The sequence below is a fragment of the Coenobita brevimanus genome, chromosome 54, assembly GCF_032717465.1.
Source record: "Coenobita brevimanus isolate Jiangsu-jjx chromosome 54, ASM3271746v2, whole genome shotgun sequence".
Taxonomy (NCBI): Eukaryota; Metazoa; Arthropoda; class Malacostraca; order Decapoda; family Coenobitidae; genus Coenobita; species Coenobita brevimanus.
Window position 1 is genome coordinate 37,192,650 of NC_137007.1, and position 72,089 is coordinate 37,264,738.

At 41.9% G+C, this 72,089-nt stretch overlaps 3 protein-coding genes across 3 annotated transcripts; all 3 read left to right on the forward strand.

Annotated features, from left to right (window-relative positions):
* Positions 1-624: 624 nt before the first annotated feature.
* Positions 625-8,589, forward strand: LOC145400976 (uncharacterized). The gene is made up of 11 exons (XM_080273336.1): positions 625-720; positions 1,173-1,369; positions 2,780-2,978; positions 3,340-3,489; positions 3,683-3,798; positions 5,194-5,281; positions 5,827-6,008; positions 6,707-6,817; positions 7,334-7,570; positions 7,899-8,037; positions 8,380-8,589. Exons 1-11 carry the CDS (start codon positions 625-627, stop codon positions 8,587-8,589), a joined length of 1,725 nt encoding a protein of 574 aa, XP_080129462.1.
* A 2,795-nt stretch (positions 8,590-11,384) lies between these two features.
* LOC145400962 (uncharacterized) lies at positions 11,385-40,146 on the forward strand. Its single transcript, XM_080273327.1, has 12 exons — positions 11,385-11,450; positions 14,649-14,792; positions 15,805-16,001; positions 18,656-18,854; positions 23,694-23,843; positions 27,479-27,594; positions 29,010-29,097; positions 31,490-31,671; positions 33,991-34,101; positions 35,292-35,528; positions 36,219-36,357; positions 39,284-40,146. Exons 2-12 carry the CDS (start codon positions 14,688-14,690, stop codon positions 39,497-39,499), a joined length of 1,740 nt encoding a protein of 579 aa, XP_080129453.1. The 5' UTR covers positions 11,385-11,450; positions 14,649-14,687; the 3' UTR covers positions 39,500-40,146.
* A 2,779-nt stretch (positions 40,147-42,925) lies between these two features.
* Positions 42,926-54,168, forward strand: LOC145400977 (uncharacterized). Its single transcript, XM_080273337.1, has 12 exons — positions 42,926-42,959; positions 44,549-44,658; positions 45,917-46,113; positions 46,803-47,001; positions 48,332-48,481; positions 49,078-49,193; positions 49,665-49,752; positions 50,175-50,356; positions 50,840-50,950; positions 51,662-51,898; positions 53,484-53,622; positions 53,959-54,168. The coding sequence occupies exons 1-12, from the start codon at positions 42,926-42,928 to the stop codon at positions 54,166-54,168; spliced, it is 1,773 nt and encodes a 590-aa protein (XP_080129463.1).
* Positions 54,169-72,089: the final 17,921 nt, after the last annotated feature.

Here is a 72,089-nt window from a genome sequence, read left to right on the forward strand (position 1 = left end):
ACTGATAACGAGAAAAACAGATAACCGTGAGATACAAAAACTGAGAAGTAAATATTGACAAAGAGTATTAACAGGTAACGTGAATAATACATAATAGTAAAAGACAAAAACTGAGTGAATAACTTTAACATGGACCAAACAAAGATAAGTTCTTTACTACGGTGACGTCTTTTTATCTTTTAAAACTATTGATCTACCGAATTGCGCTGCGGCAATGGGCCTCCGACCCCACTTTTTATTTTTATAAGCTTCATTGGTGTCGGGATAAACCACTACAATCCAATGATGTATTTTGTATTATATACTTGCTCTCAACCGATAATTATAATCATTTACATCGTCATCTTTTTTTTATGTATAGAGAGATTAGATTTCTTCAGTACCAAGTGACATTCCTCTTCCTGAATAAAATCATCTGGTTGTGTAATAAGTTGAATAAAACACTGTCGCAATGGTGTAGACTAGAGAGACAATTGCCTGTTTGAGGAACGAAAAATTGTGAGGATATTTTCGTACTCACACACTTACAATACAATGCGTTTGCGAAGACATTCCTATCGCAAACAGTTAAATATCACCAATCACTGTGCAACCCTCGTGTGCTCCCTAGTGTGGTGTGGCGCAATGGCGAGGGGGTCCAAACTATCCCCCGAACTGGAGGCCCTGGCGGACGAGTACTTCAACTGGCGAATGCAGGATAAGCCACAATATGCCACATTCGTAAGTATCCCCTCCCACACCGTCTCTCTCTCTCTCTCTCTCTCTCTCTCTCTCATAATGCCATTCTCTGTCTCCGCAAATCAGTCTGTCCATCTATCTATCTAATTTATCTCTGTCTATATATTTAAAAGCCCTTGTGACTAGGACATGCCACAGTTTGTCATATTCCTAAGTACCGGTAACTATATTCAAAACCTTCTTCGGCTTCAGTTGTGCTTAAGATTGCTTTTTATAATATTCCCTTCACTCCTACAGCTACCATTCTCTTCCTGACCGCGGTTAATTGCTCTTATGACTCTTGTGACAGTGGCAAGATTCTAACTATTTACGGTTTCCTGTTCAGCATCCACTGTTAACAATATCCCTTTCAGTCAAGCACCCTCGGCTGTCACAGATTCATAACTACAGAGTATAGGTTGTTAGGGTTGTATCATAGGCTCCATTTTCTTCAGGTCGGCATCCACGACTACGACGACTTGCTGGACGACATGTCATTGGATGCATACAAGACCCGCTACGACCAGAGCATCGCGTTCCTGGAGCTGGCAGAGGCACTGGAAGCCAATCTCACACAACACGCCGACCTCGTCAACATACGCGTGATGAAGAATGAACTTACCACTTACATTGAGGGGTATCCGTACCAGGGGTGAGTACAGTCGCAGTCAGCAGTTACCCTGATTTTAAGGGATATCCGTAATTTGCCCTTACCTCCTCGAAGGACATAACATAGGAATGATTGTGAATACTTTTTCAATTCAAATATTAATGATTTCTCAAGCGTTCCTCTAAGATCGTATATTACTCCCTGCCCATCCCATGCCTCTGAAGAGTAAGGGATAATATTTATTTTACAAAGAAGAACCCCCCCCCCCTTCTCTTCTACAGTGTTGAGCAGGTCCCTACACGTGCCATTATCGAAAACAACAGGAGCCTTGAGCTCATGACTTAACACCTTTGTCCAGTGGCCGTGAGAGAGAATAAAGTGGTTCAATTTTTATCAGGTCATGCTAGGAGGGACTAGTTTAATCCGGGTCTAGCACTTAGACCATAACAACGATATGCATCTTCAGCTCATGGTAGGGCAACTTAAAATGAGCTCTCTTATGCATCAAAGGCTAAGGCTGTGTAACCCAAACAGAAGAGGCAGGACCGGAATAAAAGTAAGGAGTCAGGATGAGATGGCGACTTTCTTTATATTTTTATTTACTTTGTTTACCGGCCACCTTGAATAAGAGATCAGGACACCATATAAAACAATATACTGTATTGCATACCCAGATGCATAATATATAATTACTAAAACACACACACACACACACACACACACACACACACACACACACACACACACACACACAATAAAATATATATATATATATATATATATATATATATATATATATATATATACACACACACACACACACACACAAGGAAGAAAGACCTAAAGTATGAAAAGATGAGACAGCGAGAGGAGAGAGAGAGAGGGGGGGGGAAGGAAAAGACAAGAAACAGACTGCAATTATTGAGCTGAAAGGCCAAGGCCAAAGGTGAGGTGGAATGGAACTGATTAAAGGAGAGGGAGGATAAGGCAGCGTATTTTTTTTTTTTTTTATGTTCATCATTTATTAATGAGAAGCGAGGCTAAGGAACTGGCAAGGGGATCGAGATAGTTGGAGGAAGCAAGCAAGGAGGGGCACACGATAAGAGTTTGGCACTCCTTTTATTCAGTAGTCGTCGGGGTTACTCTTTCTACTCGGTATAAATAAGGCGTTAATGAAAATAAGTAAATAAATAAATAAATAAGTACATACATAAATAATAATGTACTGATAGTTATGTTTGTGAAGTGACACCAGAATTTTGGTGGTTTGAATGTTGTGTGAATGACAGTGTGACCTACTTCTTCGGGCATGATGTTGATAGTTCTCCCACTTTTTTACTTTCTCTCTTCTTGTTTCTGGATCCCAACTTACACCTTCTTTTGGTAGGAATAGGAGTCGAGATGATGATGATGATGATGAACCTTCTATTTCACGTCCTCCTTCTCCCACAGATTCCTAACACCCATCAGCTACCTTGAGGGCCCACACGTGGACCTGTCTCGTCTGATCTCGTGGATGGTGTACGAGACGCCTGAGGACTACGAGAAGCTGCTGTCTCGCTACGGTCGTCTTCCGTTGCAGCTGCAGCAGATAGGAGAACTGATGGAGGAGGGGGTAGCTCAGGGACACTTGCAGCATGCTATCTCAATGGTTGGTGAATCAGAAGAATGGTGGTGATGATGATGGTGGTGAATCGCTCAAGGACGTGTCAAGCATGCTATCTCAAAGCCAGTTTAATTTGAATGATGATGATGATGATGATGATGATGATAATGATAAAGACGACTTTGATGATGATGATGATAGAGATTATGATAATAATGATGCTGATGACTGTTTTAACACAGGGACATATGCTCCATGCTGTCTTAATGGCATTTGGAGGATTTTAGTGGAATGAAAATAAGAAATGATAAGTACAGTAGCTTACGTCATCAGACTGAAGGCGTAAAGATCCTCGTGCAGTCGATAGGCATAAATCTAGCATTTCTTTTTATTTTCTCGTGTGCAGAAAAACGTGTCAGATGACCTCCTGAAGTTCGTAGTGACATCAGCCGAGGACTCCCCCCTGTGGTCGCCCCTCACCTCCTTCCCCGAGAACTTCACCCAGGAGCAGATCACAGACTTCCAGACACGAGGCGCTGACATCCTTGTTAACCAGGTCAATCCGGGCACCATGCGTGTCTGTCCCTATTCAGTAACGACCTCATTTCCCACGACGTACCACCACCCTCCCTTACATACTCTCTTCTGACCTAATTTTACCTAACCTAACTCAATATAACCTAATCTTACCTTACCTAACTTAATCTAACCTAACTTAATCTAATCTGACCTAACCTAACTCCCTGCAGGTGTCTCCGGCCTTCCAGCAGCTGAGTGACTATGTAGCCATGTCGTACACCACTCGTCCTGACATCGCCGTCACAAGCCTGCCTAATGGACCAGAGCTATATTCACAGCTGGTCAGGTGAGTACCTACACCCTTCCCCCCTCCTTCTGAAACAAATATTATACTCATGTTGATTAGTGGGGACGTACACCACCCACCAGTCGATCTAGTGCTACGTACATGAGACTTTCTAACTGCAGTGAGAGACAAGCTAGAAATGGTATCCTGATATTCCAGGAATGATAAAAACATTGGACGGTAACCATATTGTCAATAAATAGATGTTTGGTGGTCTAGAGAGTTAAGCCAGTCTAATCGGATGTAACCCATCAGGGCTCAAATCCAGGTTATGGTTATGACGTGAAAGCTCACGCAGTGCCACTCAAGGACGTGGAACTGGTCACACTTCCTTTAAAGGCCTTGACTTAACACCCTAGTTGAGGGCAACAATGATCGATTATGATGAGGCAATACAGGACTGAATGATGAATAGATGGACAGTACTCGCATGGCAGGTAATCAAAAGATCTAAGACACCAGTCGGGGTGAAAGCCACGTATCATGTCCTCTTCGATTCGTATCCAGGAAAGGCGACTGAAATTATTCGCTCATGTAATTTCACTTGCTTCATAGGTCAGCACAACGTAGAAGGTAACAAGGCACTGCATATTATTTTTTTTGTCAGTTTATTTATTTTTATTTGTTTTATTTTATTTCACTTTATTTCTTTATTCATTTCTTGTGCTCAGACTGCAGTTCATGAAAGTGGGTCCAGTTTTTGGCCTAAGAAATTTGTAGCACTTCTTCCTTAGCTATTTCATTTTCAAAATTCACCTTGATACTTGTCTGTATGCTAATTATGTCTTTCTAACATCGACACAGTTTACATCAAAACAAAAGAGGCTAATAAGATGTAAGGTAGGTAATAAATCGCAAGCGAACAACTGTCAAAAAGTCTCCCATGGTAAAGAAAATAAGGTTCACTGTGTGTAATATCTCACCTTCACGTACAGGTACCACAAATCAGTACATGTAAGAGAAAAATGGAGTGTAAGATTCCACTATAGTGCTAATGAAGAAGATTATGGCCCAGTATGTTTAATCACCTCTCTCTCTCTCTCTCTCTCTCTCTCTCTCTCTCTCTCTGGAGTGTATTGGTGTTGTGATGTGGAGAGGTAGATTGAGGTGGTTTGGACATGCGGAGAGGATGGGGGATGATAATTGGGTGAGGAAGGTGAGAAGTGTTAATATTGGGGGTGGGGTTATGAGGGGCAGACCGAGAAAGACATGGGACGAGGTCATTAAGTGTGACCTTAGGGTTAAGGGACTGAACAGGGAGGCTGCAATGGATCGTGCAGCGTGGAGAGCCGCCATTAGGTGACCAAGGCCGACACATGCAAGCATGTTGGAGCCTTTAAAAACGAAAACGAAAACGAATATATATATATATATTATAAAACAATCTCTCTGCAGGTTCCACACGTCCACCAGCATGACGATATCTGAGATACACCAGTTGGGTTTGCAGGAGGTGGACAGGATTGAGGGTGAGATGGCCAAGGTCAGTTGAGGTCCGTTTGCTTGGTGGAGATGTTTTGTTCTTTTACTGCTTATTTCTCGTAGTACAGTAACAGAATAGAACAGCACTACGCCTATACACCATTTCCATATTCTATTGTAATCGTTCACTTTAATCTGGAGGTTATTTTTCGTAGCACAGTGGTAGAATCTACAATATTACACCTCTGCTTCATTTCCATAACACTTCTTCGTGACGACCATTATATTCTAGTGTTAATCTCTGGTAGAATAAAATATTGTTGTGGTTATCCATTCTTTCCATAGCATTTCTTCGTGACTAGAACCATACTCTAGCGGTGATCTTTTGCTGCAACTCAAATTTCAGGATGCTTTTCAGGCCAGGTTAAGTGGACAAAGCACAGGTTCGCCTTAGAATAAATTGTGAGTGAGCTGAGTTACACACACACACACACACACACACACACACACACACACACACACACACACACACACACACACACACACACACACACACACACACACACACACACACACATACATACTCACACGTCAGCACGTCCCCAGATCGTCAGTGAGCTGGGGTACAACATGACGGTGCCTGAGTTCTCAGACATGATCAAGAACGATCCGCAGTTCTACTACGACAACCCGGACGACCTTTTGGCGGGCTTTCAGGATATTGTGTATAACGTGATCCCGCCTCAGCTGCCCCTCGTCTTCATCAACATCCCTGAGGCTGAGCTGATGTGAGTTGTATAAAGTCGTCTACTGGTAACGAGAAAACAGTAATAAATGAAGGGGAGAACTAATCCCAAAGTCATTCCTATTAACTGATTCTGTTCCCATAACATAAGTAGAGAATTAATTTTAAAAGAGTGAAAAATAAATGAACATCAGTTTATGTATTATCAAATGAGAACTCTTTCTGAGATTTCCCAAAAGCACTTACGCAACTGTTTATCTTGCACATTGCACCTTAATAACCACTTGTATGTTACTGATGCAAGCCTCATCGATTTTTAAAAGGATAAATAGTAACAATTTCATCTTTTCATCAACCCTCGGGAGAAGCTGCAAGGAGATGATAGACTGGGGCAAAAAGAAAAATAAATAGATAAATAAATAAAAGGGGGGGGAGCAATAATTAGAAGACAACTGAAAATCAGAAATGTAGTTAGTAATGTTTTCTCTTTTTCCGTTTTTCCTTTTTTTTTTTTACCAACATTGCTTAGAATGTAATTCATGTGAGACGGAGGGCAGGCTCGTAAGAAAATAACCATCCTTTGCTGTGCTGAAATTTTGATCAACAGTCCAGCTCTTTGCTCCGTATCAAGTTGAAAAATACGACTATGAGAGAATTTGATATTTTGGTGTTTATCAGAAGACCAAAAATACAAATAAGATAGAGGGACTGATGTTTTTCTCTTGGCTGATCTCTACACAGTGTGGTTCCTGACCCCAAACCCGGTGGCACAGGAGCCTTCTACTTAGCAGGCTCCTATGACGGGTCTCGCCCAGGGATATTCTACGTCAATACCTACCACTACGATGCTACGTAAGTTGCACACACACACACACACACACACACACACACACACACACACACACACACACACACACACACACACACACACACACACACACACACACACACGCACCGGGGGGGGGGGGACCAAGTTCAGCAAATATTTTGTATCAGGCTAATTCGAATATCATTTGCTTCTTTATTCCATTTAGTCTCTGCAAATTCTGGCTAGGAGTTCGACATAATAGTCAGTCCTCTCCAGTGGACTTGTTTTACTAACAGAAAACCACAACCAACTACGTGAGTTATATTTGTTAATAAAATAAGATATAGACTCCCGTCATAGTGAAATCTGTTCTGGGCATAAGATCCTAAGATTTAGTTGAGAGAGAGAGAGAGAGAGAGAGAGAGAGAGAGAGACAGACAGACAGAGACAGAGACAGACAGACAGACAGACAGACAGACAGACTGAAGTATTCTCATAATTTTAGAATGTATCTCATCTAATAGATTTTATTTCATTTACCTTATTCTTATGTACCCAAGACCTAAGTACAACATGATGACGTTATCAATGCACGAGGGCAACCCGGGTCACCACCTGCAGGGCTCCCACAGCATCGAGTCCCCCACCATGCCTTACTTCAGGCGGGTCACAGACGACAGAAACTACGGCCAGGCGCCCTCCATATTCCCCCTCAACACCGCCTTCATAGAGGGATGGGGATTGTATGCCGAGAGCCTGGGCTTTGACATGGATCTTTACGGCGACCCTTATGACAGGTATTGTTAGGGGATTGGAACCTCTTTAATTCATACGACAGGTGGTGGTAGGGAAGGTGGTAACATAAGTGGATTTATGTCTTAAGTTCCCCCTCAACTCTGTCTACTAGGAGGGATGAGGCAGTATTCTGAGAGCCTCGGGTTCAACTTGGCTTTCAAGGCGATCTTTAAGACAGGTAACTTTATAGTGAGGTGATATGAACCTTGGGGACTAACTGTATACCACCGATAACGGTTGGGTGTTATGAAGCTTTTCTGCCGTAGAGTGAACGTATGCCGCCTCTCCGCCCGCTAAATCCGGGCCAGCTATTTAATAAACCCTTCGCAGGTACGGCCACTTCTCCGAGGAAATCTTCAGGGCGTGCCGTCTGGTGGTGGACACTGGCATACACGCACTGGGCTGGACACGGGACGACGCCATAGACTTCATGTTGCTCCACACTGCCCGGTCACGAGTTGAAATAGCCGTGAGTCAGAGCACTGTCTTACAAGTAGCATAGGAGGCTTTGTAGCACCTCGTCCTTTGTGATTTATTTCGCATGTTAAACTTCAGCCCTTTCTTGTACTTTTTTTTTTGTCGCTTCCATATCAATATGGTTTGAATCAGTATTATAAAGGGAGCATATTGAATTGTAATATAAGTAAATCGAGAAGGAAGAGGTGTGAAGAAATTTCCAAAGCCACTGAGAGCACGATCCAAGGCACTTAAGCATGAGAGCTTAAGGATATTTCAGATATAAAACTGGCAGATAATCAAATAATGTTTATAGTTTATATTCACTGTGTACTGCACAAATTTCTTGTTGCAGAATGAAGTTGATCGGTACATCACATGGCCGGGACAGGCTCTGGCCTACAAGATTGGTGACCTGAAGTTCCTTGAGTTGAAGGCTCGCGCTGCTGATGAGATGGGTGACGCCTACGATATCAAGCAGTATCACCAGGTGGTGCTGGAGAGTGTAGGACCACTGGACCTGGTAGAGGATGAGGTCAATGACTGGATTAACTCGGCTTCGTAACTTGGAACAAGTGCCTAGTTGTACTATACTAGACCAGAAATAAAATGTTTTCACAGTAAATGAATCCATCTATGAAGCTTTAGAAAATATATGAGAGCGTTAATGCCGGTGCTGCTAATCCTTTCATGGACAATACAACTCTAGTACTCTATTCCAGTTAGCGAGAGATGACTGGAGTCACCTTAGAGTGAATGATAGGAGCCTGAGAGAGTCGACATTGGTTCCATTAACTCTGTCATGATTAAGGCACCTCTAATCTTCAGGTATAGTTCACATCAGATTATTTTATTCAGCCCAGTGTGAACCGTACGATCCTTAGAGTATTCATGAGAAATAAGCGGTTCGTAAACAAGATTTTTATGTTCCAGAGAGATAATGGCTGAATAATTTTACGTGATAAAGAAGTACTAATTGTTTCAGTTATATTTCAAGCACGTATAGGACAGATGTATGGGAAGAAAGAGGTAGATAGGCTATGTACAGACTGATGGCAGCAGGTTAACCACTTCACTACGAGAGGTGTGTCATAAGCTTAATAAAGTTATCCTGGGTTAGCGGGGATGAGATGTAAAAGAAGTCAGTATACTGAAGGTGCTGGTGGACGAGATTGTCAAACGTCTTCGATATGAGACAGACAGACAGACAGAACAGTACCAAAATGTAAATCACAACAAACGAGAAAATGCCCAGGAATTCTCTATCGTGATAATACCTTCAACCTCAGCTAATTATTCCGATAATTCTCCTGCCCATCACACCTGAGCTTATTACATGTTTACCTAAGTGTGATGCCTTTGGTGGGGATGTTCACCTTCCTTGATCCGTTTATGTATATCTGTCTACCTATCTATCTATCTGTCAATCTACCTATCTACTCATCTCTCTCTCTCTCTCTCTCTCTCTCTCTCTGTATATATATATATATATATATATATATATATATATATATATATATATATATATATATATATATACTGTACAGTATAGGCTATATGGAGAAGGACTGATAGACAGACAGAGAGATGTTACTGGTGGACACGGATTGATATAAAATTGTATAAATTTCCGGGGGGGGGGATGGCCCCCTTGCCCCCCCCCCAGGGTGAGCCCCTGTCTCGAACGAATCTTCAACTAGGTTTTTTGTCCTTACACTTAGGCACACAATAGCGCGTTTTTTTTTTTTTTTTTTCCCTCCTCCGCACGTGTGTGTACATCTGTGGGTGAACGATACCAGTTTTAATCTGATTCAGGCCAAACTTGGTGGAAGTGTTGAGGATCAGGTAAGGGTCTGACCCACTTATTTATTTATTTATTTTTTTAACAGTGGGACAAAGATCAAGGTTACAGGGCGTCATCAGCTGAAACAGTTTTGATCCGATTTAGACCAAAACTTTGTGGAAATGCTGAGCATAACGCAATGATGAAGTGATTCGAGTTTGAGAACAATCAGTCAAAGGTCAAGGTCAAAAGACAAAGTCAAAATATGTTTATAACTCAACAAGTTTTGATTCGATTTAGAACAAACTTCATGAAAGTTTTGATGGTCAGGGAAGAATGAAGATTCAGTTTTGAAAATATGCCAAGGTAATTGGGCAATATCAGCTCGATTTTTATCCGATTTGGAGCAAACGTTGTGTAAATGCTGAGTCAGGCAAAGATGAAGTAATTCGGTTTCGTGAACAGTAGGTGGAAATTCAGTGTCATAGGACAAAATCAAATATTCAGTCCTGAGACCAACTGTAGGGTGCAAATGTTGCACTCTCCGAGTACTTACAGTATATTATTATTCGTTTGGAAATACAGATTTTGATATCTCATTCCCTTGGGCTCTTCCTATTTTAGCATTTGTAGTTGCAGTAGTTGTAGCCCCAAATTCAACTGTGATGTGAACTCAGCGGACTGCAGGCTGCCTTGCTCGTCTACCATCCTTCTGTTGGGGGATAGGGAGGGAAATGAGAGTCGTTTGTATAGTCAGACAATGGAGCCACACTGTTATATCGGTGCTACCACATGAAGACGTCCCTCTCCAGCACTATATTATTATTAATACAAGTGGTAGGTGGTGGCAACCATCATCCACTCACTTGACGTGGTGCTGCCTACTTCTTCCTTCACCTTTATCAGATATTTGTGTTTTCTATCTGCCCTCCTCTCTTCTTATTTTACTCATCTATCCTATCACTTTTTATTACACTTCTCCAGGTGGCGTTACTTGAGTGACAAGCATAATGGTTTCCTGTAAGCCGGGAAACCATATACAGGTGTGGGTGGTAACCACATATCAACCCATACGTGTTCCCTACGTGTCAACAGATTGGTTGATGGAGGGTTGGCGTCCCTCCTCGTAAAATAGCTAACTCAAATGGCCACCCCTTACGAGCCTATGGCGTCTGGCTATAGATTGAATAGATAGAAATTAGGGATGGAAAGGGAGTCGGCTACAGCCGGGAATTCACTCATTGTTTCTACCTCACATTTAAGCATATCTGTCACTTTCCTGCTTGACGCATCATATTTGCAAGAACATGATCTATAAGCAGAGACGCTAGAGATCGCGAACTTGTCCCCGACTGTACCAGGAACGTAAAGAAGACGGGTGTGCAATCGCTCCACAAAATTCTTTACCTAACTTCAGTAAAGTTAAAAAACAGAGCTGCCCCTACTTTACCTATTCCCAGTCCAATAAATAAACAATAAAAGATACGATGAATAAACCTGAGAGCCGGGAAAGAGGCACAGTATAGAGCGAGGTGTGCCAACAATTTTTTGTCTCGCATCATCGTTAACAACCAAGATTTGACCAGTCACAAGAGACTCCCCTTCAAGGTCGGCAATCACTATTGCACCAGACAAGGCTAAAGGTAGGTGTAGCCAGTGGTACCTATCGTATTATGTACAGTATGCAAACTGGGGGCCCGTCATCGCAGTAGGCTAAAATTATGGTGCTCTTGCATTTATTAATACTGCCCGTAATTTGCCTTGATTTCTAAGTATCATAAATTGTTTAGGTGAATGGTAGCCACATAACAACTGTATGTTGATAAATATATTTTTTGTTAACTGTCGGTAATTTAAAGTCATCCCTTTAAATTGCCCTTCTGTTTACTACTGGTTCTTTAAATAGGCGACCATTTAAAATACTTTGTTACGTTTGTTGATTTGCCTAGTATCGGCCGTTTTTCTTTAAAGGATAGATATTCACACACCAATAGGGATCTGTCTAGTATAAGTCCATTATGGATGCATTGTTGAGTTTTGTTATTTAGATGGCCATCAATACGGCACACTATGCGGTTCCAAAAGGACCTGTGGTAACTGTAAATGCCAAGAAACTGACCAGCATACCTTAGAAACATACTGTATTTACTTTCCATATTCAAGAGATGGTAGTACTGTACTGTGATTAATGTGAAAAATAAATTGTGGAAACAATGTAATTGGAATGTTGATTTTGTGTATCACCTTACCTTTTAATTAATTTTCATGGTGAACAAAGAGGTGGCACTTATCAACATAATACCTTAATGGGGCCTTAAGAATGAAAAAAGTGGATGAATAAAATCGTATGAGATTAGCTGGAGTAAAATTCTGTAAAATAAATATAAACATATGTTTTTCTGTCATGCAGAGGTACTAGAGGAGTAGTTCAGTCTCATGCCCTTTAATAATTTTGACTGGTGGCCTAACCTCAGACCCCTGTGCACAGAAGAGAGCAGTGGAAGATTTAGCCATGTAGAAGTATCTGACATTAGCCGTCAGTATGGTATGTAGCCTAAGTTCACAATAGCTGTTTAGAGGTGAAGTATGTGCAGTGGTACTTCATTTTTTTTTTTTTTTTTTTTTTTTTTTTTTAGAAGCGATAGATTGTTTTTCTTAGTTTGGAGAATGCCTTTGACTGAGTACTTAGAGAGGATGTGAGGTGGGCAATGAGAAAGCTTGGGATCATGGGGTGGCTGGTTTGAGTGATTATGGCTATGAATGTGGGCACTTGCATCCAGGTGAGAGTGAATGGAAATTTGAGCCATGAGTTTTCTGTGAATGATGGTATGCATCATGGGTCAGTCCTGAGCCCCTTACTGTTGATCATGGTGCTTGAAGCCCTCTCACATGACTTCAGATATGGATTCCTGTGGGAGACGTTATATTGGTGCTGATTACAGAGAATGGGTTGGAGGCAGAGGAAAGATTTAGGAAGTGGAGAGATGATATGGAGTTCAAGGGCTTAAAATTAAATGCAGATAAAAAAAAAAGGTGATGGTATCAAAGGTAGGTGATGGTACTGTCAAAGAAGAGGGAGAAGTGGCTGCATAAGAGATGTAGTGGTATTAGAGATAGACTGCGAGATAAAGCTGATTTCATGTGTGTGGTGTGTTGAAGAGTGCATGTGGAGATTGTCAGGCATAAGAGGATTGATTTTGCTGTTGAGTCTCCTGAGTGTGTGGAAGAGACCTGGGCAGTAAAGGGAGAAGATATTTGTAGGCTCAAACTTACAGAAATGACATTGATTAGGTGGATGTTAGTGCATTCTTGAATATGAGGTCTGGGGGGCTAGGTTTACAATGGAAGAGTTGAGAGGAAGGATGGGACTGGAATGTATTGGTGTTGTGATGATGAGGGGGAGTAGATTGAGATGATTTTGGCCTGTGGAGAGGATGGGGGATGATAGTTGTTTCAGAAACTGAAAAGTGTGAACACTGGGGGTAGGGTTGCAAGAGACAAACTGAAAAAGACCTGAGATGAGGTCATAAAGCGTGACATCAGGAATAAGGGACTGAATAGGAAGGCTGCCAGAGATCAAGCAGCATTGAAAGCTGCCATTAGGTAACCAAGGCTAATGCATGCAGGCATGATGGAGCGAGGCTTGGACCTTGCAAGAGGGGAACAAGTCAAGAGTGAGAGCAGTGGAAATGAGTTACTTGAGAGGAGCATGTGGGGTGACGTGGAGGGACAGGTTGACGAATGAAGAAGTGAAGGAACGTTGTGGGGTAGATGTGGATGTGATTGAAAAGATTAGGAGAAATACACTGAGGTGGTTTGGACATGTGGAGAGAATGGAGAATGAAAGACTGACTAAGAGGGTGTATGTAGGTGAGGTGGAGGGAGGGAGAGGGAGGGGTAGACCGAGGATGAGGTGGAGGGATGGAGTTGAGAGGTATATGAGGGAGGGGGGGGTGAGTTGGGGGGAGGGGAGTCAAATGGTGGGTGACAGAGTGACTTGGAGACGTTTTGTCTGCGGCCACCCTTTGCGGGATTAGGGCGTCGGGCTATAGATAGATAGGTTGTTAAATCTTTATCATTGCTAAGGGCAGACAGTGCTAAATTATATGCCACCACCATCAAAAATCTGTTACTGTATTGCCTCCATCAGTCCTAGTATCTACAGTATTTTCATCATAATCATGTTACAGTACCACCAATTGATTTCACTTAGCTTAGGAGCAATTAAAAAAAATAATGAAGCGATTAGATACTGTATAACCTTCATGAGCTGTTAGATACAAGAGTCCTCCTAGTGCTTAATAGAAATCGTTTGGAGGTAGCAAGAGTAGTGTTTTAAATTCATTGGATTGAAGTGGTTAGTATTACAGTTTAATTCAAAGGCTGTTCTTTCTTGGTGTTGCATTTAGTGTATTGTAGTATGTTTGATGGGGACTTGTGATAAAAAGGTGATACCATAGATTACCCATGAAACATTATGACATCACAGATGATGGATGTATGTTGGCCATAAACAGTGGGGGAAGTTGCTTTAAACATTACAAAAGGCATCATACAAACCCTGCTTGATACTTTTTTTTACCATGTGTTGTTTTTGTAGCCATTAGTACATCTTAATGTGGACCCAGCATGCTGCAACCTTAAATTGCCCTCTTCCTGCAATGTGCCATCCTCTTTCAGGGAGATAGCAAAGAAGTTGAGGGACAGTTGTATATAACCAGGCTTTGTAACCACCTGGTGATATTGGTGCCACCACATGAAGGTGTCATTTGCCAGCACCTTTACTGTGTGTGTCCATGCATTACTGGTTTAACTAACTTCATCCTCCTCACCTCCTCCAGGCAGTGTGTGGGGCCGTTAAGCCATATTTGAACAGCTCAATGCCTGCATCACCCAAGGATGTCAGACCATGCCTAGACCTACAGCAGCTTGTGGATGAATTCTTTAACTGGCGAGTCAAGGATATGCCACATTTTGCAACTCATGTAAGTTAATTGTGTGCTGTAAGTACTCAATATAAGTTGCTTTGTTTGATGTCTTTTTTTGTTATTAAGTCCATAGTAAATAATCAGAATAATGTACATTAAAGTTACATTACTACCTTTAAGTTGATTTGCCAGTTTACCCTTATGTACAGGTGTACAAAAAAGTATCGTTACTCAGGGATCCAATAGATATGTAATGAACACTATGATGGCTGTAGTTTCCGAAGGGTTGATACTCTTATATCGGCGCAGTTATTACCTCAAACACAGGATATGCCTCTTGTATCCCATGCATAACCAATATTGTTGGATATGCAGGGGTACCAACAGTTTTTTAGCCCCCTGCCTGTTTTTCCTAAACCATCGTCATTTGTCATGTTGTTTAGCACACATGATACTTTTTGTACAGGTGTACAGTACCTTTATAGAGAAATCATTGTGATATTTTGGAATGCATTCCTAAAATGAGTGGAAATGAGTTATTTGAGAGGAGCATGTGGAGTCACATTGAGAGAGAGACTGACAAATGAGGAAGTGAAGGAGTGTCATGGTGTGGATGTTGATGTGATAGGAAGCATTAGGAGAAACACATTGAGGTGGTTTGGCCATGTGGAGAGGAAAGGAGAGTGAGAGACTGATAAGGAGAGTGTATTTGAGTGAGGTGGAGGGGCACAGAGGGAAGCGGAGGCCAAGGATGAGATGGAGGGATGGAGTGGAGAGATATATGAGGGAGGGGGGTGTGAGCTGGGAGCATGGCAGTGAAATGGCGGGGGACAGGGTGATGTGGAGACGATTTGTTTGTGGCCACCCCGTATGGGATGAAGGCATGTGGCAATAGATAGATAGATAGAGACTGTTGGGTTCATGTTACAGATAAACCAGCCAGAACAACAACTTATAATATTCTAGATTTATCAAGATTACACCATATGTAGAGTGTTTCATGCCATATTATAGTCATGATATATCAGTGTAATATTGTAATTACTTCAGATTCATGCTTCTCACCCAGGTTGGGATCCATGACTATGATGATCACCTTGATGATTTGTCATTAGCAGCTTACAAGAGACGATATGAGAAGAGCAAAGAGTTCCTGGCCAGAGCAGAGGCATTGGAGCCCAGGCTTGCCCTTCATTCGGACCTCATCACCCTGCGTGTCTTTAAACATGAACTCCTTACGTTCATTGAGGGATTCCCATTCCAAGGGTGAGACTTAAACTGATGACAGAACCATTAGTAGAAAGTACAGGCAGCCCTCATACGATGTCAAGGTTGTGTTCAGTCAAAATGCTTCTTGAAGTGAAAAAAATTTAACCCTTTGCTTCTGTGGATCCATCAACCTACTTTATTCACACTGCCACAGCTGACTCTGTACCTTTTTACCCCTGCACAGTTGTTGACTTTATACACGGGTTTTATTCGCCCCTGTAGAGTACAACTCTCATGTGTGGGGAGTCTCCCCACATACAGCTCTTCTTAGTAGGGTGAAGCCAAAAGCTTTTCATTTCATTAACTCTCCTTCACTTACTGGCTTCCTTCAACCTCTGTCTCTTCACCACATTGTTACATCTTTATCTCTTTTCTATCACTAATGCAGTGGTCACTGCTCCTCTGAACTGCCTGCTTGCATCTCTCCACCTCTATGATGGGTGCATAGCACCCACCTGGCAACGAACTCTCATCTCTTTTCTGTCCAGCTTTCTAATGCAAGAGTTAACTGTTAATTCCAGTCCTTCATTTATGCTACATGTCAACTCTGGAACTGTCTCCCTCTGTCTGTATTTCCTACATCCAATGATCTCCAGTCTTTCAAATGCAGTGTGTCCAAGCATCTCAAAATGAACAGATCTTGAATTTAGCTCGCTTTTGTATTGTTTTTTTTTTTTCCCCCTTGGAAGGAACGGTTTGCAAGCTGCTGGTCTTTGGCTTCTTCTTCTTTGCATTAAAAAAAAAAAAAAAGGAAGGAATGTTTATATGCTAGTGTGGGAACTTTTAGTTGTCATGAGTGTAAAACTGTCTCAGTCAACCTTGGGAATGACTGAATTTTTCTTAAAATCGTTGTTGGAAGGACACAAGTCAAGAGTGAGAGCCGTGGAAATGAGTTATTTAAGAGGAGCCTGTGGAGTCACATGGAGAGACAGGCTGACGAATGAGGATATAAAGGAGCGTTGTGGTGTGGATGTGGATGTGATAGGAAGCGTTATGAGGAACACACTGAGGTGGCTTGGCCATGTGGAGAGGATGGAGGGTCAAAGACTGACAAAGAGAGTGTATGTGAGTGAGGTGGAGGGGGAAAGAGGGAGGGGGAGGCCGAGGATGAGATGGAGAGATGGGGTGGAGAGGTATATGAGAGAGGGGGGTGTGAGTTGGGAGCAGGGGAGTGAAATGGCGGGGGACAGGGCGACTTGGAGGCGATTTGTTTGTGGCCACCCCAAACGGGATTGAGGCATCTGGCAATAGATAGATAGATAGATTAAAAAGTTGGAGTCACCCTGAATAAAGTACTGTACCCAAATGTATTCATGTCTGTGTTGTAGTCTCAAGCTTATCTGAAAAGTGAATCTAGTGGACGGCAGGCAGAAATTGTCCTAGCTCATTATGGAGATAGGGAATGGAGTTGAGCCATATTTATATACCCGGGCAGTGGAGCAACTTGGTCATACTCATGCCACCCAATAAAGTCATCCCTTTCCACCACTGTCCGTGGCAGTGAAGGGCATGCTCAGTACACACATCTCTGGATATATAATGCTGGTGATTGCCTGATTGAAATTGAATACACGTCAGTGGATTGAAGGAGTTTAGTTTCACAACACTTATGGGATAGAACTAGTCCATGAGGTATCAGATGCAGCCCTTTTAATATGCATCATCATTCATTCTTCATTCACCATTGTCTGTCATCTGCTTTCTTTTTGTCCATACCTTGCTTTATCATGTACAGTATTTGTTTACTGAAAGCTGCACAGCACTGCATAGCACATGCCACACTAAGAAGCAGACACAGCATTAGCAATATAGAGAATCTATTGGACAACTCCACAGGGGCCGTTGCTTACCTTTGCTGGACAGGTCTGTGCAGTCAGATGGACTGGGGTTGGGCAACAACAGCAACAACATCCAGAAGCTGTCTATTTTCTTGACCTTCCACTCGTCATCCTACCTTCATTCATAGTGTATGCATGTGTTTACCACATTAGTGTTATACTCGTACATTCTCTCATTCTGCCTCTACCCTGTATTATCAAAACACATGCTTTTCTACCATTTTGATCGGTTGATGTCTGTGCCCTACAGATTTTATGAATATATTTTTTTCTTTTTATCCAGTCATTGCAACTTTGATATAATCACATATATTCATATACCACCTTGGATTCATTTATGTGATATCTTCACCATTAAAAATTCTGACAAACTCTTCAGATTCCTGGTTCCCCTTTCCTGTATTGATTGGTTACACAGACTTCATGGGTCTGTATTTTGATCTGTTCAGTCATTACATATTACATAATTCCATATACTGTACATTCATTTCTATCTATCTATCTATCTATTGCCAGAAGCCTCAATCCCATTTGGGGTGGCCACAAACAAATCGCCTCCACGTCACCCTGTCCCTCACCATTTCACTGCCCTGCTCCCAACTCACACCCCCCTCTCTCATATACCTCTCCACCCCATCCCTCCATCTCATCCTTGGCCTCCTCCTCCCTCTTCCCCCCTCCACCTCACTCACATACACTCTCTTCGTCAGTCTTTCACCCTCCATCGTCTCCACATTCATTTCCTCTTGTTAATTTATCAAAATTTACCAATTTACCTGCTCAGGAAAAAAATAGTAATGATGGTCCCTTCAGGTTCCTGGTTCCACTTTCCTACATTGAAGGGCCACACCAAGACTTCATGCAAATGGTATCGAGGATGAAGTTCAAGACCCCTGAAGACTATGAGAAGTTGTTATGCCGCTACAGCAGCCTCCCAAAGCAGGTGCAACAGTGTCAGGAGCTGATGGAAGAGGGCATGGCAAAAGGATATGTAAATCATGCTGTGTCCATGGTAAATCTCGTAAAGTATTTATTCATCTTTACTTTAGAATGTTACTTTGTGGTTGGTGGGGGGGCACCCATCATCCACTCATTCAGAGTAGTGTTACTCCAGGGTGACTCTGCATTGAGCAACTAGCCAAATGATTTCCTGTAAGCAGAATCATTTTAGACACTGGGTGGTAACCTTATAACCAACCCATACATGTTCCTTACATGTCAGCAGGTGGGTTGGCGGAGGGTTAGTGCTCCTCCCTAGAAAACAGTTAATTAAAAAGGCAAACAAAATACCTCGGATTCAGACTGACACACAGATGACAACGAAGGACTGAGCAAAGGACATGTTGCAGATTTCAACATGGAGTGTGAGGGGTGCAGATTATTAGGTGAAAGAGAGAAAGAGATTGTCCAGATGCTTGAGGATGCAAAAGTGGACATATGTGCATTGACAGAGGCCAAATGGAGAGGTGAGAGTATGAGAGAGTGGGAATATGGATTGGGTATATGTACATGAGTACATGAGAATGAGAGGGCACAGGAGGGTGTATGTATTGTTGCATACAAGAGATGGAAGGAGAATATAAGAGAGTATGGATCAGTTGGTTCAAGGATTGTGTAGGTAAGATTGAAAGTAGGAATACAAGCGTGGGCAATTGTGAGTGTCCAGAAGACCATACGAACAGAGTAAAAGAAGAGTTCTGGGCAAAAGATGGAAAAATGCGTAGAAAAGTTTGAGAGGAGTGAGAGGGTGTTTTTGATTGCAGAGGTGAATGGAGAAGTAGGGAGAGTGAAGGTGGCTGGAGTAGTTGGTGAATGGGATGTGCCGGCAGAAGTGGATGAGAATGATAGTGCTCCAATGGACGTTTGTGTGGGGAACGGGTTGGTGATAGTTGATACCCTCTTTTAGCACAAAACGATCCACAGGTATACATGGTCATTGGTGAGATGTGTGAGTGGTGAGCTGAATGAATGAATGGAAGGTAATGATTGATTGTGTGGATGAGAAAATGAGAAGGTATGTGCTGATTGCAAGAGCATACAGAGGTTGGGGATGTGAACTCACTGACCATCACCCTTAAAAGATGGGTGTCCGCATATGCTGTCCAAGAGTACTAGGGCCAAAAAGACGGTTGTCTGCATATGTGGTCTTGCCATTTTTCAAACTAGCGTGGGCATTGAGGTAGCTTCCCATGTTCTGTGGAGGAGTCGAATGACAATAACAAACCCCCACCACCATCCCTGCACCATATCACACTCGCATGCCCTGTGACTCACTCAGTCTTTGTCCGGCATTGTGGCAGTGAAGATGTTGCATTCTTGCTCTGTCTCCTTCCACCACTGGGCCCTTGATGATCCATTAGGATCTGGCCCATCTACATCCATACCAATCAAGATCATTCCTAAGGGCTATCCAAAGATGCTTGGTGATGAATCTATTGACCAGGAGCTGGATGAAACAGTGGAGAGTGTGTCATTTTTGGGAAGTGAGAGTGATGCAACATGGTAGGTGGTGGCAGCCATCATCCACTCACTTGATGTAGTGCTGCCTATTCTTCCTAAGCCTTTATCATTTTTTTTCTGTGTCTGCCCTCCTCTCTTCCTATTTCTCCCACCTTTCCTGTCACTTCTTATTGCTTTTCTTTTCTTTACAGGTGGCTTTACATTGAGTGACAAGCCAAATGGTGTCCTGCAAGCCAAGAAACCATTTACAACGCTGGGTGGTAACCATATAACCAAACCATACGTGCTCCCTACGTGTCAACAAGTGGGTTGGTGGAGGGTTAGTGCCCCTCCCCATAAAACAAATAACTCAAAGTCAAATGGCCACCCCTTATGGGATTATGGCATCTGGCAATAGATAGATAGATAGATAGATAGAGTGATGCAATACTCAATACTGACAAGCCATCATTTCTTGCTGGCAAAGGTGACAGTGACAGTGTATGTGAACGTGATAATGAATGTGTCAGTCACACAGTGAATGTTCATTGTACGTGCTATGTTGAACAGTAATTATAATGTGAAAATCTGAGTGTGGTAAGCTCCGAGTAGCAGTCATGGGAGTGAAAAACAGTGATTTTAGTACACCTTCTTCTAAGATCACTGCCCGTCCAAGTGAAAGATCACATAGTCTTCAGTGCCACCTCATGTAAGACCTGAAGGTATGTACTTTCCAGTGGTACCTCATTTTTTACACAAACATAACTTATTATGTTTGCATAAAGATTTAAAGTTTTGTTTACCTTTGGCCAATTATGCCCATCCTGAGAGCATGGCATGCCATCCCAATGCCCGTCTTTTAGGGATTAATGGACCTGCTTATACCGGATTTCACATCTAATGGACCCTTGACCCTACTGGACACCTTTGTTATATACCAAACCAAGGTCTGATGTAGGGAACAGATGTTGTGGCCGACCAGACAACCACATGAGTAGTGGTGGACAACTGAACAAATTTGTTATACAGTGTACTGTACTGAACAATGGTCTGGTATTGGGAGTGCATCTGGCAGTCTATTGGAAAAATTTAGTAAACATCGAATCCAGACCCAGTATACGGAGCGTGTATTGTGGCCTAACAGACTGATTTATGAGGTGTTGGACAATGGAGACGCAAAACGGCCCTCATGTGATGAACCTCATGGGCTGTGAGTTGCGCAGGGTGAATCACATAGTGAATCACATAATCAATGCATGGGTGTCAGGGACTGAATCATCAGTGATTACAAGAATTCTGCTTTTCTCAGTCATGAAATAGATGGCCTTCTTATCTCATACTTCTCATAACTAACTTTGTGAAGAAGTATTGTTGTCATTGTATTTTGTCTATAAATGCAAAATTCTCATAGTTAACCATTTTCATCAGAGGACATGCCTTGTGGGCCATGGGTCACGCAGGGTGAATCATGTAATCAGCACGTGGGTGGCAGGGACTGGATCAGCGATGTTTACAACAAGTCTGCTATCCTTGATAGTGAACCAGATATTTTACTCTCATATTTCTCGTAACTAATTCTGTGAGCCAGGATTCTTTTCAGTGTATTTTCTCTCTATATACAAAACTCTCATAATTAACCATTCCTAACCACCAGTTTCTCTTTTCATGAATACGACACTTCTCATAGTATTTTTTATTCTTTCTAGTTAACCCTTACTGAGTTGATTCTTTGCAAGGTCATTTGCCTTCTCTGAGTCATTGTTTTATAACAAATGTAAATTTTACCTCATATGAGGCTTGCAGTCTGGACCAGGCTGATCTTCATTATGCTTTAAATGAGGTCTGCAGCTTGACAGGGGTTAAATTCTCATTTTAAAATTATATCACCACATCATTTTATTCTGGATCGCTGCCACAGTCAAATCAAAAGCTCATTTCCATCACTGGTGTCTACGGAGGCATTTAATAAGTGAATGTGGAGTGAATAAAGCATTATTACAGTTCAGCGTCATACGTGTGTGGAAGCTAATCATGCCATTTCCATAGTAATTGATATGTAACCAGTGCCCTCCTGCACTGGCTGCCCATTTCTTCATGTAAATTTTCATTCACCCGTCTAGTGTGAATGATGTATTAACAAATATTAAGGGGGATTTAATGCAGTAAGACATATACTGTACTTTAATTACTATAAAGTGTGTACGATTACTGTACTGTACTGTAAACAAGTTCTGAGTGGAGAGTCCATGGAGCATCCAGTCATCAAACATAGAGCCACCGGTCACCAAGCAAGTGGAGAACCAAAGTCACAATGTAAATAAAAAACACATCTTGTTGTATTTCCTCTTCGTTTCATATTATCTATTGAAATGAGGAGCAACAGTAGGTCTGTATTGCTTTTTGATATATCGAGTAACACAGGCCAAACCCATATAATGCTGATTTATTGACATCTTATAATTTGTCCTTCATTTGATACCTACCAGACCATTTTTCAAATGCAGTATACTTGCCCTAGGTCTGGTATAGCAAGTGCCAGTTGGACATCTTATATGATACTTTATAACGAACTGTTGAATATATCATCCGTCTTTTACCCCAATTAGTCCATTGTAACAAGGTCTCTAGGTATGTGATAAACAATATCTTTGATTTCATATTTATTTCTGAGTCTGAGTGTTGTGAAGCTGCTACTGTGTTTACTGTACAATATATGTACAGTAATATCAGTACAGGCAGTTCTATTCTTATGGGCAAAAAGATTGGGTTCACTGTGCTTTGATCAGCTTAGGAGCTTTGTTAATGAAAAAGAGGTTTATCAATGCCATATAGTAGTACATACCTGATGGAATAGGGTGTTGGAAAGGGGATTTGTTGGTTGGAAGGGAAGAGGTATGAAAGGTGTTATGGGATTAGAGGCATTCCTCATTATAAATCAGGATTATGTTCCAAAATACCTCATTATCACACCTCTTTCTATGCATTTTTTGATGTAAATTGTGTGGTTTGGCCAATGGAGAGGATGGAGAACGAGACGCTGACGATGAGAGTGTATGTGAGTGAGGTGGAGGGGGGGGGGAGAGGGAGGGGGAAGCCAAGGATGAGATGGAGGGATGGAGTGGAGAGATATATGAAAGAGAGGGGGGGGGGTGAGCTGGAAGCAGGGCAGTGAAATGGCAGAGGACAGGGCGACATGGAGGTGATTTGTTGTTGGTCACCCCTTATGGGATTAAGGAATCTGGCAATAAATAGGTAGATAGAAAATCATCTTACCAGAATGGAGAATATTTTTATATTTACTGTAGACTAATAGCAGCGTACAGTGTCAGCAAAAATAAGAATCATGAAGACTTACTGAACAGTGACAGAGTCTCATCCCCAGTATACACTAAACTTGCTTCTTTGTGTATAGAAGGGTTTGGATGAGAAGTTAGGGAAACTAGTGGTGACATCAGCTGAAGACTCTCCACTGTGGCCACCCCTCACCTCCTTCCCCAGTGACTTCACCAAGGAGCAGATCACTGACTTCCAGACCCGAGGTGCCCAGATCATCACCTCTCAGGTCAGTGAATATGCTGCAAGCACTATCACAAGCAAAAGTTTCCTGGCACTGTGTCCTGCCTCCCCTTTTATCAGTCCTCCTTGAACATCAGAGTATCCTATCTTCTTTTACTCTTTGGTTGTTTACTTCATATTGCTGTCACATAAAAGTGTTTCATGTAATACTTTCTATTGATAGTCAGCCAGGAAGTGTCAGTAAACTTTTGAGCATGATGTTACAGTCATCCATGAAAGCTGTGCTGTATCCTGGCCAGCTCCTTCATTCCTAAAGACCTAACTTTCGTCACCCTGGAGCCTATATTACTCCATACCCCTATTTACACTGTTACCAGGTGCTGGAGAGGGACACTTACGTAATTATGCCCTCTTATACAAGCATCCAATATCTGTCTCCATATCACCTAAAAGAGGAATGTGGACTGTGCTAGAAGGACATCATTATCATGCAGTCCACCAGAATCATGTCTAGATGGCCTGGGGCAACAGCTACAGTGTCATCAGTAGAAATGCTTGTCTCTCTCTACTGATTTAAATGAACCGTATTTACTGGAACCATATCATTTCCATCAGTTACAAGTACTAGAAAACAAAAATTTTCTCCTAAAATGATTGTTAAGAAGTAGCAGTGTCAAAAGTGCACAGATAAGAAATGAAAAACACAGAAACAAGAGAGCATTTAGGATGGGAGGAGATTTGGAGATCTATACCCATTACTACATTCCACCAGCTACAAGTTTGTGGCTAAAGTGTGGAATGTGGTAATGGATATAGGTCTCCAAGTCTCCTCCCATTCTGAATGCTGTTTTGTTTCTGTGCTTTTTTCAACTCTTATCTGTACACTTTTGCCATTCCTATTTTTTGGCAATCATTTTAGAAGAATTTTTTTGTTTTTTAGTGTATGATCTTTTTGTGGATGTATAATTATGCATAAAGCAAGTGTTAGATTTAGACTGTTACATGCATAGCATACTGAAAGACTAAAACGAGGGTGAAAAGAAGTGTTTTGGTATGTTCTTTAGCTGTAGGTGAGCTGTAGCTAACCAGTATTTCGCAAAATGGCGTACTTACGGGTGACTGCAATGTTGTTTTCAGGCTGTAACTCACTAACTGTAGCCCAAATGCTCTTCTAAACATGAAAAGAAACATCTACACTTGACAAGCAGCATTTTGGTATATGGCATGCTCGCATATGCCATTTTGTTTTGGAGTTATGGTTAATGAAAAAGAAAGAAAGACGAACAAAATCAGTTTTTTTGCAGTTTGATTTTGTGACTCCTGCGAAGGTAAGCAAGATTCTGTGAGTAGTTTTACACTTGCATAGTGAAGTTTTTTTTAGTTCATATGCTTAGAACTGGGATTTGCGATCATTTTTGCCAAATGCTCCTATACCCTATAGTACAGGACACCATTTTGAACCTGCGCCATTCCTACTTACAGAGTGCTGCAGCACTTCGTGATAGACATTCACCTAATCAGCATTCCCTTTATCATTCATTGTATCCATGCTCAAATTTTATATCCCACAATCATAGTTTTGGTGGTTCAGGTGTGAAAACTCACCAGTAACAATGAAGAATTTTTTGTTCGTGGGGACAGAATTGCACAACAAAAAATTTTTCACTCAGTCGTAATTCAAGTGTGTCCAACTTGAGATAAATTGGGTTCCTGTAGACTACTGTGGCACTTTTTCAAGGTAACATTGAACCTGAAAACTAAACTAGGCATTCAAGTCTTTAGTAGTAATGTAAATACTTTTTTAAATTATATTTTTAGTTTCAGTTAAGTGACATTTCAAAATTCTTTTGGAAAAAATATACAGTATTTTTGGAAAACTGGCTTTTGGCTTTTAGGGACTGGACTGTAATGGAGAAAGTCCTGGAAGGTATGATAAGGGAAACAGTGGTTATTGATGAGATGCAGTTTGAGTGTATGCCAGGCAAAGAAGCCACTAATGCAATATTCATTGTTTGACAGCTTCAAGAAAAATGTATAGGCAGGAAGAGAGAGTTGTATTTCATATTGGTGCCTGGAGAAGGCCTTCGACAGAGTGCCCATGGAGATGATGAAATGGGCAGTGAGAAGGTCTGGGACAGGAGTGGTTGATTAGAGTGGTGATGGTAGTGCTTGAAAGTGCCTGGACCCAGTGAGAGTAAACAGAAATTTGAGTAATGGATTTTCCCTGAATGTTGGTGTGCATCATGGGTCAATTTTAAGTTCCTTATTGTCTCTGGTGTTGCTTGAAGCTCTCTCTTGTGTCTTTAGAACTGGACTCCCTTGGGAGGTGTTTTATGCTGATGACATGGTGTTGATTGCAGAGAGTGAGAAGGTAAGAAGGAATGATTTAGAAAGTAGAGAGATGGAATGGGGCACAAGGGCTTGAGAGTAAACACAGGTTAAACAAAAGTGATGATATCTAGGGCAGGTGGTGGTACAGACAATGCATGGGGAGTGTGGCCATGCACAGTTTCCCACAAGGTTGTAGGAAGTAACTCCATCTTTTGCAGTGTATGTGTGATACGTGGGTGCATAAAAGATTTAGTGTTATAAGAGGTAGGCAGTGAAATAATGCTGATTTTGTGTGTGTGGTGTGTAGGGGAGAGCATGCAGAGGCAGAGAGACAGAAGATTAATCTTGCTGGAGAGTCTTTTGAATATATGGAGAAGTATTGTTATTTGGGGGACATGATATGTGCTGGAGGTGGGGCTGGAGCTGACTAGTTCTGTGGTAAGGGTCATGAATGGCTGGAAGAAGTTCAGTTCACTGAGACGGCCCTCTCTTGCTGTTAAGGAGTCCTTGTATGCAGCATGTGTTAGGAGTGTAATGCTGTGTGGTAGTGAGACTTGGGCATTAAAACAAGAGGATATTCGCAGGCTCAGAAGTACAGAGATGATAATGATTAGTTAGATGTGTAGTTTGTCTGTGAATGACTGATGTGGGGGAGTTAGGATTTTGCATGGAGAGTTAAGAGGAAGGTTTGGACATGAGTATACTGTATTAGTATTGTGATAAGAAGGGGTAGATTGAGATGGTTTGGACATGTGGAGAGGATGCAGGATAACAGCTGAGTGCAAAAGGTGAGAGATGTGAATGCTGAGGGTAGAGTTGCAAGAGGCTGACTGAAAAAGACTTTTTAATGAGGTCATAGAATGTGACCCTAGGGAAAATGGAGAGGCTGCTAGGGATCGAACAGCATGGAGAGCTGCCACCAGGTAACCAAGGCTAAAACACAGAAGCATGTTTAAGCATTTGTAAATGAATAATGATGAACAGTAAACAGTGGCATTTGCTAGAATAAAATACTAGAGTTGTCTCATCCATGCGAGAGGTAAAAATGTATTTGATACTGTGGTGGGTGAAACAGAATGAGGGTGACAGCTCGGGGGGGTGGGGTACAGTAGTATACAAGGAATGGTATGTTAAATCAGCTTTACAAAATTTTGCTGCAGACAGTAAGTAGAAATGTTTGAGGACAGGTGGTCTGGCAGCTGGCAACATCAAGAATAAAATAAAACATATTCATGGGATGAAGGGGTTAAGCAAAAAAGAAAAAAAAAAGAAAGAAAAAAAAAAAAGACTATGATAGTACTGCATAGAGCAGAGTTACAGGCCAGCACTAATATAGCTCTCTACCAACAGGTTGCTCCAGCCATTCAGAAGTTGCTGGAGTTTTTGGCTATATCGTATGTCACTCGATCGGACATATCCGCCTCTTCTTTGCCCAATGGTTCTGCCTTGTACAAGCAACTCATCAAGTAAGTTAGATAACCTGGCTTTCTTGACATGTGTTTCTATTATGTTTTCATAACAGTGCCTGTGTGTGTGTGTGTGTGTGTGTGTGTGTGTGTGTATGTGTGTGTATGTGTGTGTGTGTGTGCATGCATGTGTGCATACATGTGCATGCATGCACATGTGTGTGTTCCAGTCAGTATCTTCAGTACTATGCTTTTATGTCATTTCTCCATGTGTTGTGCCCATTTGTGTTTACCTAAAGCACTGTACTGCAAGGTTAGCTGATTGTAATGGTATTTTAATTGAATCTTTATCTTAAACATATTATCTTAGACTTTCGTGTATGCATTTCTTTGCTGCCATGTACTGAAAAAAGTATTTGACTACAGTAGGAAATTGTGAGGGGCATTTTCGAGCTGTGAACCTTAGTTTGTAAAGAGTTAGGCATGAAGTTTGCTGCAGTTGAGATTTATTTGATAGCATTACAGGGGCCTCTCTTGATTGATAGTAGGGTACAACAAAAGTTGAGAGTAATTTATGTAGATGTAGTGCAGTATAAGGCTAAGATTACCAGTAACACAGTCATAGCTGTGCCATTGTATTTATTTGTTCAGCGGCAGCATGTGGTCAGTTTTTACACTTCTGTCACTTACATGTCAGATTTGCCTTTCTCTGAGTTGTAAGATTTTATATTGATTTTTACTCTGACAGTGGTAAGGTTTTTAATGTTTTTCTGTAGTTTTGTCAAGTTTTATATAATTTTGTAAGTACAGGTATATTTTGTGGCATGTCACAGTTTATCTGTACTATTTTATTTCATAACATATGGTGGTAGGTGGGGGCGCTCACCATCCACTCACTCGATGTAGTGCTGCTCTCGGGTGTCTGCCGTTTCCTCTCTTCCTTCCATCCTCTTTTGTCTTTCTTTCCGTCATTCTGTCCTCTTCCTTCTGCCTATGAATGACTTTACACTCCCTCTTGTGTCTTTCTTTCATTCTTCCCTCTTCCTTCCACCTATGGGTGACTGTACACTGAGTGACAAGCCAAATGGTTTCCTATACAACAGGAAACCATTTACTACGCTGGTTGATAACCACATAACCTAATTATGGCTCCTGATGGTTTAGTGGGTAATTAAGGGGCTCCAGTTGGATTGAATCTTTGTAGGTTTTTATCCAAGGGGTGGTTGGGGTTTATTGCCCATGTAATGCCACTCAAGGATGAGTGAGGCTGGTCACTCTCATCTTAAATATCAGGACCAACTTGCCTAGCCCCGGGCTCCTACGCTCCTCTTGGGGCAACGTAGGATTGGATGATGGATGGATGGATGGAGCTGTATTCTACTTTTGTGGCAATGAACTTTGGTATTAGGCTGCCAAAATCAGTGGCCATGATCAATCATTCAATTAATTAATTAGTCATCCAATCTAACCTCCAGGTACCACACATCCACCAGTATGACACCACAGGAAATACACCAGCTGGGTATGAAAGAAGTTGCCCGCATTGAGAGTGAAATGACCAAGGTTCGTTGGTATAGGTTGCTCAGTTACTTTTTCCTCTTTCCTTTTTGTACTTTATAATTTTCACCTTAATACTCACCTCTGCATATACTTAACTAAGATTTTTGTCCTTTTTGGCTGATTTCACATAGCTGAATGGCAGAATATGATGGTACTATGGCTCTACACCATTCTTTAGCACTTCTTTGTAACTAATCCCATATTCAGATTTTAACCTCTTGTTATAGCTCAGTATTCGAGATCAAGAAGTGGCAGTTTTAAGCAAAGGTAAAGTGGACAAAGTATCGTATAGGTCTGTTGATGTGGCCTCTTCATGTGTCTTCCTCTTTCCCTTTGCTGTCTCTCTCCTTAATGCTGTTATTATCCTAGGTTTGTTGATACAATATTATCTCTTTCTCTCCCCCATTTTGTGTATCCTTATTGTTTTTGGTCTAGTTGATGGCCGAGCATAGTCCGATTAAAGGGTCAGTTTGACTAGTAACCAAGAATATTAATTTTTACCTCTTACTTAACATTTATCAAGTTTCCTGCAGCCATAACTTAGTAGAGTAGCTACTGTATTCAGGTTATGGGAGTGACCCAGCTCTGTCAAGTGAAAGCAAACTGATTATAGTACAGGTAGACTTTGTTATAAATCAGGGATATGTTTCACAATGCCAACTTTTCCATACAATAGGTGCCATAAACTGGGGGAAACTGGTAAATCAGCCTTACAGGTAACATTGAAACTTTAACCCCGTGAATCCTATGACATATTTTAAAATTTATTTTTAATACCATCAGATGATTTCGACTCAACTTTGACAGGATCTTTATTTGGCAAGGGTTAAATACAGTATGTCCATGTCTTACGCCTTCATTACAGAATATCTCCTTAACAGAATATAATCACCTTTAGGTAGCAAGAATGCAGTTTAAAATATGTCATTGAATTGAATATCATTGCAGGGGTGTCATGTCCCCATGTTTGTTTAATCCGTATATGGATGGGGTTCATAAAACAGGTACAAGGTAGGGCAGTGGATGTTGGAGGGACTCTAATGAGATAGGGCAGTGTTTGGAAACTTCCTGTACCGTTGTTTGCAAATGATAGTGTATTGTTAAGTGAAGATGAAGGGGAACTGCAAGGCTTGGTGAATGAGTTTGAAAGAGTGTAAGAAATGAAATCTAAAGGTGAATGTAGGGAAGAGTAAAGTTATGGTCTTCGAGAGATATGAAGCCACTGAATGTACAGTGAGGGTGGATGAGGAGGAAGTGTAAAATGTGAGTACGTTTAAGTACTTGTTTAGTGTGATGAATAGGAATGGAAGCTTAGTGAGTGAAGTGCTTGAAAAGGTACATCAGGGAAGAAAAGTTGCTGGTTCTTTGAAAGCAGTGATAAGGAACAGGGAAGTGAGCATGAAAGTAAAAAAGTCGCTGCATGACAGTATTGTGATATAAACCCTATCATATGGAAGTGAAGCCTTGACCCTGTTGGAAGGATGCAAGACAAGAGTGAGAACAGTGGAAATGAGTTATTTGAAAGGAACATGTGGAGTTTTTTGGAGAGATAGACTGACAAATGAGGAAGCGAAGGAGGGTCGTGGTGTGGATGTGGATGTGATAAAAAGCGTTAAGAGAAATACTTTGAGGTAGTTTGGCCATGTTGAGTGGATGGAAAGCGAGAGACTAACGAGGAGAGTGTATGTGAGTGAGGTGGAGTGGGGGAGAGGAAGGGGGAGGCCAAGGAGGAGATGGAGGGATAGAGTGGAGAGGTATATGAGAGAGGGGGGTGTGAGCTGGGAACAGGGTAGTGAAATGGCATTGGACAGGGCGACATGGAGTCGATTTGTTTGTAGCCACCCCTTATGGGATTGAGGCATCTTGCAATAGGCAGATATAACTGAATGTTTGATAGGCATTGATTTTTTAAATTTACTTTAGCCTTAATGGCTAAGGATAACTTTAACCCGTTAACAGCTTAAGGCGTTTTTTTGGAGATGTCCGTGGTGCGCAGACATAGGGGTAAAAATGAAATTTCCCAAAGGCCAAAATTTGTCTTAGGAATTGAGAGAACACATGCGAAAGTATATAGTAACGAAATATTAGCCCAATATTTACCTTGGTAAAGCCATGGATGAACATCGAAGTGTCTGATTCCCTATTGGAATGTATGGTTTTCGTTTTCTTATTCAGTTTCGGTTTCGGTTTTGAAGGCTTAATCATGCTTGCATGGGTCTGCCTTGGTCACCATGGCACTATATTCGAAATTCACCTATGCAGCCAGGGCTGTATTGAGCAGTCACACTGGGAACAGCCCAGGCTGTATAGAGCAGTTAACGGGTTAAAAAGGAGATGTATATTAAGGACTTTCTGGAGTACCACATACAGCTATATAAACCACTGGTTTGATCAGATTGTAAGTGAATTGGGGCACGACATGACTCTCCAGGAGTTCTCAGCCATGATCAAGAAGGATCCCAAGTTCTTCTGTGACAGCCCAGAGGACATGCTATCAGGCTTCCAACATATAGTAGATGAGGTCATCAAGCCAAAGCTTTCCTCTTTGTTTTCCTTCATCCCAATGGCTGAGCTCAGGTATGGTGACTGGGAGGATGGATGAAACTAAAATTAGTTTGGGATTAAAATAGGACTTTAGAATTGGGATGCAGAAATCATCCAGAGAAAGCTGTTCTTTCTTTTCCTGCATCACAGAGACCAAGTTCAGGTATAATGGATGGAAGGATGGATGAGATTGATATTAACTAGGGGTTAGAATAAGACTGGTGAGGAGTAGGAATAGGGATGACTATAGAAATTATCATCATCATCTTGGTCATGATGATGATCATCATCTCAACCTCCTTTTACTACCCAGAGATGGGATGAAGTGTCGTTCAGCTAAAGCTTTCATCTGCATTTTCCTAAATCCCAAAGGCAGAGGTCATGTAGTTTATGATAGATTAACCAGAAATTTTCTATATAGGTCACCAGATGTAGTTCATAAGGGTTTAAATTTGAGTTGTGGTTGAGGTTTGTTGCTCACATATTGCCATTCAGGTGAAGCAGTTGATCATTCTTGCCCCAGTTGTCTGGATCAGTTAGCCTGAAGAAATTGTACAATGAATTGATAATGCAAATGTGTGTCCTTTGACATATAAAAGTGCAGAACAGGCAAAAATTTTATATCAAGCAAACATTGGGCAGTAATACAGACACATTGCTGTTTGAAGATTGTATTTGCTAGACATTCCAAGTTCAGGTACAGAACCTTATGAGATGGCACATTGTATAGCAGGACTACTAGTATAGGATGGTGCTACTGTATTCTATATAGCTGGAATACTGGTACAAGACAGTGGCACAAATACTGTTCAGTACATAGCAGGACTACTGGTACAGACCAGTTTAACAGACCCTTGTTATATGATGAACCATAATGTGATGAATTGCTTATATGATGACAAAAAAGTTAAGACCCCTTTTTGTCATGGAGTAGAATTTTCACTTATATGATGATTATGATCCCATACACAGTCTCAGTGGTTGATACACAATTGTAATTTTCACTTATACAATTGCCTTTATGAAAATATCAGTCATTTGTTTGTTCCGAAATGGTATGTGTACTTGTCAGTATTGGGTGTGTTAATGTAATTATTGGAACAATAGTGTGGTGTTGGAATTCAGGCACCAAGTGAAGTGGAGTGAAATGAAATACAGTAATCTCTCAGTTTTGGGGCATAATTCAGCTGAATCTCACACCAAAAATTGCAAAACGGTAGATATTGTGTCTGCACCCCCAATCGGCTACCCGTTCGGCCTTGAGTCGGATAATGTGCCACTCCCCTTAGCTGTCCTCTTGACCTCTATCTTAAAGACTTTCCAACAATATTACCCATGAGTAAAAGTTTAAAGTCAAGTATAAAATACAATATTGATACAGTATATATAGTACAGTAATACAGTACATAATACAATCATGATCATACTGTACTCACCTAGTGTTGGCATCGATGGAGGGTAGAGTAGTACACTATGCAGTACAGTGCACTTAATCCCATGTGGTCTTATAGTGAATGGCCGCTGCACAGGCCACAATTGCACAACACACAGATACATTCTCACTATACAATAGTCACAGCACCAGGGCACGGAGCACTGAAGGACCACAAGGGAAGTCACAGCACTGCGGCAATGAATGACACATGGGGGAGCATAGGCTAAGCCACAGCACTAGGGGGTAGCCACCACATGGGTTGAAAATACACAAAACACAGATATGTCCTCACTATACGACGTCCACGGAAGAGAATGAGAGAGCAACAGTAGGCTTGGCGCCTTGGGTGGGCTGCTCCTGCAACGCATTGTGATTGGCTGGTGTGTTGTGGGGTCTGCCCACATGCCGATTGGGTCCTGTGTTTGAGTTGGATGATACACGTCACCGAAAAGTGCATAGTACCACCGATTGCCTAATTTTTCAGGGTATTGTTTTAACAGAGCAGAGCAAAAAGAGCCGGGTATTGCATTAGGCCAGATATTGTGACAACGGATAGTTGAGAGGTTATTGTAACTACCAGTTTAGGTGAGTTGGGAACGTGTTTTTAGACTTATTTGTGATGATAAGCAGCAAGTGGAGTGCAGGGAAGTGAAATAACAAGCAGTTTAGGTGAATTAGAAGCTTGTTTTTAGACTTTGCTTTGGTGGGTGACCTTGGCAAAACGCATGTTGCCATCAGACTGACGTTGTAATGGACTCAGTGTACAATAAAGTGTTATGCAGCAGATTTTTTCAAACACATCCTCATCATAAAACAAGAGCACACTGTACTGTGGACTTCATCACCATTTTACTTTGTTCTCCATCACCTTTGTTGCTCTCTAACTGATGTTTAAGTACAGTGTATTGTCTTCTCAGGGTGGTTGCAGACCCTTCACCAAGTGGTACTGGTGGGTATCACATAGCTGGGTCATATGATGGATCCCAGCCAGGTGTCTTCTATGCCAACACATTCCACTACAACAATGTGTGAGTAATAAGTTTGTCTCCTACAAATAGGAAACATGAGAGATTGACTAGGAGAATGTATGTGACTGAGGCAGAAAGAGAGAGAGGGAAGGGGAGACAGAATGAAAGAAAAGAAATGTTGGCTATATGAGTATGGTGTGAGTTGGAGGGAGAGGAGGTTGATGGCAGAGAACATAGTGACAAAACGGCAGTTTGTGTGACCACCTTCAGAGATTAAAATGTCTGGGTGTAGGTAGGTGGATTGATTCTACAAAATTTGTGCCACAAAAAAATAAATAAATAAAAGCATGGTTTAGTGTGATTCATGGTAATGTACCATGTTTCTGTTTTTTGACCCAGTCCTTTACTTTTGCTGTTGATGCTGGATATATTGTACAATATTGTCTTTTTCATTTTTGTAATGTGCTTGCTCTTACCCTTCTTAACCCCTTCAGTCTTGTGACACCTTTATTGATTTTTACTCCTGCAGTTACTGGGTGATTTTATTGAGTTCAGAACTGCCCTCTAGTAGAAGCCAAGTTTATGAAGGCTATAGTCTATGGGAGTGGAGCACCCAGTTCCCAAGAATTGATAGTGATAGATGGACCAGGCCACCCCTAAAAATGCTTTCATATCTAAAAATATGTGTAGATTGTTGTGCCTGTGAGGAGCCAGGATGTTGATGGCTCGAATGATTTGTGAATGAGCATCTGACCCATTTCACTGGACATGCTGTTGCTAGCACTTCCATTTTTGGGCTTTCTCTTTCCTGGTTTTTTGGATTCTGCATTATCCCAGTTTAGGTGATAAAAAAGGTCATGATGTTGATGATGATAAGAGAAGCAGATGTGGTTATCATGTATGCCACAGTACACAGTGCATTCAGCAGTAAGTTATTGAACTGAAAACACTTCACTTTCTCTCCTTAGAACAAAGCGCACTACTGTGCAGTACATTATAGTGATATGATCTGCATTTTCCTCCTCAGTGATAGATGTATCATTGATTTTAATGACCGTATCTGTATTTTCCTTTCTCCAGACCAAAGATCATCTTGTTGACTGTGACTTTACATATAGTATAGCATAGTATTCCGTATTTCTGCTGTACCTGAGTACTGTACTTTATTATGGCTTAATCATCACATTTCCTCATCGCATATTGGTGTGTTATTCGTCATACTGACCTTATCTTCATATTACTTTCCTCAGACCAAAGTTCATCATGCTAACCCTGGCCATGCATGAGGGCAACCCCGGGCACCACCTACAGAGTTCCTACTGTATTGAGTCAGCCACAATGCCTTTCTTTAGACGAGTGCTTGATGATCGGTGGAAATTCCAGGCACCGTCCAACTTTCCTCTCAACACTGCTTTCATGGAGGGCTGGGCACTATATTCTGAGAGTCTGGGTTTTGACTTGGATCTCTATAATGACCCTTATGACAGGTAATACTGTAGGGGACATGTGACAGGTTTGTACAGGGCTCCCTTATTAAGACCATTACTGCAGGTCATACTAAATTAGAGGAAACTTATGATGAGTTTTAATATAAATCTCATAATGATCCTTATGATAGGCTGTATTAGAGAGACAGAAAAGTTACCATAGCTCAATCAGTAGTTACTGCCTAGTCAGACCAAATAAGTTTTAATGCTTATGAGTAGGAGCAGAGAATTTTGAGATCTTGAATAATGAGTATCAGTACCTGGATAAATGGTTCATTTCACCAGGCACTCGTTTGGTAGTTCTGTTACTTATGCTTTTCTGTGCTAACTTTTATAAATGAAAATAGGAATATTATTATTATTGTTATTATTTCTTATTTATTTATTTATTGGGAGGGAGATTAGATTTGCGAGGTAGAGTCATGATTGTAAGGGCCTGATTGGCCTTATCACTTAGGATGTTGTTTATAGTACCTTCACTTTGTGTGTGTCTGGGTCTTATCTCTTCTCTTTGTGTGTGTCTGGGTCTTATCTCTTCTCTTTGTGTGTGTCTGGGTCTTATCTCTTCTCTTTGTGTGTGTCTGGGTCTTATCTCACCCCATCCTTGGGTGGAAAAGAAGGTCATGATTATGATGATGATTAAGATGAGGATGATAATGGTTTATTTGTTCAAGTGAGGTATCATTGCAGGTTTGGCCACTACTCAGATGAACTCTTAAGGGCATGTCGCCTCGTGGTGGACACAGGCATGCATGCACTCAACTGGTCTCGGCAAGAGGCAGTTGACTACATGCTGAGTCATAGTACTAAGTCCCGAGTGGCAGTGGAGGTGAGTTGATTGCAATCTTCATAAACATCCTTGTATATTGATACATTATATGGTAAGTAACTTTCCATGTTAATACATCATATTCAGTACAGTTAGTCCATGTTGTAAGTTTGGGTTGTGTCCCAAACTATTTTTTTTTATTTATTTTTTTTTTTTTTCATACAATTGGCACTGTATAGTGGGAGAAAGTGGCTGATCAAATTGATAGGAAGTAAAAGAACTTTTTTTTTTTTTTTTTTTTCATGAGGGCTGTTTATTATGAGGAATGTTAAAATAGATGACTTATAATGACTACTAATTATGAACATTATTGACACACATAGATAGTTCTCATATTTACTCTGCATTCAGAATTCCTGAAATGTTAATTGTAAAAGTATTACCTTTAAGGGCACTGTAGATGTATTTATATATATGCCATTTACATAAAAATACAAGGAAGCATTAGGGTTCAGGTTGTGCAACATACACAGTACTTCATAAAATGCTTACTACTTACACTTCAGAGATTTATAGAATATCATTATACCGGAATCTCTCTTCAGCTATGATTTTTCCAGCCACAGTTTTCATGTATCCACAGTTTGCCATCTGCACACCATCTCTCCATTTACAGTATACAGTCTAAATGTCCACAGGTTTTCACAATGCAACTTGACATTGTTGTAGTTAAAAATTCAATATGCATGGTGCTCCACAGCAGTTACAAGCTATCTTACCAAGTAGCAGTGGTATATCTGTTCCCGAGATGCCAATTAAAAAAATTCTAGAATGTCTTGACATGCAGAAAATTTGAGGAATAAGTAGAATACTGTACCTGTAATCCTAATATTTTTTTAATTTCAGTGAACTTCAAGAGAATATGATTTAGTCTCTATATAGTAAAATTTGATGTTTATTACCTCCGTCCTCTACATGTACATCTGAATTTTTTGCATCAGTATTTTTTATTCTTTTATCTGATAAGTTGATGGACTTTTTTACCACTCCTCTGTGGAATGCCTACTTTTATCAGTCTGAGTATTTAAAGGAAAAGAAGTGTATTGCATACACTGTTTCTTGTCTCACTACTTTTTATGAAGGCATCATTTCTCATAGCCCTATTTTTCCTATTAAAACGTACCAAGTACACCCGCCGCAAATTGACTTAGGACCTACACACAAAATTGCTATGGAAGAGTTGTCTGTATTCGCTTTGTGTTTCCACCTCTACCAAGTGAACTTTGGTGGCAAGAAATGACTGGCTACTCCCTCTGGTATTGGCGGGAGGTGGTGAAACACTCAGCACGTCAGTGCTTGCCCAGAAGTGAGAGTGGGAGTATGTGTTCCCATCGCTCCAAGCTTGCATATCCCTCTTTTTTCATATGCATTACTGTTTGCCCTGTTATTTTCTTAGAGTCAAGTTGTCATGCCTGGAAAGTACTGTACTGCTCAAGGGATGAGAGGGTCCATATCTTTGCATGGAGGCAGAATAATGTCCCTAGCAACATGATTTGTGAACGTACTGGACGCGCAAAGTCGACTGTCAAGAAGATTCTTGCTGGATCACGCAGCCTGCCACCAGAGCACAGGCATGGCGGTGTAAAGAAGAGGACAACTTCCAGAGGTGCAGATACGCTTCTGAAGAGGGAAATAATAAAGAATCCTCGACTGACAGCAGCAGAATTGAAGAGAATGCATCCCCAGCTGTTACAAGATGTCTCAATTTGAACTATCCAACACCCCTTGCGGAAGGAGCTGGGTTTCCCAAGCCGCACCACAGCCAAGAAACTGCTTCTTATTGACCGCATGAAGAAGCAGTGCATTCAGTTTGCCAAGAAGTATGCACACTGGACATTGGATGAGTGGAGAAAAGTTATATTTTCTGATGAAAGCACATTTCAGGTGTTCCAGGTGCGTTCTGCCTTGGTTCGTCGCCCTGCCTCCTATAGTCGGTATGACCCTGCTTACATGGTGCCGACTGTTAAGCACCCACAATCAGGGTTGTTTCTCAGGTGAAATGGGAAGGGGAGGCCTCTACTTTCTTCCTAAGAACTTGATGATGAATGGTGACTGGTACATTCAAGTTCTGAAAGATCATTTGTTAAACTTTTTTGGTATTCATGGGTGTGACTTTTTCATGCATGATTCAGCTCCATGTCACAAGTCAAGAAAGGTGACAAAATGGCTTCAGGATAATCAGATTGAGGTCCTCAACTGGCCTGGCAACAGTCCAGATCTAAATCCGATAGAAATCTGGGCAAAGATGAAGAAAATCATGGCAGAGAAGAAGACACCCAATCTGGACAACCTCAAGACTGAACTGACAAATGTTTGGTGCAAAGAAATGTCCTTAGATTACTTTAGAGATCTAAGTGATTCCATGCCAAAATGCATCCAACTGGTCCTGAAAAACAAGGGAAACATGATTTTATATTAATGAATGGCATTTCATGAATAAACATTGTGATATACTATAATATCTGACTTTTTTAATACCTTGTGGGGGGAGGTCCTAAGCCAATGTGCAGTAGCTGTATATTTTCCAACCATCGTTCCTCCAACTAAAGGTTTTACCAGAAACCTGACCTCTGTGGTTGAAGAGGAATTTCTAAACTTCATTCTTTAAAATATTAGTTGCCTTGACAGATGCAGTACTGTACTTCTTCATTATCATGTTGCCTTTTCTTTATGCTCCTTTTTGCTATTAAATCCACTAGAAATTAAGAAAAACTGTGTGCTCTAACCTCAATTCCTGCATGTAAAGCTGATTTGGTGGTTACCTCCAGTTTGGATTACTAGTTTTATGGAAAATGTTGTGAATTTTATAACATATCCATGCCTTGTACAGTAGTGAGGCCCTGCTGTATTTAGAGCATACCTCATTTTACATTATATTTTTGATTTTTGTACATAATGGAATCTGGAAGTCCTCTGTCTGTTCCAGAATGAGATTGACCGTTACATCACTTGGCCAGGTCATGCACTGGCCTATAAGTTGGGTGATTTGAAGCTCAAGGAACTGAGGGCACAAGCATCTGACAAATTGGGTGCTTCCTTTGACATCAAGAAATTCCATGCAATTGTTCTGGAGTGCATGGGACCTCTGGACTTGGTTGAGGATGAGGTGAATGCTTGGATCAGCTCAGCCACTCAGCAATGATTGGCATGTCTCTGTGACTTTCAAGACTAGGTTGAGGTCAGTGCTTGGATAAGCTCAGCCACTCAGCAATGATTGACATAAATTAAGACAAACCTGAGGATGAGGTCAATGCATCGACCAACTCAGCCTCTTGGCAGTGATTGTTATGACTGTATGACTTTTAAAACATGATGGAGGATGAGGCAAACACTTTGATCTGCTCAACTACTCAGCAGTTATCAGTGTGACTTGATGGCATTTTAAGACTTGTCTGGGGATGTGGTTAATGCTTAGATCAACCCAGCCACAGAACAATGAATGGTAACACTCAGCTCATTGTAAGTGCCTAGATTACCATGAATACAGAAGTCCTCTATGTTATAACCCCTTCACTCCAGTGACCTACCTTTAAGTTTATTCTTACTATCACCAGATAATTATAATCAATTTATGAGAGCCCCTAATATGAAAGGGGTTAATGAAGGCTATAATATGATCCCTCCATCACAAAAAATCTCCCATAAGCAAGATTAAAGTTTTTGGACATAACAAGAATAGATTAAAAATGTTAACCCATTGAACTCAGGAAAAAAAAAAATGATTTTGTTCTTGCTACCTCCTGATGATTGTATTCAACCTAGGAAAGACTTTCTGAACTGGAAGGGTTAAATATAGCCTAAATAATGGACACCTTTGGTATGAGTGGCCTTTCCAAGTTGAGTAAAATTATCAGATAGCAAGAATACACTACTGTAAAATGAAAAGGATGTCATCTGGATACAGAGGTTTAATTATGGTCTACTGTTTGCTCACATTAGACTGGAGAAGCACATTCAGTTGCCTTTTAGAGAGTTTTAACATGTTTTTATCTTTATAGGTGGAAAGAGTGTAGTTTTAAATAGGCGTGAAACTGTAGTGGTTCTGACAACTTTCTCTACAATTATTGGTACTGGCACCATATTAAATGATGTTCTTAGAGTGACATGTTTTTCACTTATCTTACTTTCTGAACCCTACCTCAACAAAGTCTTTAGTGAGAAAAGGAGGTAGGGAAGGCAATGATAAATGCTATGTGAGAAGAGAAGCACAGTAATATAATTTAATAGCTACAACACACCAGTAGCTGGATATTACAATAAATACCGAAACACTTTTCTAGCTCTGTGACATAACCTGTTCACCTTAGGACATCTTATTTATTTCTTCTGCAACATAGTTTTTTTTTTTTTTTTAACACTAAATATTAGACATTGCATTCATGAGTTTTTTCACCATAAAGTTCTCCTATGGGCTGAATAAAAGTGTCTGGAGGTAGCAAGAATAAAATAGAAAAGTACATCATTAGTGTGAAAGAGTTAAGTGAATCACCCAATAAGCCGGATATCATCATTTTAATTATATCAGTCCATCCATCCATCCATCATCCAATCCTGTGTTGCCCATGAGGTGCATGGGAGCCTGTGGCTAGGCAAGTTGGTCCTGACATTTAAGATGTGAGTGACCAGCCTCACTCATCCCTAAGTGGCATTACGGGAGCAGTAAGCCCCAACCACCCCTTGGATATAAACTTACACAGGCTCAATCTGATTGGAGTGCCTTAATTGTCAATTCATGGATTTGTTTATTCTATTCCTGCTATATCAGTATGATTTTATTCACCATAATATCAGATATACATTTTTTAACTGCAAAGGGTTAGATGTAGCATTAATTAACTTTCCAAAACACAGGTCCTTTTTGAGCAGAATGTGGTGGTAGCTAGAACAGAATGTAAAGTGTTGTCTCCCATCTGAAGAAGTTCAGTTTTTGACTGCTAGATTTCTTCCATCATCTGTGTAAAGCTTTCCTGTGTTATCCATCCATCCATCCATCCATCATCCAAGCCTATGTTGCCCCATGAGGAGAGTAGGAGCCTGGGGCAAGGCAAGCTGGTCCTGACATTTAAGATGAGAGTGACCAGCCTCACTCATCCTTGAGTGGCATTATGTGGGCAATAAATCCCAACCACCTCATGGATATAAACCTACACAGGCTCAATCTGATTGGAGCACTTTAATTACCCACTAAACCACCAGGTGCCATAATTTGGTTATATGGTTACCACTCAGCATAGTAAATGGTTTCCTTGTGTACAGGAAACCATTTGGCATGTCACTTAGTGTAGAGTCACCCATAGGCAGAAAGAAGAGGAAATAATGAAGGAAAGAAAGACAGAAGAGAGAGTGTATAAGTCACCCATAGGCAGAAGGAAGAGGAAAGAATGAAGGAAAGAAAGACAGAAGAAGAGAGAAGGAAGAGAGGAAAGGGCAGACACACTTAGCAGCACTACATCGAGTGAGTGGATGGTGAGTGCCCCCATGTTAACCAGCATAAAATACCCATGAATTGTCCTCAGCAGTGAAAGGGTTCATTGAGATTGTCTTTAACCCATTGGCTGCTAAAAGTTCCCTCAGTTGAATAAAATTATCCTATATTAGCCTGAATAAAAGCCTAGATTTATTTATCAGAGCAAAAACATTAAGTTAGGTATCCCTGAGTTAATTAATTGTTCCCTGAATTATTAAGCAATTAATTCATTTGGTTAGGAGAGGAAATACTGTATATTAGTTTTGTTTTGTATCTGACTGAGTGTGAAAGTGGGAGGAAAAAAAAGGGAGATGTTCCCCCGAGCTAGACCTTATTAGATCATATAGCCCTGCTAGGTGACAGGAGGGCGCTACCCCTCCTGGCATGGCAGCTACCGGGTGTGGCTCGAATTCACAACCCCCCGGGTCCCGAGTCTGACACTTTACCACTGAGCCACCCTGCCCCCAAGGTGGGAGGAGGTGTAGTAGGTTAAGAAAAAGGTGGACAGATATGGTATATGAGTCAATGAGAAAGTGAAGCATGGAGAGCGATAAGGCCTGGGAACCAATAGTGGACTGAGCTGCTTGGGAGAATTTTGTGTGGCAGAGAGTATGACGAGGGTTTGGCACACCTGCTTCTTCCCAGTGGAGTGATAGTTGTTGGATTGACCCTTATATTAGGTGGTATGAAACTTGTAAATGTGCATAGGTATGCCTGTAGGGTGGAGTCAGAAATCCCAGGGCTTGAATGGTGAGTGAATAAGGGTGATAAGCTTTTTTTTCTTTCTTTCTTTTTTTTTTTTTTTGAACGTGTGAGGAACGGCCAAAATTAGGTTAGGTACCTGTATAAAAAAAATCACATCATCCGATTTGTTCGAGACAGACGTTGATCTGGAATGACAAAAAAAAAAAAAAAAAAAGTCACGCAAAGTAGGCTACCATGGAAAGTCCTCCATAATCTTCGTAGTCACTTGTTATCGGGGTATGCCGTTTCAAAGCCAGACATGGTCCTCTTTCCCAGACAGAGATAAGGCAGAGGGTTACGTGCGTGGTGGAGAGGTAGACTGGGTTTTATTTGTGCCTCATCTCTCAGATGGCCACCATGAAACTCCACGCCTTCTTGCTGGTCCTCACAAGTAAGTTTTAAGTCGGTGATTATTACAATATGCAGCTTCCACCATGCTTAACATTTTTATTTTATTCTTGCCATCTCAGAACGATTGAATTCAGTCTGTTTGAATTGTGTCTGAGATTTTAATAATTTTAAGTAGTTTAAAGCTTATTTAATAGGGGTTGATTAAAATTATATTTATATTTAAATGATAACATTAAATTGAAATATTGCTGAGATATTCAGGCTTGTTATAAATATCATTCTGACATTCTCTCTCTCTCTCTCTCTCTCTCTCTCTCTCTCTCTCTCTCTCTCTCTCTCTCTCATCATTCTGTCTGTCTGTCTGTCTGTCTCTCTCTCTCTCTCTCTCTCTCTCTCTGTATATATAATATCAGGGTGATGTGTAATCTGTTGGTACGTCATTGCTTAACACCGACTCGAGTCCCGCTTGAGACTCCAGCACCTGCCTATGGCTCTGAATAGGCTAATGACTGATAAAGCGAGGTTATTATATACTGTATTACTCTTTTACACTCCTTATCTCTATGTGAGTTCTCCATTACTACTACTACTACTACTACTACTATAGTAGGCTACTACTGCTGCTGCTGCAGCTAATCCATCCATCGTCTAATTCTTTTTTGCTCCATCAGGAGCTTAGGAATCCGGGACCAGCCTACTCACTCCTGTCCCTGAATGACATGATACAAGCAGTAAACTCCAGCCTTCCCTGAAATGTAAACCTGTACAGGCTCAATCAGGCTGGAGTACCTTAACCCACTAAACCACCAGGCGTCATTTGATTACATGGTTACCACCCAGCTCAATAAATTGTTTCCTGGTTTACAAGATACCATTAGGCCTGTCGCTCAGTACAGAGTCACCTGAGGAGACATCACTGCATCGAGTGAGTGGATGATTGTCGCTCTCACCTACCATCCGCATGATAATAATAATAATAATAATAATAATAATAATAATAATGATGATGATGATAATAATAAAGTAATAAAAAAAAATGATGATAGCTACAGCAGCAGTAGGCGTAGTAGTAAGTATTGATAGTAGTGGCATGATTAACAATAATATCTAGAATTCTGTAATTGTCCTGCAGACAGTCACTAGTCTCCACTTACTGTTTCTTACAATGACCTTGACCCCATTAGGGAGATATTGATTTTTTTTCTATCATCAGTGGCCCATACCAGGGCACATAACCTGGGCCATTCAAAGTCCTTGCCCAGGTCGTATTGAAGTCTCCAGTAAACACGACCAACTTATCTCGTTCACAATACTGATATGACTCTGACATCCTTTTCACTGCGTGCAGAGGATTTGGATTTTTTTTCTTTCAGCAATTACCCACTCCAGGACACATAACCTGGGCTCTTCAGATTCCTCGCGCAATCTCCAGTTCTCCTGGAATTGTTGCGAGTCTCTGAGGCGGGAATAATAATAATAATAATAATAATAATAATAATAATAATAATACCAGCGAAAACAGTAGCCTTCACTATGTAATAGGTGAAGACTAACAATAATTAATAATAATAATAAAAGTAATAATAATAATATGTATAATAAGAATAAATTCCGTGGTATATCCCCTAGTGTGGTGTGTCGAGGTGGCGAGGGGGACAGGACTCTCCCCCGAGGTGGAAGCCCTGGCGGATGAGTACTTCAACTGGAGGGTTCAGGACATGCCACAGTTTGGCACATTCGTACGTATTGTTCTTTCCCACCTCATCTCTTTATCTCATTATCTGTCTGTCTGCAGTTTCTCTACCTATATTCCCACTTTCTATATTCTCTGCTTAATCTTCCTGTCTGTCGGTTTGTCTCTTGATTTATGTGTCTGTCTGGCTGTCTATTTAATGTTTATCCATCCACCCATCTATCGGTGTATCTATATCCAGTTATCTATATCCATCTACCTGTTTGTCTTTCTGTCAGTGTGTCTACATGCCTCTGTATGTCTGTTTCTGTCTCTATCCATCAATCTACCTATCTATCTATATTTATTTATTTGGCACCGCATACCTTCACATGTCACCTATAAGACAATAATACCCACCGTCTGTACTAACTACGTTTTAAGGCCGTCTCATTCAGGACTGGTGCGATAGTGCTAACTGAACAGGGGAGAGGATGGATGAGGAATTGTTTATATATCTGCAGGTGTTGTGGAAGATAAGCCGTTTTAACGAAATTTGAGATGTAGCCTAACATTTAAATGTATACCAGGTACCTAATTGCACAGAGGATAAGCTGCAGTGGCATCATTATAGTTTAAATACAAGTACTGGTGCATAGTTACCATGAGATTTTCCCCAACACAGGATCTTATTACTGTAGAATTTCCTGCCCCAAAGGACGGCTTGATGTTTCTAATCTTTTGCTTTTTGCGATTCAGCATTCACGATTACCAGTGTCCCTATCCACTGCGCATCCTTAGTGATAGATTTATTTATGCAGGAAGCGTTGGAGCACGTGAAATAGTGACAGTACCATATCTCCTGCACACACAAGTACTAAGTCGTTTCTGGCTGCCGAGTTACAGTAGGGGAAGGGGGAGACAGATAGCAGGGAAGCGTAGGTTGGGGAGGGGTGAAGGTGCTACTCCCTCCTTCCCCCCCACCGCGACTCATTGTTTTGTGTACTGCAGTTGTACCATACCAGAATTTAATCTTGAAAACTAAACTCTGCTTGTGCCGTCATATTCACTGCCTCGTTTTTGGACATTATTTCCAATGATGACTGTATTGCTGGTATGGCAGAGTACGCAGAAGGAGAACTGAATCTGATTAAATTATGAGCTGTTGAATGACCAATGACTGTAAATAGCCGGTCAGAGGCAAAACAGAATGGAGAAGAGGGTAGGGCATTGGTGTAGAGATGAACTGATTCCATTGTAGGCTGATATCCTCTCATCACCTGTATGATTACAGTCCAAAAATAATCTAACTCCATTTTCTTCAGATTGGTATCCACGATTACGACGACCTGCTGGACGACATGTCTCTGGGTGCATACGAAAACCGCTACGATCAAAGCGTTGCATTCCTGGAGGTGGCCGAGGCACTGGAGGCCAACCTCACACAACACGCAGACCTCGTCAACATACGCGTCCTGAAGGATGAACTTACCACTTACATCGACGGATATCCTTTCCAGGGGTGAATACAGTTGCAGTCAATAGTTATTCTTCAAAGCTGTTTAGATTTAGCAAAAGCTTTCTATAGTAGCAAATGATAATCATGGATGAGATAATAATAATCACAAGCGTTAGTCATCATGATCATCACCATCATCATCATCATCATCATTATCTTGGACTCTTGTTTCCTCCAGGATCAAGGGGGTTGGTAGTGACCGCACCTCCTCGAAGCCACTTTATCTTCACGTCCCTCTTTCAGGCCTCCTGTTCATTCTTTTCCACCTAAGTTTGGTATTTCTTTTTTCAGTAAGCCTTAGGAGACGAGAGGTAATTCACAAGCTGATTGAACTGTATGGAGGTAATGAGAGTGGACGAGTGGAGATGAAATAATAGGTCACGTTGGGGACTGGTCTGTAATTACTGGTCGTTCTTTATGTATTTATTTTCTTTTGATAGGGTGGGGTGGGGCGGGGTGGGGGAGGGGGTCTGTGTAGCACAGCTGTTTCTGTGGATGAGAATGTAGCCTTAGCAGAAGGTCATATGGGATCTTGAGGAACCACTGGGGGATTCCGTGTTAACCATCCACGATAATATATTTTTTATGCAGTATTGATTTGTCCATGTAACACTTTGGGATACAGTTATTCGGTCAACTGCAGACTTAAAAGTGCAGTTTCACAAACGTATAATCTATCGTTTTTCCACCAGGTTCCTGGTACCAGTCAGCTTCAGTGACGGGCCTCACGTGGACCTATCTCTTTTGATCTCGTGGATGGTGTACGAGACGCCTGAGGACTACGAGAAGCTGCTGTCTCGCTACGGTCGCCTTCCGGTGCAGCTGCAGCAGATAAGGGAGCTGTTGGAAGAGGGGGTCGCTCAGGGCCACGTCCACCACGCTATCTCAATGGTAGGTTAATCTCGAAGGTTTTATATTCTTTTTACCCTAACTTGGACTAAAATTGGTGTCTTTTCATCTTGAATTCTCAACTGTAACGAGAGATTAACAATAGAATAGAATGATCTGCACGAAAAGGATGTAGAGTCGTGGCACTGACTTTTTGTGTCACAGAGGTACTGTACGTGAAATAATCTGCTAAATGACGAAAATTGGGCAGAGAGAATAAAAACAGTATGATGATGATGATGATGATGATGATGATAGGTGCATACTCGTTGGCAAGTGACTTGGGGTCGTATATTCGTCAGCTGAGACACTGAGCACATCTTCCTTACAAGCGTAGGCCTATTTCTTCATAAGGTGCATTCATATTTACGCTGACAGTACTTGGGGAATATTTGACGTCATCAAGCAACAATATATAAAAGAACAGTGAGGAAGGTGTTTTGGAAAGTCTCCCAGCCTCACTAGAATACAACTCTCGGTATTGTTCCATCCTTAGTGATTTACAGTGTGCTATGCCCTGACGGAGCGAGGTATTCCCTCATTTTTTCATATTTGTCGCTGCACATGTTTTTACACTGTCAAACTGCCCATAGGATGGGTGTCAGAAGAGGTCTTCGGAGACTACGTACCGGTATGGTTTAGCCTCAGTTATAACAGGTGTTAGTAGACTGGGCACAATTCCTCACATTCGAACCTTGGCCATGCTAACAGCTACCTCCAGTCATTGGCCATTGCATCACTACAGCTACTAAGAGGATGAGTTGTCCCTAGTTTCCTTCACTACCGTAATCCTTCAGGTAACACAGCGACTATGTTTGAAGGGGGGTGTCCCATAGGGCACGGTGTCACATATTTCCCTGTTCACTCAAAGCTTTTTCCGAGCTTCCACGTTGGATCCTTTAGCTTTCATGGGGTTTTAGGGGGGATTTCTGCTGTCTTCTGTACAAGAACTTCACAGTGTCACACCTCACAGAAACACCCCACATTGCCGCACCACGCACTGTAATAGTACACCACATTGCCCACCGGCACATCTCAGTCTCAGAACGGGTACTGGTATACATAAAAAAGTGGCCAAACACTTGTGTATCTCTCTGGAAAACAAATGGACACGTTGTATTTCGCTCCGCCAGTGTCCCATCGTTTCCATCGTATCCATTATACCACTCAGTTATATAATTATAAGCATATCTCACCCTCAAACTGACAATTTTCTGTCATATTACACTGGTCAAATCTTTGCTTACGAACTCCATATTCCACTTCACACAAACCCACTCTTTTCCAGCCTCACCTTAATTCTTCCTCCCTCCCTTCCCCGACACACATACAGAAAGGCGTGGCGGAGGCATTGCAGGAGTTCGTAGTAACATCAGCCGAGGACTCCCCGCTGTGGTCGCCCCTCACCTCCTTCCCCGGGAACTTTACCCAGGAACAGATCACGGAATTTCAGACACGAGGCGCTGACATCCTTGTTAACCAGGTCAGTCCGGGCTTCAGGCGTTTCGGACCCTATTCAGTAACGACGCCATTTCCTACGACGTAACACGACTCTCCCTTACACACTGTCGAACCTTACTGACGTTTCCTTGTTCACTAGCGACCCCATTTCTCATAACGCGCCACTGCCTCCCTTTGCATACTTTGACATCTTATTACACTCGTACTCAAGAGGCAGATATCATAATTTCCCCAGTCAGGTTGGGCTTTTCTTTTCATGAGGTGACACTGAGACAAAAAGGAGTACTTACAAATATTACATGCAGGAAGAGAAAAAAAGATACACCCAAGTAATTTTGATTACTGATGGGAAGAGATGCAAATTATTAACCGTGACCTCTAACTATACCCTAACGCATTTTAATTTAACCTAACCGAACTTAATTTAACTCAGTCTTACATTACCTAACCTAACTTAACGTAACCCAGCTGATCTTACCTTACCTGGGGTAACTTAACCTAACCTAACTTAACCTAACCCAACTTAATCTAACTTTATTTTACCTTAGCTAGTCTAATTTAACTTAACCTAACCCTTATCTCACCTAGTCTAACCTAACCTAACCTAATTCCCTGCAGGTGTCTCCGGCCTTCCAGCAGCTGAGTGACTATGTGGCCACGTCGTACACCACTCGTCCTGACATTGCCGTCACCAGCCTGCCTAATGGACCAGAGCTATACACACAGCTCGTCAGGTGAGTAGCCCTTTCGCCTTTCTCTCTATTTATCACTATCCATTTATCCATTTATCTATCTAGTTACCTTTCTATATTTTGTATGCTTATCTATCAGTCCATCAGCCTGCCTATCAATTTATCGATTTAACCTCTTCATTTTTTTCACACACATGCTGTTACACACATTAGTGGATTGGCACTGGCATAACGCAATATCTGAAAGTTTGTGTCAGTGTGGCCCGCATTCTCCAATGCCGAGGAAGTCTCCTAACACCACTTACTTAGCGATTTATGTTGGATATGGCTGGTTAATACCCTTTTGTACGTTATTTACGCGGAGTACGGCGATGTTTGAAGGATTTATGCAACACGCAGTGGGACAGTACGGTATAATAAGCACATAAATCGCTGAAGAAGAAGTGCAATAGGAAGACTCCTTACCCAGCAAGAATATGGACCTGTTTCATGTTGTTCCACCACCCTCTTCAGGTACCACACGTCCACCAGCATGACGGTCCCTGAGATCCACCAGCTGGGTATAGAGGAGGTGGCGAGGATTGAGACAGAGATGGCTCAGGTCAGTGTACCTTAAGGGTCGTAAGTCGCGTTGTAGGCTTCGTAGCTCATTTTATATTAACGATTTATTAAGTATACTGCACGTTGACATTATTATGTATGTTGTCAGTACCTTTTTAATAACGACGTAGTTTGCTTCAGTAGCATGTGCAGGATAATTCGTTCAGGAGGAAGTGTTAGGAAATCTGCGAAAGCCACTCTTAATACGACTCCAAGACTCCTGTATTGCAACTCGCGATTTTGCTCCTTCCTCTCTGCTGCGCAGTTCTATCACTTTCTTGATCATTTTTGCTTACACACACGCACACACACACACACACACACACACACACACACACACACACACACACACACACACACACACACACACACACACACACACACACACACACACACATTACCCCTTCCTACTTCCACCTCCAGATCGTCAGTGAGCTGGGATATAACATGACGGTGCCAGAGTTCTCAGCCATGATCCGTAACGATTCCCAGTTCTTCTACGACAACCCTGACGACCTCATGGCGGGTTTCGAGAACCTTGTGTACGACGTCATTACCCCGAAGCTGCCCCTGTGCTTCATCAACATCCCTGAGGCAGAACTGAGGTGAGGTGGAGGGTGACGGGTGAGGATGTGGCAAGGGGGAGGAGGGATCATAGTCTAAACGGCATTGGTTTCAAGGCTAGAAAAGAATTGAAGGCGGAAGGTGAAGGCAGTTGTAGATGTGGAATAAAAGATAGTTTAAAAAGCATAGGCTCAGAAGCTGAAAAAGAAAATTAGAAGGAGGATGAAGGATGAAGATGTGGGAGGTGGGGAGGAGAATAAGTCTTAAAAGCAAAGGGCCAAAAGCTGAAAAAAAAGAAGAAAAAGAAAAAGAAAAGATACAGAGGCGGAGGGTGAAGGCTGAAGATGTGGCATATGTCGAAGAAATGTCTAAAAAGCACAGGCTAAAAAAACTTAGTCAGTACTTGGGTCGTACTGTCAAGAGTGACATTTATGACTATAACTCCTTAATAGAAGTGCTCAGAGGAAGGTTCCGTATAGTTTTTCATCCCCCCCCCCCCACACTGAAGCCCAATGTGTTCTCAGGGTGGTGGCCGACCCTTCTCCTGACGGTGCTGGAGCCTACTACCTGTCGGGCGCCTATGATGGATCTCGCCCTGGAGTCTTCTACGTCAATACCTACAACTACGATGCCCAGTGAGTTGCGACCTAGGTGACAGGAAAAGAAAAACTGCATCACAACAATGTATTTGTCGTAGTTACCATATATAAAGATATTTTACGTGTTCAAATGCCCAGAGATGTTGTGCATGTTCGAATGCACAGACATTTTACATGCTCGAATGCTTTTTTCCTTTCATTTGTCTAGAAAATGATGTCATATAAACATACATAAGTTGCCTCGTTTTAAAAGCATAAACAGTGAATAAATAGTTTAAATAAAAAATGGATTCCCATTTGAAATGGTATCAGTCTATATATTTTTAACAATTCATATAAACGTTCCTATACCTGTAATTGTTTTCTTTATTGCCATATAAGGCACGTTTAGCTGACAAACACTGTCCCTTATACTGTCATGTCGAAAACCTAGTGTTTTGACCTTGGAGAATGATGACAGTAGTATTACCGGTATCTTGCCTTTAATAATTTGTATGGTTTAACTTATAAATGTGTTAGATTTTCAAGTTAAAGATAGATTTTTGAGGTATAAAATGCTGTGAGGAACTGTTAATCTATTCTTTCTGATGCTAGGATGGTTCCGTTTAGAGTGCTACATGCTTGAAATAATACATGTCTCACCAGTTACTCCCAACTAAATTGATAGTGTGTTTCCTTACCAGTGCATCTAATGTGGAGTGAAACAGCATGCCATGTATTTCCCTAATTTTATTTTGTTTCACCCAGACCAAAGTATAGTATGATGACGTTATCGATGCACGAGGGCAATCCGGGTCACCACCTGCAGGGCTCCCACAGCATCGAGTCCCCCACCATGCCCTACTTCAGGCGGGTCACAGACGACCGAAACTACGGCCAGGCGCCCTCCATATTCCCCCTCAACACCGCCTTCATAGAGGGATGGGGATTGTATGCCGAGAGCCTGGGCTTTGACATGGATCTTTACGGCGACCCTTATGACAGGTATTGTTATGGGATTGGAACGTCTGTGATTCATACAAAAGGTGGTGATAGGAAAGATGGTTAAGTTCCCCATCAACACCGCCTTCGTGGAGGGATAGGGCTTCCATTCTGAGAGCCTGGACTTTGACATGGACGGTTGCGTGATATAAATCTTAGTGACTGAAATGGGAAGTAAGGGAAGATGGCAAATTGGTGAATGTAGATCTAACGTTCTTCCTCAATACCGTCTTTGCGGAGGAATAGGAACTTTATATTGAGAGTCTGGGCATTGACACGCACTTATGTGGCCACCCTTATGACAGATATTGTTAGGGGACTGTGAGTTTCAGCAAGTAGTAAACCCCGTGGATTATAACGTAAATTTAGCTGTTTTTGACCTGCACAGTATATTAGAACTGAGCAGCAGTTTGATCATTGGACAGAAGTGACAGCTGTATGTATGTATGTATATATGTACGAGTATGCATCATCAAAACCAACTTACATAGCCCTTTTTCTTGAGGAGGCAGCTGCACTATACATGTCACAGGGCCAGAGAATTGTGAGACAGAGGGACACCACTTTGTCACGGAAAGTTTGACCTTTCTCCACTCTTGCTTGAGTTTGAGTGAAAGAGGCTTGCACACTAGGAATAGTGATGCATATGAACGCATAACCTGTCTGAGTGTTAGTGTGTGTCATGGAAAGTCTCTATATGTAAAGCAGAGAACCTCTACAGGATGCCAGACTGTGGTGACAAATGTAAAGATACTGCCACACCCACTTGAATGCCTTCCTTAGGCAAGACATTAACCTGTATTCAGATAAGCGTGCTGTAAATTGATTGCCAGAAGATTCATAGATAGTTACTAAAGAGTGTGAATTTCTGGTAATCAAAAGGAGAAATTAACATCTCATGACTCAGATGTTAAAAGGCAGTGGAATAATCACCTCATGAACGAAGAATCTCTGCGACAGGTGATGAAGACAATGATAAAAATCTCAATGACTCATGCCAGGTGGTAACAGAAGGAGAACGATGTATCCCCAGCACTTGGATAACTAGACGAGCCATAATATGAACTTCAGGTGTGAGAAGCAACTGTGTGAAGCAAGTGTTAGAGCCATGTGTGAGTCAGACATGAGAGGCGGGTGTGGAAGAGGTGTGAGAGGCAGGTGTAATTCCGGCTGTAAGAGTAAGATTGAGAACTATAGGCAGGTGTGAGAGGCAGACTCGAGAGGCAAGTGTGATAGACAGTTGTAAGAGCAGGTGTGAGTGGCACTGGCAGGTTTAAGAGGCAGATGTGAGAGGCAGGTGTATGAGTCAGGTGTGAGAGACAGGTACTAAAGGCAGGTGTAAGAGAAAGGTGTGAGAGGCAGCTGTAAGAGGCAGGTGTGAGAGGAAGGTGTAAGAGGTTGGTGTGAGAGGCGGGTGTAAGAGGTAGATATGAGAGGCAGGTGTTAGCAGCATGTATAAAAGGCAAGTATGAGAGGCAGGTGTACTCGTAACAGGCAAGTGTGAGAGCCAGGTGTAAGAGGCAGGTGTGAGAGCTAGGTGTAAGAGGCAGGTATAAGAGACAGGTGTGAAAGCCAGGTGTTTTCCCAGGTACGGCCATTACTCCGAGGAGATCTTCAGGGCATGCCGTCTTGTGGTGGACACGGGCATCCACGCACTGGGCTGGACACGGCAGGAGGCGATCGACTACATGTTCATCCACACAGCACTCTCACTGGTCGAGGTCGAGGTTAGTTCCTTTGAAATGATTTAAGTGCTGATTTGCATAGACCTAGGTAGGGACACACTTCTGTTGGATTTTAGGTCTGAAATTAAATGTGTTTGCTGAATTTTGTAGAAATAACATTTTTAAAAACTTGGACTTCATTATGTATATGCTGAGATTGGATGGAATAAGACAACAGCGTTTAGAAAAAGATGAGAGAGACCTTTGTCGTGCAGTGGACTGTCTCAAGCTGCTGCTGCTGCTGCTGATGATGATGATGATGATGTATAATCGTGTACCCATTGTTCTTTAGGCATTTAAAACCGAACTATAGCATGAGCATAACATTTGACCTGGCAGAACGAGATCGACCGGTACATCACATGGCCGGGACAAGCTCTGGCCTACAAGATTGGTGACCTGAAGTTCCGTGAGCTGAAGGCCCGCGCTGCTGCTGAGATGGGTGATGCCTACGACATCAAACAGTATCACGAGGTGGCGTTGGAGAGTGTAGGACCACTGGACCTGCTCGAGGATGAGGTCAATGATTGGATTAACTCGGCCTCATAAAACTTATCCTACGACATAGCCTACTCTTCAAGATATCTTTTCATATATTCTGTCAGGTTATTAATCAGTGTGTCTGAATCTCTTACGGAAATAATTATAAGTACAAAATTAGATAAATGTTTAAAGTGACAAGTTCACTCACCACTTGAAGAGATGGACATTGTTGTTCTTTCCTTAGTGAGTTTAAGATCCTTGCTAGAATGGAAGTGAACAAGGACTAACAAAGAGGTCATAACACATCCGGTATCTCTTTCCTCATCCTGGACCTGACGATGATGACAGTTTGACCAAATTTACAGAGATCCTTTGAAGTTAGTGTGAGGCTGCACCCCATCACCATTTTGCTCCTAATTCATGTGCGGCGATAATCATTTCGCATTGGCCACGTCCTACACTGCTGCGTGTTTTGTATGCTTGTCTCTTTGTGCACTGAATGTCATCTGTCTCCTTGAAAACGACCCAACAGATTTTCCCCAGACTTGTCGTTGATGTATGCGAGATCGGTGAAAATCTGGATTTGCCCTCTTCCTCTAACTAGAAGTGAGCACAGTACTAGATGGATGTTAAAATTCAGAGACGATCACCAAGTCATTTATTAGTATATGTGCTGTTTGACGCCGCCTCTTGTTAGGATTGGCCTGGTTTCCTTTTGATAGTAACAGTACAGGCACGCTGGCGTTTTATCATTCACAAACCATTGAACCCCGGATTAACACAAGATATTATTTTAAACCTGGGTCGATCGAGATATCCAACCTGGGCGCTACCTGTTACTACGAGTTGTGTTTGTTTCCTGAAACATTGGTTGGGGATGGATCACATCTCCATTGACAGAAAATTCCATGGCCCTAAGCATCAGTCGCCTTTCAGGATCCACAAAACACGGCTTGAACGTGCATAGCACAGCTGCCTGCCTATGTATGCCAGCCGCTGTAAGTACATGTGTTTCCAGGTGATGATGATACAGTGGGAACATATTGTACTCACGAGATTCAGCCACCCGTGATGACGTGAGAAAAGGTTTAGAAAAACTATGAGGATTGTTTTATGTTAAATTTATTCATGCTTGATTTATTACTTAGTTTGTTCTGTTTCTCTGGTCACTTACTCGTACATTTACTTTATTCTCATAATTTGTTCATTATTCTCTGTAATAACTGCATATTATACCAATATGTATTTTTTTTTTCACTTTTACATTTGCTTCATTTTGTTAAATTGTTCGTTAACTTCATGATGACTCTGTGCATTTTTGATTTTCTCATTAATTTACTGAGGCAAAGATGAGCTTGTGAGCAAGATAGAGGTAAAATATAAGGTGTAAGCACAAGAATTGGGGTAAAGGTAAAGGTGGGGGGCAGACGCCTCGAGGAGCTTCACCGTGGTACTTATCTCCGTAACTTAGGCCTGTGAGTTTGTAATGGTTTTTTCACCCAGTAGGCCTACCCTGCATCATTCAGGTCACCACCGGTACTTCCATTTGGTGTTACCCTTGGTATTCATTTTACCTACCAACCCATAAAGGGTGGATGGACACCTGAGATGAATGGCAACAGTTGCCCGCACCAGTATTCAAACCCTGGCGCAGATGGACTGGCAGCTTATTTCGGCGATGCTGACCACTCTGCCACCGAGGCTGACGGAATTAAAGTTAAGGTAGATTAAGGATGAGAGCTTATGTAAAAGGTAAAATGATGTAGTGTGAGGCAGGTATCTATCTATCTATCTATATACCTAGGCTGCTTCCCCCAAAGGACAGGGAGGTAGCCGAGAGAGGACGACACACTCCCAATTTACTCATTCATTCAACACATTCATTCGCATCTTAGCCCCAAAGGGGCTATATATATATATATATATATATATATATATATATATATATATATATATATATATATATATATATATATATATATATATATATATATATATATATATATGTGTGTGTGTGTGTGTGTGTGTGTGTAGGAGATAAGTGTCTGGCCTGGTGTTGGAGCAGATGTGGGGAAGGCTGTGTGTGTATGTGTGGGTGTGGGGGCTGGCGTGGGTATATGGGACAGGTGTATGTGCAGATATGGCCTTTGGTTCCTTCTTCACATAAAAAAAAGAAAAAAAAAAGTACAGGTGGATTCAAGGCAGGGGGCAGGGATGGGTGCAGTGAGGGGGGTGGGGTGAGGGAGAGGTCGTTGTCAAGATTTTTTTTTGTTTTTTTAACAGTTGTGGGGCGGGACCAAAATGGGGTACGTGTGAAGTGGGATTTAGGTGTGGGGTAGCCATCGACTAGGGTAGACGACTTCTATGCCTGTGTGAAAAGTCTAAGGACAGGTGTGGGTCTGGGTGCATCTGTGGGAACAGTCACTGGAGCAGGTGTGGACTGGGGTGCAAGAGGACAATTCTTCCGTGAAAAGCTCAGGATACAGCAGCTGGTTCTGGTGAGTGGGTAGTGTCCTCAGGAACTCTCGGGCCTGTGAGAAGATTTAGAATACATCAGTAAAGTACATCTTTTAGAATATAGCAAAATGTATCTATCTGGGTGAATCAAAATATATCATAATCCCAATTAGTTAGAATTCATCCTTGAGAAAAAAAATCTGTTAAAGTAAATAGCTTGAAATAATCAGTTAGGTGAAGTTAAGTGACTGTTTTAGACCAGTATTCAAGTCAGTCAAGCAGCAGCACCTTCAAGACAATTGATAGGCATAAATCTACGCTTTCTTCTACTTCTGCGATGGCGTTACCTTTGCTCTGGTGTTGGGCTGCATGGAGGCTGCTGGAGTGAGGCTCAGGTGGTGCAGGTTGGAGGGAGTGGCCGGACACCATCTGAACCCGAGGGACATGTCTGGCGTCGGGTTACTGTGGGGATGGTAAATGGTTCATGAAGGGGGATGTTTGTGGTTCCTGAAGGATTCTTGTAAGGACAATGAAGGGTTCTTTATGGGTTCATGTGGACGGTAATTCATGATTCCTGGAAAAGTTAATGAAGGAAATCTGATGGTTCCCCGGAGGAGACGGTAAAGGATTTCTGAAAGAGTTAAAAAAGAGTTCCTGCAGAAATCATACCCTTCCCTAGACTGGTCGCTACCTTCCACTGCATGAGATTCTGTCCTGCTCTATAATGTCCCTTAGTTTATCATGCACTATATTTCTCCAGTCCTCTTATGTTCTGTCTTTTCCTTCGCTGATCCGTCATGCCCTGCCCTGCCCTGCCTTCTAATGTCCCTTGCTTAACTTCGCACTTTCCTTTCTTGCCCTGTCCTGCCATGCTCTGCCCTGTCCTTCAATGGTTTGCCATGTCCTGCCCTACTTTGTACTGCCACTTCTTGCCTTGTCCTGTCCTGTTCGGCCTTGCCTTTTCCTGCCTTGTTCTGCCCTTCATTGTCCCTTGGCTCTCCTTCTTCAGTCATTTCTTGCCATGGCTTGTCATACTCTACCCTGCACTGCCCTGCTCTGCCCAGCCCCGCCCTGTCCTGCCCTTCCTTGCAATGCCATGATCTGCCATGCCTGCTCTTCATTGTCCCATGCCCTACCCGGCACATCATGTCTTTTCTTGCCCTGCCCTACCCTGCCCTTTCCGGTCGTTCTCTACCATATTTTGCCCCACCCTCTCCTGCCTTGAGGTCGTACCCAGTGGCAGCAAAGTTTGTCCAGAGGCGCAGCATAATCTCGCTCAGCACCAGGTCGTCAAGGCGCTGGAGGGGCGGGAACCCAAGCACGTCGTTGAAGATATACTGTAGGTCATCCAAGTGGCCCACCCCTACAGGAGAAACATAGGGAATATATATACCTGAGTTTATCCCCTTCAGTACGATTATGTGCAGCACTATCATTCACAAAATTTGCTTCAATCAACCAGTGACAGTGTGTCTGAATTACCCTAATTTCAGCCCATACAGCAGCTGGAGGCGTTTCCATGAACTGCTGTGTTGATTGAAACTTGTGCTTTCAAACTTACATTGTGACCATACCCTGTTCATTTAATATGACCTAAAATTAACAAATGAATATGATGTTGGTCACAAAGAGTGTTATGGAAATGTGGGCAGAATGTAGAGCCGTAGTACTGTTTTATCCTACAACTTAACTATGGGAAAAAAGCTGCAAAGGGACGAAAATCCCCAAGTCAAGGTGGACGAATTATAGTTGGCAGAAGGGATGCTGTGCATGATGGTGCTTTTCATTTCAGTCGCTACCTCTTCTAATCATACTCAGTATATGAATATACGATCTAAATAACTTCACTTTTGCAATTTAATGAGCAAATTTCCATACTCAAGGCTTTACACCAACCTCTATTTATGTCGTATCCTAGCCGACCTCTATAACCCAACAGACGATAATATTCAAATTAGAAAGTTCGTCCACCAGCGATGGAGCTTATGAAGGTTAGCTCTAACCTCTTTAGTTTGAAAAGTTCATCCTAAAGTTAATAAAATCAGCTGGAGATGGTAGGAATGAAAATTTGTCCATCATCGAATTGATTGGGTTGAGCAGGCTGCCGCTGGACGATTTTACTCTAAGTTAGCAAGAACCTCTCATAGTGGAGGGGGTAACGAGGGCTACATCTGACTCTTTCAATTCAAAATATAAAAGTCGTGTGGAGAAAGCAAGAATAAGTCAATAACATGCGGCATCTGATTCACTCATAAGTCTTATGTTATGCTGCATTATTACTATCACCAGACAGTTTTATTCTGCTCTGACTTATCGAACTAGGATTTAGACAGAGCCTTCACTAATCCCTTCACTGCAAGACCTCACCACGAAGTTGAATGAAATCGTTTAGAGATTGCAAAACTATTACAAAGTACTACTACTACTACTATTAATCTAGATAATAGTGGTAGTAGTAGTAGTAGGCATATCTGAACGTAAACCCAGTGGACTGCAGTTCGTAGTTGCTCTCCTCCTGCAGTGCACCATTTTCCTATCGGGGACTGGGGGGGAGGGGTTCTGAGGGACGTTTGTATAACCAGGCAGCGGCGCAGCTCGGTTATATCAGTGTCACCAAGTGAAGGTGTCCCTCTCAGCAAAAAACACTTAAAGAAGGAAAAAAAGCTCGCGCGCGTGTGTTTTGTGTGTGCGTGGGTGGGTGGGGGTGGGGGATGCTTGATAACACAATTCGTACAGTGTTTGCCATAATCGCCCGGGATCATGTCGTTGAAGGATGCCTGGCCGCGGTGATCGAGTTGGAAGAGGTACGTGGGTCTGCCGTAAGCCAAGTCACGGGCGTGAAACTGCGCTCCCAGGTCATGCGGCACGGTGAAGAAGTTGTCCGATAACATCTGTGAGGGAGACGGATGTGTTGCTGCTGTTATTATTATTGTTATTATTATGATTGTTATATTATTATTATTATTATTATTATTATTATTATTGTTGTTGTTATTTATAGTTGTTTTTAGTACTGGTATTTATGTGCCAGATTCAGGGCATAAATCTGACAGATTGTTTCCTGAGGCCCCGCAGTTCTCCTACGTGTCTAGCATCGCACGTCACCATATTGCCACCAGTGCCCACTGTCGATGCTGAATATGTTGGTGCTGTCTCCTTTGACGACAGTATACACACCCCCAACGTAATGACGTAGCACTTGGACAGTCTATTCTTTTATAACATCCTAACTTAATCTAATCTAACCTCTACCCAATCTAACCTAACTTAGCTTGACCTAATTAATCTGACTTAGTTTGACTTAATCTGACCTAACTTAGCTTGACCTAATCTAACCGAACTTAGCTTGACGTTATCTAACCTAACCTAAACTAACTCACCTCCATCATGGCCTCAATCTTGTCCCCCTTGATGACCGTATCCATATCCCCGAGGTAATAGTAGAGCACTTTGACAGCCAGCTCCTTCGATCCCTCCCGTGACAAGCCAGGGTACCGAGTGAAGGCCTCAGTGTGGTTCCCCAGCAGCGGTGCGTCTCCTGGGAACTGCAAGAGAAAACCTGTAGGGAAGATGGCTGGGATCAGTGCCTATTAACTACACGAGGACCATGAAAAAGGCTCTGAATAATGCCAATCGATTTCACGAGGGACATGAAAAAGGCTCAGAATAAGGCCTATCGACTGCCAAGGGTCACAAATTAAGGCCTATCGACTACACAAGGGTCACGAATTAATGCCTATCGACTACAAGAAGGTCACGAATTAATGCCTATCGACTACAAGAAGGTCACGAATTAATGCCTATCGACTACAAGAAGGTCACGAATTAATGCCTATCGACTGCACGAGGGTCATGAAAAAGGCTCAGAAGAATGCCTATCGACTACACGAGGGACATAAGCTGGGGGAAGCTCTCCGTCTGATTCTTTACCTTTGTAGGGTACTTTCTGAAATGCCTTGGGGTTCACTGGAGAGAGAGAGAGAGAGAGAGAGAGAGAGAGAGAGAGAGAGAGAGAGAGAGAATCATCTCAATTTACAGAAAATTTGGTGCCACTGCTAATCTGTAAATCTAATTTGGCAGTTCTTTTCAAGGTACATTACCGGTTCCATGGATTTTTTTTTTAAATATTATTTACCACATTCCAGACTTCCACTGAGGAAAGCCTATATAACATTATGTAATGTGATGAAAGTAATTCACTCTATAATGTAATGTAATGTAACTCGCTCCGTAATGGAATGTACTGTGATGCAACTTAGTCCATATTGCAGTGTCAGACAGCTGATTCCATCACGTTATATAATGTAACTCACACCGTGATGTAACTCATTCCATAATGTAATGTTATTCTAATGTAACTCTCTCTGTAATGTAATGTGACATAACTTACCCTTCATGTTGAATCCTGCCTCGTGCTTTGTGACTCCCGACATCACATCCACCTTATGGTACCGTCCCTTTCGCAGCAGGGTGGCAGGGTGGTCGGGGAGGTAGTGGCCGTCTATGTATGGGCGCGGCTATGGGTGGGGTGGGTGGGTAAGGAGATGAGGTAACAAGTCGAGTTTCTCAATAAAGTCTTATATCATGGCACCTCAACTTATCCGGAAGTTACTTTGCTATAAAACAAACGAAAAAGGAAAAGAAAAAAAGGCCAGTACAATACATACTTGCAGTAAATACATGCATATATACACTCATACATAAGTGTACTTATTTACACACACACACACACACACACACACACACACACACACACACACACACAGTGACATCCCTGAGACTCAGACTGGGCTAATATTACAAAGAGTGGCGTCGCTAAACTGACAATACCACATAAACAAGACTGACTATACGGGGTTGCTATGGCAGTCACCTTGATATAATGTTCATGAAAATAACACGCACATGCAACGAAAAGAACACTGTACAATTTGTAAACATAAATAGACAGATACATGACTATAAACAAAAGTAGGGAAACACGTACTGTGTAAGGGTCCTGCTATGAGTGTCAACTTGAGATAATAATCACGAAAATACTATTCACATATACAGTAGAAAGAGAAATAGACACACTAGCACAAGGGATCTGTTTTGGCGCCTGACTTCTGATTACAGGTGTGAAAATGCCACAGAAACAACAGTAGACATAAACGTCCATTGACTTCCTAGGGCCGTTAAGTTGATTTTAACTAATACATTCATAAACTAAAAGTCACTTAGAAACTGCATACCTCCGCCAGCACAATAAAATTCATTGTTTTTTCTCGCAGTCGGATCCAAATTTACCTTGAAATCTAACCAGACGAATGCTTTACGGTCTCACATAGTGAATTAATTCTATGGTCTTATTCTGCCCCTGCTCACAATCTCAGAAAGTGCATACCTTGGCCAGTGCCAATTAAATTTATGATTTTTTCCCTCATCCGGATCCGGACCCACCTTAAAATCAAATAACTCTCCCTTGACCCACGGCCCACTGTGCACCAGATTTCATTGAAGACTGATAGCACCCCTCCCCCCCTTTTTATGTATAGATCTTCTGCACAGACAAACAAACACAACTTTAACTCCGTTGGCGAAGGTAAAAAATACACGCAGTACATGTACAGTATACAGAAGGAAAGCAGCTTAGTTCTGACAAGTATAAATGATATACCACACAAATAACCTATAATTTAAAAGAAATAAATACGAACGAATAAAACTGCAGCTACGCCAGCCAGCTTGAGAGGATCCACGTCCATGAGGCAGTTACGCAACGCAGCGCTATCTGTCAGACCGGCCTCGTCCACGCCGGGGCACCCAAACTCCCGTGCCACCTGGGCCGCCAGTTGTTTCGCGTCATAAGTGTAGGACCAGGGGCTCAGGGCGTTGCCGGAGTGCATGATGACGCGGTGGAAGAGACCTGCCAATAATGATGATTACGATAATATAATCATCATCATCATTCCGACCAGTTTTCCCAGTCTAAATCAACCTCAAAGGCCATGCGACTCACCCTGTGCCTCCGGTGTAAACATCTGGAGGTGGACGGAGCCAGCACCCGCACTCTCGCCGAAGATGGTCACTCTGGAGGGGTCGCCGCCGAAGCTGGGGATGTTGTCCTGAACCCATCGCAGTGCCAATGTCTGGTCCTTGAGTCCTAGGTTTCCAGGCAGTACATCGTCTTCCGTTGATAGGAACCCTGGTGGTTGGACAAGTCAGGAAGGCAGATTATTTGGTGGGTAGGTAGGTAGTTTAGTAGGTAGGTAGGTAGTTTAGTAGGTAGGTAGGTAGGTAGGTAGGTAGGTACGTCGGTAGGTAGGTGGGTAAGAAAGAAGGTAGGTAAGTAGATAGGTAGGTAAGGAAGAAGGAAGGAAGGAGGGATAGAAGGAAGGTAGCTAGGTACCTAGATTGGATGAAAAGGAGGTAGATGGACGGGTAATTAGGAAGGTAGGTAGATAGGCTGACAGACAGACAGGTAAGTAAGTACGAATATTCAGATATTGGAAGAGGGACAGACAGGCAGATGGCATGTAGGCAGGTAGGAGGACAGGCAGGTTGGTGGGTATGCAGGCTGATATGCAGGCAGAGGGAGTGGTCACTGGAAGCAGAAAAGAGCAAAAAAACAAAAAAAAAAAGTTTAACAGAGGGGAGCCAAGATTTGTGTGTATATATATTACTTGTTGTTATACCTAATGTATGACTATGGCTAATGTGGGTCTGTGTGAGTGAGTGAATCCAACGTCCCCTCCCCCCATTTCTTCTCCTTCTTCTTCTGACAACGCACACGCGAACAGATGTGCCGTGATTTCTTGTTCACGTCGCCACGCTGCTATACATAGATTCGCCGTCGTGGGGGATAGGATTCATCTATATTCACACAGACACAGACCTCCTGAAATTTTACCAGTGATTGTACTTGAGTGCTTACCTAATGCCCCCAGACGGTACTGCAGCGACACCAGCACTACGTCCTTGGTGAGCAGAGGTAATGGTGACCCTCCGAACTTATCGCTGTCACCACACATGAAGCCACCGCCATGGATGTAAACCATTACCGGCAGGCGCTGGGATGTGGACAACTGCCATGGCAGCAGCCACAGCGGATAGAATTGTTATAGGGTCATACTCTATGTGGCATCGGATATCTCGCAAAACCTCTTCCCTGGAGATTTATTTTGCATAGTACACTTTAGCAGTCTTTTCTTTATATTGCTGTAGTATCTAAATAGTTAACATTAAAAACATACAAAAAGTTAGTGGTGTGTAAAGTGAACCATGACTAGCAAGAATGAGGTGCTACGATATCTCCAAACATATTTAAAATGCAATCCATTGTCCCGCCTCGGTTTCTTACTCAGAGTAGCTAATGTGTGTTTATACTAACATGACAAAGGTCCCTTGCCCATTTCAGTTCAATTAATGTATATGTGTAGCAAGATTGGTGGATTGAACTGACTTATAACCAAGGAGACTCAGTCCTACCACATACCTGAGGCTTATCGAAGTTTATGCGACCACAACTTAATATTCAAGGTGTGTGAGTTGGCCATTTCCGTCATATGAAAACAAACTGACCCTAGCTCCAGTGTCTCTTCCCACCTATCTCTCCTCTAGTGTCTCTAACCCCATCAACCTCTTCTCCAGGGTCTCTAATCCCACCATTTCTTCCCTAGTGTATCGAACCCCACGTATCTCTTCCCCAGGATCACTAACACCATCCATCTTTTTCTTGAGGTCTCTTGTTCCAGCTGTTTATTTCCTAGTATCTCTAACTCCACCTGTCTCATTTTCAGGGTTTAACTCCACTTATATCTTCCCCTGAATCTCTAGTTCCATCTTTCTCTTTCTTTGCGTCTTTAACCCCACCTGTCTCCTTCTCAAGGTCTCCAAACCCAGGTATCTCTTTTCCAGGGTCCCTAACGCCACCCATCACTTCCCCAGAATCAAAAGTCTCACCTATCTCTTCCTCAAGGCCCTCGGTCTCTTTCCTCCTTCCCCCTACCCCTGACGTACCGAAGGAGTATAGACGTGAAGGTACAAGCAGTCTTCCTCCCCTAGTACCTCCGTCTGGCCTTTGAGGAAGTCAGCAAAGTTTATCTGCGGACACGGGGCGGGAGAGAAGCTGTCCCTCACCCCTGACCATTCGCCCCCTGGCACGGGGTCCTGTGGGGGTGAAAGAGTAGCAGCTGTGGTAGAAGTGGTGATGCTGGTTGGAAGGGGGAGTCTTTGGCATATATGCAGTTATTAATTCCACTGCATTTCATTCGCATGAGCACACACACACACACACACACACACACACACACACACACACACACACACACACACACACACACACACACACACACACACACACACCAATCATTCTATCTGTTCTTTTGTCATTTATTCTATCTACCACTCTATCTACTCTCTCTCTCTCTCTCTCTCTCTCTCTCTCTCTCATATCAGATGAGTCAGTGTTCGTCAAAAATGTGATCCCCAACCCACCTTAAACCTGAGTTTGCCGACAGGTGGCTCGGCGTAAGGGATGCCCCTGAAGGAGTAGTACACCCTGGAGTCACCTGCAGGGAGAGCCACGCCCCTCAACCTTCCCTGCCGCAGTGTCACCTCCACTGTCTCACCTTCTGTCGCCACGCCAGCCACTGCCACCGCTACAGCAGTCACCACTAGCACAGCCCGAACTACCAGCATCCTGTCCTGGAGGTAAGTGGAAACAGTATTCATTTTAGTCTCCTCAGTCAGATGTCGTACTGTACAGCTGACGAGATATTTTGGAGACAGTAGCATCCTGTCCTTGTGGTGAGTGGAAGCCGATATTACCCCCTCTGTACAATGACGTCTTGGTTAGTTCTTGATACCTCCAGACGATTATTCTATCCTTGAGGTGAATGAAGTGCGTATTACTTCCATCTGCCCGAGAACGTGGGTTTATTATATTCTGGCTGCAACCGATCGATATTATTGAGCTTTGGAGAGCCCCTCAGGAGTTAAATTAATGAAAGAAATATATAGAGTAATTCCTTCAGTTGGAAATGTCTGTCCTAAGGTGAATCAGATCATCTTGAAGTAGCAAAAATGGATTAGAAGAAACGTCATCAGATTCAAGAGATTAATCTGTTAATGCAGTGACGTCTAAGTCCATTCTTGTTACCTTCTGACGATTTTATTCGGCGTAGAAAAGACTTCTTGTACTGATGTATGTTAATGAGGTTTGTATTTAGCTCCTTCAGTTGGAAAAAAAATCTCTCCTGAACAAAGTTGATTATCTGGGAATGGTAAGATTTAAATTATATATATGATCTCTAACCGAACATGTTAATCCATTAATGTATTTTTCCATATCCATGTAACCACCAAACATTGTTTCCTTTAATCTTAGTAGAGATTTCTAAGTAGTGAAGGGTTTAATGAAGGCTAATCTAACCTCTCCATCTCGAAAACCTACTCATCTGGAGAATTTAAAGTAGTCTGTTCATTACGAGAAGTCTTTTCAGTTACTCCATTTTTCGGCCTAGTTATTCTATCGTACCTTATTCATTTCACAGCCAAGGGAAGCTAAATCTGTGGAATCATACGCTGTTATCAGACGGTGAAGTGTCTATTACAAACCAAGACAAGGAGTGATAACCTTAATTGATGACAGCGTAATAGGGGAGACTGAAAGAAGAATTATAGGTCAAACTGCTCTTACTGGAGGACAGGGTGAGGAAGAGAGGAGGACGAGGCAAAATATCGGAAATGAATGAAACAGAGGGAAAGGAGGGGAGGGATAATACACAATGGAGATGTTAGATGTGACCGAGGGAGATGAGAAGAATAATTCAAAGTGATGTTGGCTCAATCAGGAGGTGTATGGGAGGATAAGACAAGTAGTTATCAGATGAAACGGGAAAGGCATAGGCATTTATGAAAAAAAAAAAAAATGCAGGAGACACGAGGACAGAGAGATAGGAAAAAATGCAGCTACTGGGGGGAAATGAGGGAGGCAGAAGTCAGGAAAAAAGGTCATGATGATGATGATGATGATGATGATGATGAGCTACAATTTAAAAAGCTGAGATTATAACCCTTCATTGTTTGTTAGATTAGCAAAATGTCTTTATGGTAGGTAACGTTAAGTTAGGCTACGTTAGGTTACGCTAGGTTAGGTTAAATTAAACTCGGTTATACTAAGTTAGGTTAACTTAGGTAGAATGAGACCAGGTTAGGTGAGGTTAGGGTAGAGTAGGCTTCAAAAGGAATTTCATGACTGTGTACTCACTTGATGTAGTGCTGCCTACTTCTTCCTTAACCTTTATCATTCTTTTTCTATGTCTGTCCTCCTCTCCTATTTTTTGCATCTTTCCTGTCTCTTCTTATTGCTTTTCTTTCCTTTACGGGTGGCTTTACATTGAGTGACAAGCCAAATGGTTTCCTGTAAGCCAGGAAACCATTTACAACGCTGGGTGGTAACCATATAACCAAACCATAAGTGCTCCCTACGTGTCAACAAGTGGGTTGGTGGAGGGTTAGTGCCCTTCCCCGTAAAACAAAAAACTCAAAGTCAAACGGCCACCACTTACAGGATTATGGCGTCTGGCAATAGATAGATACATAGTAAAAGGGATATATACCACAGCTTCATAGCTTGTCAATAACTTTTTTTTTTTTTCCATTTCTTACCGTCTCGAAATGTGTTGCCGTGACTATTACAAACCGCTAAATTTTAAAAAGCAGGCTGGCATTTCTTGTAATATTTTGTAACCAACACTTAACACTTGATGGTGTGAGACGGAGCACAATCTTTGTACTTCGTTGCCATGGGTAAGTGATTACTGGGGCCTTGAAAGCTCTCCTTATCTTTCACGAAGTATGTGTTATCAGTGGTGTTGAGGAGGAGGCAAAGCAACTCACCGTGACAAAATTTATGCAGGTCGAAAAGTCGCAGATGTGGGGGATACGAGTATTTTAGGGGGTTATTTCTGAGCTGAGGAGGCTATTATTATTATTATTATTATTATTATTATTAGGCTATCATTATTGTTGGTATTGTTGTTGTTGTTGCTGCTGCTGTTTTGCTTTTTATTATTATTATCGTCTTTTTTTTTTTTTTTTTTTTGCATATTGAAAATGAAAGTTATGGTAGGTTGATCCTTTAGCGGCAACGGGCAGCTCCACCTCCCGATCACATCAATGCCACAACGTGGTCTCTTTCCAGCAACCAAAGGAAAAGGAGTGAAAGAGGAAAGAGCAAGCATCTTACTCGTTCATGGTTTTATTCCAACTAACCCCAAACGCCTTTTTAAAAAATATTTTAGTGAATCATAGGAACTAATACCAAGATTAAGCCTCTTATGGATGGAACGAATCTGGAGTCCTATTCAAGCTAACTCAAGACGATTAACTATTCAGCTGATAGTGGGTCATAGGAGCTTGAATGTTAAACCTCTCATTACGAGGACGTCTGTGTCATTTAATCGTCTTATTTCCAGACGATTTTATACAGCTTAGGAGAGCTTCGAAGTTAAAGCGTCGGATGTAGCTCTTGTGTCTGTGTGAACAAAATAACTTAAATAGTTTTGATCTGACTTGAACCTTTTTTTTTTTTTAAACAATAGGTCAAATATCAAGGTACGTCACATTGCAAGGTTAACTTACTTTTTTTTTTTATCCGATTTAAATCAAACTTGGAGGAAAGGTAAAGAGATTCGATTAAGAATAATCAGTGAAAGATCATGCTCATAAGAGAAGGTCAAATGCCAAGCTCTCATGGAAAGGTCAGCTTAAGCAGTTTTGAACCGACACAGGCCAAAGTTAGTGGATGTGTTAAGGGTCAGGCTAGAATGAAATTGTATAGTTTGAGAGCAATCCATTGAAAGTCAAGGTCGCAGGAGAAAGTAGAATGTTCGTCCCTTAAGTCAGCTGTACGGCTCAGAGTTCCTGCTCTGGGTGTTCCTTCTTGTTTACAGTGTGCTCACTTATTTACCTTGAGTTCATTTATTTACCTCACACACACCACAAAGCCAGTCAGGAGACAGGACGTGTGTACTGGGCATTCCCCAGGTCCTGTCCTCCCCACTTACTCTTTTTTAATCAGCCCATACACCACTGACCGGGCTAATGTATGGCCCGGCCTGCACTATATGTGCAGGGAATCTTTTAACGAACGAACGACTTATTTACCTGGTTTTCACTTATTTATATGGTGTTCACTTACAGTATTTAACTGATATTCACGTATTTACCGGATATTTACTTATTTCCTTGGTGTCAACTTATTTACCAGACGTTAACTGACTTCTCTGGTGTCCTCTTCTTTACCTGGTGTTCACTTATTTATCGGATGTTCTTTTAATTACCTGGGGTTCACTTTACTTACCTTTGGCCCATTTATTTATCGGATGTTCATTTATTTACCTAGGGTTCACTTATTTACATGAGGCCTCTTCTTTACCCAGGGTTTATTCATTTACCTGATGTGCACATATTTCCCTGGTGTGCACTTATTTACCAGGTGTCTTTTTATTTACTTGGTATTCCCCCATCTACATGCGTTTCACTTACCAGACGCTCAACATACGTGATGCCCAGCTTTGTACCTGGTGTTCACTTATCTACCTGATGTTTATTACTGGTGTTCATTTAGCTACCTGGTGTTCATTTATTTATCTGGTGCTCATTTATATGCTGTATTTGATATTCACCTATTTACCTGGTGTTCAGTTACTTACCTGGTGTTCACTTAGACAGGAGAGATGAGTAGAGAATGAATGAGGAGGAGAAAGAGAAAAATGACGTGGGAGGTTGCCGGATGGAAGACCTACACACGACTGACGTAACGGCAAGGGACAGCTGATAAGAGAGAGAGAGAGAGAGAGAGAGAGAGAGAGAGAGAGAGAGAGAGAGAGAGAGAGAGAGAGAGAGAGAGTTTAGAGATTTCGTAGTACCTTTACCTTAGCAACTTATTCTGCGTATCACACCTCAGTATTTTCATATGGTTTAGCTGCATACTACGTTATTAAAGCGTATAAATAACAAACAAGAGAATTTTTAGTTGTAATACCCAAGATAAACTAGTAAGGAGGTGCTACGAAGGCTCCTCTCCCACCCAGTATAAAGCCTCAAACAATATCCCCAATCTGGACGTGAACCCAGTGGACTGCAGGCTGGAGTTGCAGTCCCTCAGCAGTAAAAGGGGAGGGAGGGAGCTGAGAGACGCTTGTATGACCGGGCAGTGGAGCCACCCTGGTATATCGGTACAACCACGAAGAGACGGCCCATACCAGCATCATCTCAGTACGAAGGTCGGGGATTCAGTCCTCGGGTTATAAGATGATAATGATGATGATGATAATGATGGTGATGCAAAGGAAAAAAGAATGCTTAAATTGGTACCAGTCGACTGTACGAGGGCTGATAACGCTGACAGTCATAGAAATCCCAATGTTCCCTTAGATGAATACTATATATCCCACAAAGTTCGATGCTACACTATACCCAGGTCACATAATCTCGTTAGCATTGAAGGCTTTGTTGGATCTCTTTCATAGCAATTCATTTTCAGCATTAGGCCTCAGCATTCTCTAGCCTGCTATTTATATCCATTTATACCGACATAAATATGGATTAATAACATTCAAGAGAATAATAACGTGTGGAACACTGTTCTAAGCTTGCTGTGTTTCGCTATTGCTTCCGTAAGCTACGCAGTGGACCGTGGCACTATATTTTAGCTGCTCAGTGGACCATGGCACTAAATTTTCCCGATTCATCGGTTGATGTCAAAAGGCGCGGGCGTCGGGTGGAGCATAAACATCATCAGCGCCGCCCTGGGGCAAGGGGCCTGGGGTCGGGCAAACAAACTACGCGGCGCAACCCTTTAGAAAGCCCCTCCATACGATTTAGCCAACCGAACCTATCCTGGTTTAACCTAACCGAAGTACAGCTTGCTTCAAAGAAAACTCAGTCAGCTCACGATTTGTGAACGAGCAACCTTGGCAAGTTGCCATATTCACAATTCGAAACTACCGCCTGCCTGCCATTGTAAAGTAGAATTGAAATCGACGAGAAGAAATGGCCGGGAAACCGATTATAAACAAAATAATATCGAAAATGCAGTTTCGAATCACCCAAATTGAAATATTGAATCCGACAATTTTAGTATTGTGTCCAACAAGGCTGCTTCTTTCGGTACCTATAATGTTGTGACGTCATAATAATGGACGACGGGGGACGATTCTTGCTCAATCTCCATCCTTAAATCGTATTTTCCCCGTTTATTGACGGATTCTCTTCATAGTCGGAAACGCACTTTTGTAGCTGGGTTCAAAGGTAGGTAAAAATTCATGTAAATATTTGAGATAGCCCTATATCCCTTTAAAGATTGCCCATACTATATCCATGTGTAATGACGACGCTTTGTTTACCTCGCAAGTGGAAACCGTCCTCAGGTTAGAGCTCGTAGAATGGTAAACATACGGCTTAGTTTGAGCATCGGAAATATTCTCTCGGGTTGTTTTCTTTATTTTTCTAATTTAATTATGGTTGTCAGCACTTAGGATAATATCTAGCCGAGGCCAGACTGGAATTCTAGTATTTTGATGTGTTATATGTTTATAACATTTGCTAACACTTGTTTAACACCCGTCGCAAATGACCTGTAGGGTTACTAATGACCTGGGGGGGGATTAATGGTCAATTTTCCGGTAGTTCGTACCACTATTTTGAAAAAAAAAAAAAAAAGTACAATTTTACCAGTGCACAATAAACCCCTACCGTATTGTTGGGCAACAAAGTTTCCTGATGAGTTTTGAATTATTTTGACCCTAATTTTTGTCGAAAATACTTCCTTGTGCCCATTCCCCCCCACCCCCCCACGAATGTTGCAAATCCGAGAAAACTGATGGTAAAATCATTCAAAACAGCAAAACACACCAGGAAAATTGTTGCCTAAGAAGCTACACTAACCTAACTCACTTGGTAGTATTTAATAAGTTGCCAGTATGGAGTTGAGGAATATTACCACCTTAAATGCATAGTATATTACCTAAGAATGCTAATGAAACCCGGTATTATTTTACAAGTGGACAATATGCAGTTTAGGAATTTTAGCACCATTATCGTATAGTATAGTCCCTAAGGATCATAATGAACCCCCATAACCCCATTCAGAAATTACTATTTTCAGAGATAATGAATTTAATTTAATAATCAGGAAAAACCTACCTTGGATCTTCACTCAGCCACTCCAGGTAAAAAATGTGTGCGTTCGTACGTGTGTTTTTCTTCCCTTCGACTGCGCATGCATTTCGTAGCTCTGTATCACCCACTCATAGGCCTACTTTAGGTCACGTGATGGTATTCTACCAATGAATTTGAAATGCGGTCTTTGATTCATTCTGGATGGAAAATTCAAATCCTTCTCGCTATGGCCTCTGAAGAAGAAAGACATGCTGTGTGTCTGGGGTGTGATATTGATTATTTACGGGTGATTAAGCATTTCCACTCAGAACCTGAGGAGGCTATTGAGTTTTTTAGAAGACACAGTGTATTACCTTCTG

What these genes read in the sequence shown, in the direction of transcription:
- LOC145400976 (XM_080273336.1), top strand. Translation starts at nt 625, where the DNA reads ATGGCGAGGGGGTCCAAACTATCCCCCGAACTGGAGGCCCTGGCGGAC. An exon ending in GAGGGGTATCCGTACCAGGG is followed by an intron (nt 1,370 to 2,779) that starts GTGAGTACAGTC and finishes CTTCTCCCACAG; the next exon opens with ATTCCTAACACCCATCAGCT. An exon ending in CTATATTCACAGCTGGTCAG is followed by an intron (nt 3,799 to 5,193) that starts GTGAGTACCTAC and finishes ATCTCTCTGCAG; the next exon opens with GTTCCACACGTCCACCAGCA.
- LOC145400962 (XM_080273327.1), top strand. Translation starts at nt 14,688, where the DNA reads ATGCCTGCATCACCCAAGGATGTCAGACCATGCCTAGACCTACAGCAG. An exon ending in GAGGGATTCCCATTCCAAGG is followed by an intron (nt 16,002 to 18,655) that starts GTGAGACTTAAA and finishes TGGTCCCTTCAG; the next exon opens with GTTCCTGGTTCCACTTTCCT. An exon ending in ATCCCAATGGCTGAGCTCAG is followed by an intron (nt 31,672 to 33,990) that starts GTATGGTGACTG and finishes TTGTCTTCTCAG; the next exon opens with GGTGGTTGCAGACCCTTCAC.
- LOC145400977 (XM_080273337.1), top strand. Translation starts at nt 42,926, where the DNA reads ATGAAACTCCACGCCTTCTTGCTGGTCCTCACAA. An exon ending in CTGACATCCTTGTTAACCAG is followed by an intron (nt 48,482 to 49,077) that starts GTCAGTCCGGGC and finishes AATTCCCTGCAG; the next exon opens with GTGTCTCCGGCCTTCCAGCA. An exon ending in CTATACACACAGCTCGTCAG is followed by an intron (nt 49,194 to 49,664) that starts GTGAGTAGCCCT and finishes CACCCTCTTCAG; the next exon opens with GTACCACACGTCCACCAGCA.